This window comes from Rutilus rutilus, assembly GCF_951802725.1.
Source record: "Rutilus rutilus genome assembly, chromosome: 18".
Taxonomy (NCBI): Eukaryota; Metazoa; Chordata; class Actinopteri; order Cypriniformes; family Leuciscidae; genus Rutilus; species Rutilus rutilus.
The window spans coordinates 13,450,218-13,521,689 of NC_140231.1; the positions used below are offsets into that span (position 1 = coordinate 13,450,218).

Sequence of the window (71,472 nt, forward strand, 5' to 3'; positions counted from 1 at the left end):
TGCAAGCTGTCCTACTACGAGTCTTGCGCTTGGGAACTGAACTCTGGGACTCACATTCCCGCATTTCAGATGGAAGAGTTCCACAAGGAAGTAACAAATCCCGGTGTAGTGTCCGGGTGGGTCCTGTTTGTGTCTCAGGGCATACTTTATACACTGGTAAATCACCATGTTGGTCTATGACTACATAGACTACTCCTTCCCATTTGTCAGCGAGTTTGTTCTTTCCCCTGAGTCGAACACTCCTAACCAAAACTCTGTCTCCCTTGTGCAATGTTGACGCTCTCACAGATTTGTCATAGCGGGTTTTATTCCTTTCAGCCATTTTCTTGGAATTTTCACTTGCAATACGGAAACTTTCTTCAAGATGTGACTTGAGATTCTTTACATACTGTGAATGTGTTATTTCTTCTTTGCTCTTCGTGGGTCAAAATCACCATAAAGTGCCTTTGAGACTTCACAATTTCCAAAAAAAAAATCTGAGATTTTCCATTTAACTTTATATGTGTTGTATTAAGGAGACATTAGGCTGTTAGAAATGCATATTGGTCAAGCTCCAGCACTTTTTATAAATTAACTGCAAGCTGACAATATACGAGCAAACCATAAAATATGTCCACCCTGTCATGGACAAACTCATAGTAGAATAAATACATTTTCATTGCATAGTGATTATAAAATGTAGATCTGAGGAAAGAGAATGTGTCCCTTTCCCAACAAAACATTTTAGTTAATAGTAAAAGTATTTTGATAATAATGAAGTTACTGCTTAAATATGTATTGCCCAATAAAATATGCGATAGTTGCACATTCTATTCTAAATAAAATCTAACAACAAAGATATTTAGTCAAAATTTAAAACAATACTAACTGGCCCTCATTTGTTTATTAAGAAATCACACACAAGGTTTTGTTAACTTGTTAAAATAATTAGTTTATTTTCATCATAAAAGTTGAACATGACAGGGTGGACAACAAAATGACAGGGTGGACAACAAGACGACAGGGTGGACAAATGCTTTAATGGGTGAACTAGAATGGGGGAACATTTTAAAAACAACAGGACCTTCAAGAAACCCTTAACCAATATAGAAGAAGGAGGGGCCTGGCTCAGGCTGATTTTCAGGAGTTGCAAATGTCCACCCTGTCATGAACCATGTCCACCCTGTCATGTGACAGGGTGGACATTTTTTGGCTTAATTTAGTATTTAATGAGCACATGGTGTGCAGCAGTAAGAAAAGTGATTCACTGTTGAAGCTGACTGCGCACTGTTTAAAATGTATATTTAGAATTTCTGAAAAGTTTTTATATTAATTAATATTTCACAATGACAGGGTGGACATGTTAAGCTTGACAACAAGCAACTACAAACACAATATGATGAAAATTAGGAAATATAAGTGTAGATACTTTCTGTGTGTGTTGCAGATGTTTTAACCTCCACTGAAGAAAGACCAAATGGGGGAGGGGATGTCACTGAGTACATCAGTTGGTTTCTTAAAGGGGCGCTTATCCCATAATGACAGGGTGGACAGCAATTTCAGGGACACATGCAAACTGCTTAATATTATTATGAAAATAAAATATAAATAATCAAAATGACTTGTTTTATTAAATAACTTGCTGAGGACAATAAGTACATTAAAAAAGTATTATAATTGTATGTAATTTAACCACTTTTTACACTCACTGAAGTTAGCTGAGCAGCGTGCGGGACATGCCAAAATCGCATACATCCAATCAAAGAAAATGGTATAAAATCAGAAAAACACATTTCAAGAGACGTATCATTGTACTTGTATGTGTGTAAGTGTTTGGCCATTTATAATAAAACCTCAGAATTTCATTATTTTGCATTATGTTCATGATGACTGAGCGATTCTGATGAGGACACCAAAGGCACTTTATAGTGATATTGACCCGGGTAATCCAAAAGCCAGATCTACAGGAAGCCTAGGTTGCCGCCCGAACATCAACTCGTAAGGGCTGAACCCAGTGGTCTCATTGCGGGTACAATTGTAAGCATGTACAAGAGGTTTTACGTACTCTTTCCAGTAGCTTTTCTTTTTGTTCTCTAGAGTTCCAAGCATGCTCAACAATGTTCTGTTGAATCTCTCAACAGGATTTCCTCTCGGGTGGTATGGTGTTGTCCTGACCTTTTGCACTCCAGCTATTTCACACAACTCTTTGATTAGATGTGATTCAAAGTCAGGCCCTTGGTCACTGTGAAGGCGTTCAGGATAACCATAATGGCAAATGAACTGCTCCCATAAACACCTTGCAACAGTTTTGGCCTTTTGGTTAGGGGTGGGAATAGCTAGTGCATATTTAGTAAAGTGGTCAGTGATTACTAACACATCCTTGGTGTTGCTTTGATCAGGTTCTAGACTCAGAAAATCCATGCACACAAGTTGCAAAGGACGAGTGGTAGAGATATTCACAAGAGGTGCAGCTTTTTCGGGGAAAACCTTTCTTCGTATACACCGACCACAGGTCCTAACTTTGTGCTCAACGTCTGATGCCATCTTGGGCTAATAGAACCTGTTTCGAACCAGGTCTAAAGTACGATCAACACCCATATGTCCGAGGTCATCATGCAGAGATTTGAGAACATCTAGATGGAACTTCTCAGGTAAGACAAGTTGGTAAATAGTTTTCCCAGCAAAGTTCCTTCTTCTGTATAGGACTCCATCAAGTAACTCAAGGCGGTCTTTCTCCCTGAGGAGGTAAGGCAATCTGGGAAGAGCATTCCTTACAGTACTCGAAGGGGATTCTCCAGTTTGAAATTGGGCAATAACCTCTCGGATGCAAGGATCGGCTAATTGAGCGCTTTGAACTTCAGCCTGAGAAAGATGAGGAATGATTGGTAGTCCTCCACATTGATCCTCTAGTACATAAGCGTTAGGTACAGCGGTTTCCTGCATTGCCAAAGAACTGACAAATGCAGGAGGGAAGTCATTCGGACACTCTGGCCATTGGATAAGACGACTTTCACAGATGGCTTTTACCACATCATCACTAAGTTCATGCTCATTCGAATTCTTGGTAAGTTGTTCAGTGAAATTAAGGATGCGGTTTTGTTCCTTCAGAGAGTTATCATCAGTCGGAAACTTCTCGTTGGGTCGACGAGACAACCCATCAGCGTCAATATTCTGCTTTCCGGATCTATATTGCAGGGTGGAATTGTAAGTCGACAGTGCAGCCAACCACCTGTACCCAGTTGCATCAAGTTTAGCAGTAGAAAGAACATAGGTAAGGGGGTTACTGTCTGTCACCACTGTGAAAGTGCCTCCATAAAGGTAATCATGGAACTTTTCTACCACTGCCCATTTAAGTGCCAGGAATTCTAATTTATGGGCAGGGTATTTGGACTCACTGCTCGAAAGCCCCCGACTCGCATAAGCGATAACTCTAATTTGTCCATCCTGCTCCTGATACAGAGCGGCACCCAGACCTGATCCGCTTGCATCGGTATGCAGGATGTATGATAACCTGGGGTTTGCAAAAGCCAGAACCGGTGCAGATGTGAGCTCCTCAATGATTAATTCAAACGCATCCTGACAAGCAGTTGTCCATCTGCCATTAAAGATATCTTTAGGGTTCCGGTACTGGACATTACTCACTGACTTAAAGTTCCGCCGAGTAGGGGGGTACCCTGAAGTTAACTCATTTAAAGGCTTCACCTTCTTGGAAAAATCTTTGATGAAACGTCGGTAATATCCAACAAATCCGAGAAAGGAACGAAGTTCTTTTAAATTTTTAGGAACCGGCCAGGTTTTGACAGCTGCTACTTTATCGGGATCGGTTTTCACTCCTTGGTCTGACACTATATGGCCGAGGTACTTAACCGAGGTTTGTGCAAAGACGCATTTCTCTGGAGCAAGTTTAAGACCATACTCTTTAAGTCTATTTAGGACTCTAGACAGTCTTTCCTCGTGTTCTTCCAAATCCTTGGAGAATACTATGATGTCATCTATGAACACCAAGACCTCGCGAAGGTTTATGTCTGCCATACACTTTTCCATAATCCGCTGGAAGGTGCTTGGGGCGTTAGTGACCCCTTGTGGCATCCGATTAAATTCATAAAATCCTAGCGGGCATACAAAAGCTGTTTTTGCCTTGTCAGCCTCTTCGACCTCAATTTGGTAATAACCAGATTTTAGGTCAAGTACTGAAAACCACTTAGATCCCGTTAAAGCCATGAATGTGTCCTCAAGTTTGGGGAGTGCATACGCATCCTTGATGGTCTTTTGATTTAATTTCCGATAGTCAATGCATAACCGGATGTCGCCACTCTTCTTTCTGACAACCACAATGGGAGAAGAGTAAGGAGATTGAGATTCTCGTATGACTCCCACATTGAGTAATTCCTGAAGGTGTTTCTTAACTGCTTCAAAATCCTCCGGATGTATGGGCCTTGCCCGATGTTTGAAGGGCATTTCATCCACAAGATTGATCCGATGCTTGACCTTATCGGTGCACCCAAAGTCTTGAGGATGCAAGGAGAATACCTCTGGCATTTCTTGTAGCCGCCTTGTAAGTCTGCTTTTCCATTCTGGCGAAATGGGTGAATCACCAAAGTTGAACTCGAGAGCAGATGTTGGAATGGGTTCTACTACACTCCCATGGTCGGACTGCTCAGAGCACACAGACTGGATCGCCTTCAATTCAGCAACCACACATCTAGGAGGAATTGTAATGTCGTGTGTGGTAGAATTGGCAACTACAACAGGCACATAACAATGTCTGTTGTCTCCAAGTGTGACCATGCATGTCTTGACGATCAGACCACAAGGTAGAGGGGAACAAGACGGGTGTTCCACAACTGCCCACTTGTCTAAATGTGAACCGGCAACAGAGGCTGCTCCACAGAGAACTGCACTTTGGCCGGCTGGAATCACCTGTGAATGATTCTCAGATACGCGCACTAATCCAACGTTTCCTTCTACATTCTGCTTCAGGCGCATCTCCAACATCTTAAGCACTTGCTTATATCCATAAGTGGGAGAAAAGTATTGAGTCTCTTGTTGTGAAAAGTCCTTATACAGGTTGTCCAAAGTGTTCGTGCCGATCAACACTGAAGGCTGAGAAGTGGAGGGAAGATCAGGGACAATCAAGGCTAAGGTAAGTACCTCTGTGTCAACTCCCACAAAGTCCTTGGGAAAAGTGATGATCAGCTCAACATAACCGAGGTAAGGGACGTTTTGACCATTTGCTCCCTCAACTTCCAAAAAATCATTTAAGGAATTTATCGGCTTATTGTACAGATTATCATTGTAGAAGGATTTTGTTATGGTAGTGACCTGTGAACCAGTGTCAAGCAAGCAGTCACACATCACACCTGCAACATCTACTTGTGCAGTGCATTTTGCTCCAATTAACCCCCTAGGTAAAACAGATTGGCGTGGTTTCACTTGTGCTCGGGCTGACAGTGCCCTAACAGACTTGGGACACCCTGAATCAATCCCAGTTCCCATTCGTCCCGCAACAGGAACTGCAGTCAGTTTAACTGGGGCTTAGTACTGCCATTCCGAAAGTCCCATTCACGCTGTCTCTTTGCAAGTTCATTCCGCTTCTCTGACACCAAGGCTGGATTCGGGTCATTGGAACAAGAACTGACAATGTGCCCATCCTCTCCACACCTAAAGCAATAACCTGGCTTTGGTCTAGCTGTCTGGGATGTGTCTGGAACTTTGGTTTTTCCTTTAGGACTGATGGTACTCTGCTTATTTGAGGACTTGACCATGTTTGACTTGGGGTTTGGTTTGTCTTTAGACTGCTTCGAAGTTAATAATGCAAGCTGATTTTGGAGTTCTGCTATCTGACTCGCCAACTGAGCAGTAACAGAATTAAATTGAGCCACATCATCTCTAGTGGTCGTTTGAGATTGCATCACGGCACGCTGCTTAACACTTCCCAGATGTTGTTTCATTCGTACACTTTTGGAAGCATGCTTGCTCTCCTCAGTTCGCAATAAGGTCATTAGCTCTGCAAAGGATGGGGGTGAATGCTTTTTCTGCTCTAGTTGCAACTCTAGAATCAAGGAATTTTCCCAACATCCTCTGCAAAACTGCTTAAGTAGATGCTTGTCAACCTCTGAGCCAAGGACTCCACCACGGCGCATAGTGGTCTGTAACGCAACATGCAATCGTTGCAAGTAAGCAGATGGGTTTTCTCCCGGGTTCTGGAATATATTCAGGAACTTGGCGAATAACTCATCACCATCTTCAATGGGCGCGAAAGCAGAATCAAGAAGCTGAATGTAAGTTGAAGGTGATGCTGACGGGCCAACAGATTTTACTATGTCTGCTGCCGGGGAAAGAAGGCTCTCACAGATTCTGCGCACTCTGTGGAAATCGGAGACTGTTGGATCTTGGAAAAGTAGTTCAGCGCTAGTGCGCCAAGTTTCATAATCAACCTCGTTGGGTGGATGGGGAGTTCGCCCAGAGAAAACACGGAGTCGTAACGGTGAGTTTCCAGGTATGACTAAGTCACTGGTGCGTACAAGATGCTCCACTACAACTTTCTGCACACTAGGTGGGTTTAAATCACTGACAGTGATTGATGGGGATTCTGGGCTTGTGGCTGACACTTGTGGAACAGAGTGATGTCGTGCAGCATTTATTGGCGTCTGAGACGGCTTAAGAGAGAACTCAGTCAAAGATGGATCTGCTGAATGAGCAGGTAAGGTATCACCAGCAGAAGAAACAGGTACAGGACATGGGTTTGGCACCACGCTCTCGTGAATATGAGCCAACATGCCCTTCAATACATCCTCGAAATTCTCTCCACTGCGACTTGCCAGCTCTTTCAGCTCATTGAGGTAAGTTTGAGTTGTGTTACGTCCCAGACTCTCAACATAGACATTTGATAAAGCGGTCACATGGAACGAGACATCAGGATTATTCTTTGCTTGCTGGATATATGGTAACACTGTCTGAAGGGTTTGCACTGCCAGTCCAGAGTTGAACTCAACTATCAAGGACCTCTTTGACTCTAAGCTGGGATCACTTAATGGGATGATTCTGTTAATTGACCCGTACTGTTTTACAAAGTCCAATATTTCCTCATCCACTTCAGTCTCAGTTAGGCCACTGATTAGGACTGCATTTGGGACTTTTACACCCTTTTCCTCTATAACCTCCATCTCTTTGAGCTTTTTTTTCAGTTTGGTTGATTTCTACACTTATGTCTTGTCTTTAGTCCTTATTTTCGTTTTCTTTCTTTCTGTCTGTCTTTCTTTTTTCTTTTTTTTTAAAGGGAACTCTAGAATTGAAGGTATTTGTTAATGTGTGTGTCTCTCTCTGTCTCCTGGCTGCTGGCTCGCCATAAATATATGTAACACCTGCTTTGCAGAACTTGTGATAAACTAGATCAATGGGCCGATCAGAAGACACAGGAGTCGAAGGAGGCAGAGGTACACACACATGGACTTTTTTCCTTTTATATCAAAAATGAAAGTATCAACAAACAAATCAAATAATGGATTTGAATCAACAATGTTTGAAAGAAAATAAATTGTACACAATTCAAAAGTGAATTTACCTTAGTTGCAGATGAAAACAATTACCCAAATTAAATACAAGAAAATATCAACCAAAAGAAAAGTAACAAACGTTTAGTTCCTTTCTTTTCCCTTTTCAGCTAGTTGATTTCTATTTTGAGTTTCCTTATAATCTAGAATTTATTTTATTGCTTTTTAACCTAATTTTAGTTACACCTAATTGGCAGATTTATTAGTTATTTACTAGTTTAGATGTATCTCTTTCGTTTCCTAATTTCAGTGTAATTTTTGTGAAACAATCTTTTCACAATCCAAAATACATGACAATTTCTCAACAAAATGTTCACCAACAAAGTAAATTTACAATTGTGCTTTGTTACCCACAATAATAACGAAAGAAAATATGTAGGGGATATAGATCTCTTATCAGATCAAACGATTATTTTCAGTTCAAAGATTCTCAGTCCAAACAACACAAAAAATAGAAATTTCCCCTTTAGTTTTCAGAAAATGTCACTCCCAAAAGGAAATAAAAGATACCTCAATCCTTAAAGTCAAAAAAGGGAAGAACTCCTACAGATAGTCGACCTGCAGAAATGACGCAAATCCAAGGAAAGATGAGAAAAGTAGATCCAAGTTCGGTTTTCACGGGTGGCTCGCCATCTAGCTTTCCTTCACTTGTCACACGTCTCGATGCATCCACACCAAAGAACGCAGTCCACAATACGAAAATCCAACTTCAAAACACATACATGCAAAATCTGGCCGATTCCTCTGTAAATTAACTGTTTTTTGTTTGTTTGTCTCTCTTTCCAGGTTTCACCAGATGAACCACGCTAGTTTCGTTAGTGTTAGCTTAGCCTAACATCTACAGAATCAACAGGAACTCTACTCAGGTAAGTATCTAAACAAACTTCTCAATCAGTGTAGTTGTAACAATAAACTGATTCTCAATGAAATTCTAGGTTTTCTTTCAGGTATTTCACCATTAATTCTCCTAATCACTGTTTCTCCTCTCTGTATTGTTTCTCTGTTTTTCCGATCTGCGCTGCGCACAGGGAGGCGGAGTCAGCGCTGCTTCCTGTTCTTTCCTGATTGGATGCCTAACATCTGCAGAATCAACAGTATACACACTTTCCATTCGTTGCGATTTGCTGCAATAATTTACATATTATAATAAACATTATAATAAACTAGACATTGTCACGAAGTTTTATTCTATTTGGTGTTCAGTCATTGTTAAATATTTTGGACAAATTAACTTGAGCAAAGACTGCAAATATGCTAATTTGAGTCTGGGTTACAGGATTCTTCTGGGCTTTTTTTTTCCTTACTCAGGACATACTGAGGATACAAAATTAGTTGAGTTTGCTTCTGTTGCAATTTGTTCAAGGTTGACCCCCATTTTGGCTTAAAATGACTAGACTAATAGACTATTAAGCCTTTAATGGTTTGCCAGCTGATCAAAAATCTAAAAATCTAAAAACAATCAGAGTAATGACAATTTTATTCTTTGCATGAAAACACTTGAATTAGCGTAATTTAACACTGGGTGTATTAAACCTTCAGAATTATATTCGTATAGACCTGCAACAATGATAAGGTAAAGCTAAGAGTGGTCCAGACCAACCTTCCGAACGTATGGCTTACAGAAGGTATTCTTAACTAAGAACGTGTCGGGAAACACGTATTAATGATAAGGTACAGCTTAAGGTGTAACTTAGGAACGATGTAACGTTAGGAAGGTTTCGGGAAACGCAGCTCTTGGCTCAGCTCTGTTCTCTTGGCTTTAAACAGTCCATGTTCTCTTGACTTTTAACAGTCCATGTTCTCTTGGTTTTAAACAGTCCATGTTCGCTCAGCCTAACAACAGTTTATCCTGTGTGAGTGCAACAGTCCCTTGTTTGTTAATTGCAATTAATTAAGGCAGTCAGTGAAGGTATGATGGCAATTTGTGTCATTGCAGTCCTGCAATGCCATCTGAGAACTGTTTAAGTAGTAAATTGACCCAATAATTCATATTTTGTGTCCATGTGTGTATGGGGTGTGGGTTAAAGTCATTTCTTGCATTTTGCACACATGTAGGAGTTCCAAAGTTTTCAGATATGAATCTCTGTGGCCGTCGTTGTCGAGATCCAGATGGTTCCTCTACAGGATTCCTCTGCACAGTTAAGTGTAGATCAGGTAAACGTTGCTCTTCAGCAGGTACGTTTTGTTCAGGTACGTTTTTTGTTCTTTAATGGGTGACTTGTTCAGGTAACTTTAGTGGGTAAGTCCTAGTACATCTTGTTCCGATTCAGCTAGATGTGGCAACACCGTAGAGCAGTGGTGGAAAGAGTACTAAATAATTGTACTTAAGTAAAAGTATTGCTACTTAAGTAATAATTTACTTGAGTACAAGTAGAAGTACTGAAAAATAATATGACTCAAGTAAGAGTAAATAAGTAGTTTGCTTAAAAACTACTCAAGTAACTACGTTACAAAGCAAGTAACGTGTAAGTGTATTTGAGCAAGTGCAAGATTACTTTTCTAACAATGATTTGACTACGATGTTTCAGCATGCTTGTAGGTATGGTCATTCCACCTGCACTGCAATGACACAAATGTCGGATAGCTGGCTAACATCAATTGATAACTCAGTGCTAGTGGGTACACTACTACTAGACTTCAGTGCTGCCTTCGATGTGATCGACCATGAAATTTTGATTTCCAAACTTATTAGTTATGGTTTTACTTCCTCAGCAATCAAGTGGTTTAAGAGCTATTTGTCGGGGAGGTCGCAAAGAGTTTATTTTAATGGTGCATTATCTTGTAGCAAGTCCCTGGATTGTGGTGTTCCTCAAGGAAGTTGCCTCGGACCTTTGTTATTTTCAATTTTTACAAATGATATGCCGTATATACTCAGTAAGGCTACATTGACTATGTTTGCTGATGATTCTACTCTTTATTATGCAGCCCCTACATGTTCAGAGCTTAATCAGGTTCTGTCTTGTGAGATGAGCAAATTGTATAACTGGATCAAAACAAATAAACTTGTTCTAAATATTTCAAAAACTATGAGTATAATATTTGGTTCTAAGAATAGATTATCTGATAATCCTAAAATTAATATACAAGTAAATGGTCAAAATGTACAGCAAGTAAAAAAGGTGAAGCTTCTTGGACTTTGGCTTGATTGCACATTGTCATGGTCTGATCACATCAACAAAGTTGTTGCTAAAATGGGTAGAGCTGTTGCAGTAATGCGTAAATGTGCACAGTTTCTAAATTTACAGCTGTTTAGTCGTGTTGTTTGTACATTGGTTTTGTGTCATTTGGATTACTGTTCTGTTGTATGGTCTGCTGCATCAAGCAGTCATTTAAAAAAATTACAAGTGGCTCAAAACAAGGCTGCAAGACTGGTTCTTGGTTGTTCTTCGAGAACTAGTGTTGCAGAGATGCATGAACGTCTTGCTTGGCTGATGGTCAAGCATAGACTATCTGTTAATATGTTAGTATACTTTCATAGAACTATTAACACTCAGACTCCTAAATTTCTTTATGATAATATAATTTACTATTCAGATATGCATTCACATTACACAAGAGGGGCGAATAGTCGACAGATTTCTTTACCCCTACCTAAATCTGACTCTATGAAGAGGACCGTGTTTTATAGGTCAATTGTGTTTTGGAACAATCTTCCAGTTGGGGTTCGTGAAATCAAGGGAAAAACTGGTTTTAAAAAAAGACTAAGACTGTATTTGTTTTCAACATCATTATATCGTCTGGATTGGTTGAGTGAGGTTGTATCATGTGCTGTGTTGTTTTTCATTATTTTATTATTATTTTAATCACTACTTTTTGTATTGTCACTTTTTCCTGTTCTTTTGTGTGTATTTATATATGATATATTTGGGAGTAATTGTGATTGTAATTATTGGGTTTTGTATGTATTGTTTGGACCCCAGGAAGACTAGCTGTCGTCTCGGCGTCAGCTAATGGGGATCCTTTTAAATAAACAAATAAACAAATAAACAAAGTACTTTAGTATTATTTTTCTATTTTTACCAAAAACGACGCAGTGTCTCGTTCCCTTCTCGGGGAACAAGGGTTACAGTCGTAACCTGAGACGTTTTTCATCATTAAAGTTGTTGTTAATAATTGTGAAAATGACATAAAATAGCAACTCTGATGGTGTATAATTTGTACATAGTCTTTAATCTCTAGGAGAAAGTGAGGAATTTTTTACTTGAGTTATTTAAAAAAATCTTTTTTATTATGCTTGTTAATGGTATAACATTAATGACATACAACTTTGTATACAATACACAATATGTCGAATTTTTGAAGGAATTCTTGGCTGATTTAGCTTTTGCTACCGGAATGGTGCCCATTAAAACTCATTCAGTCATCTGCCTTTTTTCTTTTTTTCTTTAACATGTAGGAGTAAACATTTCTCATTGATGACAAGTGATGGTAATTGTTGGTTTCTAATAAAACCATAAACAAAATAGAAACAATTAATGTAATACAAACACATTAGCATGTTTTAAATCATACATATAAAATCAGCTTTAACAAATAAAATAAATATGTAGGATCAAAGAAACTAAACAAACTTAGAATTCAATGTAGGCCTATTCAAAATATCAAACATATCAAACAAGCAAAAGGAACTTATTGTCAACAATTCCTCACAGGACATGTCTGGATCAAAGAGAGGTGGCTTCTTATATTCAAACACAGAGATTGGGCTTAATTAACAAGAAGCCACAGGTATAATCATTAAGATTTGGTCAGCCAATCAAGTCACATTGAAAAGTAGCAGACTTTCTACACAATATGTATCAAGAACAGGAAAGTGAAAGAAAAAAAGTTAACAATGATTGATAAGAAAGATAGAAAGATAGAAAAAAAAACATGAGGGTAAGATATAAATTTATTGTGGTGGCGACGTTAGTGTCACGCGTCTGTGGTGCGACGTAGTTCTCAACGACGTTAGTTTCACGCGTCTGTGGTGTGACGTACCCCTTCTCTCACATAAAAATACACAACGGTCTCCTTCGGTAGGTAATTCAAGGCACGCCTTTGGCTTCTTCGTTGTGACGCCGGGGGCACTTGACCATGCTTCAGTGTTTGACGCCTTGGGAGTGAGGTTTATAGCAGGTGTTAACAGTGATCTACAAATCTAAACGGGGTCCAGGGTCTGGTGGGGTGCTATAAACCATTCAAGCTCATTTGATTAGAGCCCATCCTGGTGTTAATCACCCCCCAGCAAACACCAACACGCTACACAAAACCCTCCATTCGGGGCGCTATAGGGCCCCCTGCACCCACTCACCACATCCCTGGGTGGGGGCTCTAGTAGTATTACTTATGGTTAAGAAAAGGTTCACAATTAAACTTCAATGGCTTTACTGTAAGTGGAGAGAAGACATCTTGGGGCTATGTGTGCAGATAGGGAACGGGACGCTGTGTCAGCTGCTGACACTAGGGGCACACGCCTGGGCAGAACCAAGTCTGTGTACAAACACGCCATTCAATGGCTAACGCACCACTGCCGTAGTGTGCAAAGCTCCACCAGTTTGACCAGCAGCCGCATACGCTCTGCCCACCAACGTAGATGTTGCCTGACATGGTTTAGTGGGAGCCTTCAGCGATGACGATGGCATCCTCCCACAACCCTGATCACCCAGCCCTTCAACATTCAAATAGCCTGAAGCCGAATGAAGACATGTTCCTCAATCAACATTTTTATTTATTTTTTATCCTGGAAAAACATTTTTTTTATATTAACTTGCTTAATATAAACGGAGCTAGTCTCAGCCACAATGGTTTATATGCGAATTAGGTAAATATTAGTATTAGATAAATATTAGATGTTAGTAAGGTGATCTGAAAAGTACAACATTGTTGCTGTTGTTGTGCACCAGCAATATATGAGATAAGATCCTGAAGCTACAACAGCTTTTGAACATTAACAGTGATGCTTTAAATAAACAATAGAAAAATAAATATAAATGTCTTAAAACAGAAATGTCAAACGAGACAATAGATGCAGTGGAACTCTTCACTCATGCTGATGTCTTTTTAAAAACTTAATTTTACAAAGTGTTTACAGATTAATTATTATTTGTTAAGTTTTAAAGGATACAACTTTAATCCTTGGATTTAATCCTTTAAACATCCTTTAAAAGTTGTAAAATTTTCAGAGCAGACATATCTCTGTGTTTACTGTCCAGTGAGCACCTTATTTAACACAATCCCTCCAGCTAGGATAAGCAGCATGAAGAAAACCGCTAGTCCTCGACGAACAACCAGCTGTTTGGTGGTCAAAACCACCCCAACTGTGACCTTTGTGCCAGCGTCTGTTATTCCTCCTTCTCCTTTACTGAGTCCTTCCAGGTCTGTGCTGGCATCTGTCTGGCCTTCTTCAGTGTGCTGGGACTCTGTACAATAATCTGTCAACATAAGCGAAAGTCCATGATGAAAGAAACATGTTTTTTGTTCATCATTAAGGTCATCATATACCACAGACAGAAAGTACCTTCTGTGCAGCCCTTATTTTCCATAGCGTAAGATTCATCTTTGGTCTCAGGGGCTTGAACACCTGCTCTGATCAAGGCCTAAAAATAAGAAGTAAAGTCTAGAGTCATCTGTTCAATCATCTGTCCAAACAGACTATATGCTTTAAGTATTACAGTGCATCTCATCCTCATGGACTGCAGCAGATTTTCCAGTCCTTGCTATGAGATGTTACTCCAAAGCATTTGCAAATTCTCTAACATACAGTATCTGGGGGACATACAGTTACACGTGGTTTGGCACTGCAAGGACAATCAGCTGTCCTCCCTGTAGCACTGACTTCTTACATTACAGGTTATTGCTCTGGTCAAGTCTGCAGTCTGCAGCAGGATTAAGGCATGTCCATGCAGGCTATCAGGCTGCTGCTTCTTTTTTTTTCTTTTTTTCAGAGTCATTAGAAAGCACTCTTCAGTGTCCTAAGTTATGGGAACTGTGACCTTAATTGTCTACTGCCTGTAAACTAGTGTCTTAAGGACTGTTCCACATGTGCAATAATTGTTAATGGTTCAATGAACAAGCATGAAAAACATTGTACAAACCCTTTCCAATAAAGATCTGTAAAGCTTATTTGTATTTACAAAATGTAATTATAAAATGTATTTACAAAACTCAAAATGCTGAGTTGTACAGTATGTGTGTTTGTGTGTGGATGATGAAAAATGGCCCACCTCTTGAGTCGCCTTTTTCCAGTCTAGTTTGTAAATGAGGATGCTGAAGAACAATGACTGTAGGAAGACACACCCAAAAAACCCAATCCACAGACCTAACAACAGAGAGAAAAGATGTGAGGAGATCGATGGACGTGTTTAGTGTGGCACTTGAGTTTATTGGCTCAGTTACAGTAAAATAGTGTACAGCATTGAGCAGTTGTGTCATTACAAACAGCATCAGAACATACAGAAATCTGTTGGAAAGAAGCTGCATTCACATTTAGAAAAAACAATAATAATTGTGTTCTAAAATTATCAGGGCAGCATTCAGTCTTACAAATCCCAGATTACTACTTTTAATATTTCAAAATTAGGAAATAGCTTTAATATAGCCAGCTACTTTCTTACCAATTATGCCCATATTGAAGGCAAACATCAGAGACACTCCAATTGGTAATCCCACAAAATAATGTCCCACAATGTTACAAAGAGCACCAAGCAGCTGCTTTCCTGCACCTTGGACAATGCCACCTGCAATAGCCTACAATCAAAACACATTTGGGTGATTATCAAAAGGAAAATATCAAGATATATACACAAAATGAGTGAAATACAAATAGCAGGCCACTTAAAATTAATAACTAAAAGTGTTACAAAAAGTTTAATTCATGTATCTATAAAGAGGTTTAAAATCAATATACTTACAGAAGTGGCATCAAATAGAAAAACAAAGCCATACATTATCATGACCTGTGAAACTCTGAGGAGAATTTCCCTGCAAGATATAGAGAGTTAATGAGACCAGTTATAATGTTATTCTCCATAATTTGATCCTGATTTGATGAAAAACGCTGGCATAAAAAAAAAAACAAAAAAAAAAAAAACTGTACACAACATAATTCAACATTCACATGTTAAATGCTGATGTTCTTTATAATAAACAAATTAACATGTGGACTACTACGCAGTGTTCAACAGTAACTTTCTCTGGTAACTTACTCATCTCTGCTAAAGATGTATCCAATAATGTTGTTAGTACCTCCAATTATTGTTGCAATCACACAGGAAACAAGTACTACAGCAGCAAAGAAAAGAAACAGGTATTGATAGAAAATGACTGCAAAACCTAATATGAGTAACAATAATTATAGTGATTATCATTTCATGTTTCATTTAGACAATAATGGATTTAACACCCTGCTATCTTATATCAACAGGTTTCCAAAAAAAATTAGACATGTTAAACAACATAGACATCAGTTAAAGCTGTTGACATGACAACATACGTCCACAGACTAAAGACACTTTGGCGGACAGCTTTGCTTGTTCCGTGTTTCCAGCTCCAAGAGCATTTCCCACCCTCACACTGGCTGCCACTGCAAATCCCAGTGGAAACTGAATCACAAAGAGAAAACAATGAGTTGTGTTCAAATGCGACCCAATGGATTCCATTAATTAATGGAGCTACTATTTGACAGTCAACTCAATGAAAAAAAATAAATATATATATAGTATATATATATCTCAATTTACCCAGATTAATCCTAATACACCTCCATTCAAACAGTGGAGAAGTCACTTATGCTCACCAAGACTGCATTAATTTGAAATACAGAAAAATACAAAAATACAATAAAAACAGTAATACTGCACTGTAAAAAATATGAGCAGTAAGTAATGGCAGCCTTTGTTTTTACATTGCAATTTTTTTTATAAGTTGCAAGATTCAACTCAATTTATTTAAACCAGTTTAATATAATTTAAGTTGAAATGACTTCATTTCATCAAGTTGACTTAAAAATGTAAGGCAGCAACTGAACTTAAGTTTTTAAAGGAGAACTCCGGTCAATTTTAACATTGAGCTCATTTTTTTGTACATTTGGAGTGCTGTCAATACAGAGAACAACGACAAAAATCGGTGTTGCCTACACCGTGTTATCCTCGTTTTAAAATTTGCACCCTGTTGACTTCAATGGGGCAAGTTTTAAACCTGCTTTTAGCCTCTTAACATCCTTGATGTGTCATTACAAGTGCACAGAAAATGTGAGTGATTCCTTCAGAGTGAACACGAGTGAATCTGACTGCAGTAGATGTGAAAGATATGTATAAAAATGATGTTATTTAAGCCAGCGCAAATACCTGTGTTTACATCCTGTTTTCGGTTGAAGTCCAAAGTAGTCGATTGCCGAGTTCACGCGCATAGGTTTAGTTACCTATATATGATCACGCGCGTGAACTCGGCAATCACTCACATTTTCTGTGCACTTGTAATGACACATCAAGGATGTTAAGAGGCTAAAAGCAGGTTTAAACATTGCCCCATTGAAGTCAACAGGGTGCAAATTTTAAAAATAGAATAACTCGGTGTAGGCAACACCGATTTTTGTCGTTGTTCTCTGTATTGTTTTTACAGGGTGTACAGTATTATTACAGTTTGAAAATGACATGTTCCTATTCAAGGGGACTCAATGCTGTGTCAGAAGGATGACGCTTTGGAAATGTATGTGTGGAATATCACTACAATCTCATTGGCCAATCATAGTCTCGTGATAAATGATGGTGCATCCCGGAGGCTATAACTCCAGGACCAAACATTGCCAGCTTCTGTGTCTTCTGTAAGTCTTCCTCTTTGTAAATTTTGAGTGTTATTTGGTGTTGTTTGTCACTATTATTTAATTAACGGCGAATAAGCAGCAGTTTAAGATCTGCGAGTTTTCCTGTCCGTGCTACATTACGGGAGGTGACACTCTGTGTGTGTTCTGCTTGGGAGCGGAGCATTCACAGCTCTCGAGGGGGCTGATTGTGTTCATTGTGAAAGGCTACAGCTGAGAATGCTCCGTTCCCGTGTGGCTCTCTTTGAGGAAAGAGGCCAGGCACGTGCCCAAACACGGGTATGGGTGATGCTTAGGGTTGAAGAGACACTTGCAAGTTATCTCTCCTCTGAGTCGGCATCGTCCCTAAGGGCTTTGACACTACCCACAAAGCCATATAGAACTACATTGTTTTAGGTGGGTAAAGCCTATGTGGGATCAAGTCAGGCAGGCACAATGGCTTTACTGCAGACATGTCAGGCCAGCCTGCTTAGGGACTTGGATGAAGGTGAGGGGAGGGGCCCGGATGCTAATAAAAAGCTACATATTTAGCTCTCTGCACCACCAAATAGACAGCCCACTCAATCGGCCATTCTATAGCAGCTATGGTGGCCATGCAGAGCCACTTATGGTTGAACCTCTTTGGAATAAAGGAAAGAGAAAAGTTCTTCCTCTTGGACGCTCCGCTCTCCCGTCCTGGCCTCTGCTGCGACACTGTAAACACTGTTGCGTTCCAAAGGTATATCCCCCACCGAGTCCAGGTACTTGGGGTTGCTCCCAAAGAGCAGCCCCAGCCAAACACAAGAGGCGAAGTGGCCCACACCAAGTTTAAGTGTGCTCACTACTTCTCTGTGTCCTCTGGTGTTTCGGGGAGAAGCTGTTTCCAGCTTGATCATTGCCCAGTCTCTGCCAGCAAACATTGCAGATCTGGGATGTTCGCTCCCTCCGAGGAGGGTATTGGAGAAGTACGTCTGGTTGTTCCCTGCCAGCAGGCCGTTTCAGGGCATTGGGCATATTACTCAGCCTTCAACAGAGGTTAACCTTGAGAGACTGAAAACCCTTTCAATTTATCTGGCAGCATGGCAACTTCTGCCAAATGTGTCTCCATGGGTCCTGCAAATTATAGAGAAAGGGTACTGAATTTGGTTTGGTTCTCCCCTCCACCCTGCTTTAACGAAGGACTTTCCACAGTGGTCAGCTCAGAGCAGGTGTTAGAGCACGAAGGAATGCATCCAAAGTGATTACTTGGGGCTTCTTCAAAGGAGACAATTGTAGTGATGGCTCAAGACTAAGGCATTTTCCCAAGACCAAGGGGTTACATGCAGATGCGTTTGTACTCTAGTGATGTGGAAGAAGCCTTGGTTCTTGGTTCAAGGCCCTGTGCTGGGGGCATCCTGTCATCAGAAAACACTAACGACAGACACTTCCCTCACGGGCTGGAGTGCACATAAATTGCCTGGGATGATGGCTGTATTTCTAGCACTAAGATGCTGGATCCTGGATCTCAGAGGCCACCATGCCCTTGTCCACTCAGACAGCAACTTTTATCCTTTATATTCTATATTATTTTGAATAAAATCATACAATTTTATGCAAGGCATCAGGTGTTTCCATCACGCAAAAAGTCAGACGCGAGTCACGCGACACTAGTTTAGGTGACTTACATCGCGCCCCTATATATTGCTTTGCATAAAATGAAACGATATACCTTATTGACTTTTTCAAAATAAGGAATAGATAAAATAAAATGTACACAAACCTGTTTTTACCGAAGACATGCACCGTTTTGATGGAGCTGTACTGCTCTCTCCTGAAGAGATCGCAAAAAGCCTGCGATAAATAACTCAATCCCTGGGTTGTTATGTCTGACCCAAGATCTGGGTAACACAAAAACTACCCAAATACTGAAAAAAGAACCCCAAAAAATTACCCAAAAGGCTCAACCCAGGATTTGGGGAGAAAAAAAATAACCCAAGATTTTTTTTAGAGTATAACCTTCATATCCTGTTAAGCAATAACAGATTTAAGCAAATTTACTTTGCTGTAAATGTACAGTCCCAGAAACCCAAGGATGTGTGGGTAAAAACAATTCATTTTCGCATCTCAGATGCGAAAACAGCACGTGGTAAAAAAATAACCAATAAGGACCATCTTTGTTGATTCCAGCAGAACATTCCTATCAAATATCCTTTAAAAGACTCACGATGAGACTTGAGGTAGAAAATAGGGACTTTAACATTTTTTTTGGAAATAAATTTTTTTTTTAATTATTTTAGAAGTAGTTTTGGATAAAGATGGGGATAGAGTTTGTTTCCAGGGCAAAAGAGGCTGATTCAGGAACACATGCTACTATGCAGAATCAGGCCAAATCAGACCATGTAAAACTGTTAGTACCAAACACATAACGCTGGCCAGTTCATAGACGACAGACTGAGCGCCCAGCTCAACCTCACTGATGAGTCCTGCAATAAAAGTAGGGAGGGGGGGCATAAACAATACACCAATATTCATCATATATGTCCAATATTGTTATGACATTAAAATAAAATCAATTAACTAAATACATTGATAGTTTGCAAACCTGCCAGGAATCCACCAATCTCATATGTCCACCACTCCACACAAAGCATAAGCATGCTGGGAAGAGCCAAGCGAATGAAGGCGCCCCATTCCTGCAGAGAGTCACGAGACCAGCCTAATGGTGTGTGTGAGGCAGACAAATATCAGCAGGATATATGGGACAAATACAATTTCAGATAAAAAAAACAAAACAAAAAACATTAACAAGATAATTAAATACTTGAATTTTTTAAGTAAAATTGTGGACATGTGGACTGTTCAATAAAACTAGTAAATTCAAACAGATGTGCTGTCAGGCATTTTTAGGATGCAGAACGAGTTAACAGACCTCTGCAGAACTGAACAGCAGAGACTCACCATCCCAGGTGTCTTTATGCAGGCCCATACATTGGATGCACACATAGAGAACCACGGCCAAGGAATACTGGGAAATTGCATTTGCAGCAGCAGATCCTCTGTGAACAAATTAGGATAACACACAAATGTGAGGAGAATGCAGAAAACAAGAAAACATGGTCTCTAAATATGAGATAAACTGAATCTTGACAGGTTCTTACGCCACACCAAGATCAAGCAGATGAAGGAAGATGTAGTTTATTAAAGCGTTGAGGACGTTCCCTGCTACTCCTGTGATGACCTGAGGCCAAATAATACCCTAAACAAAAAAAAACTAAATAAAAAATACAAACAAAAACCGACCCTCAGCCTCACAGCAATATATACTCAAACAGCAGAGCATGGTGCAAGCAAGGTCATGAGTTTTGATTACAGAGGAAAGCATAAAATCATTAAATGTCCAACTTAGATATGTCACAAATGCATAAATTTAAGAACCTGATTCAGAAGATACAATCCCTGCAGCTGATACATAAATACAGCCTGAAGATAAAATAGAAAATAAGAAAAAGGTTGTTGGAAAATGGCAGGACAACTGAAATAATAATAATAATAATAATAATAATAATAATAATAATAATAATAATAATAATAAAAATAAAAGACTGTCATTATTTACTCACTCTCATGTCATTCCGAACCTGATTTTTTTTTCATGCATTTTTGTTTTGTTTTTGTGGAATTTAAGTTATTCACTGAAAACCATATGTTTAATGTAGTATTAGCTTTGAATAGATGATGATAGAATTTTCTTCTTTGTGTTTTTTTTTTTGGGTGAACTTTAAATGTCCCTTTAAAGACATTTTAAATGTTTTTAAAGATGTTTCTTATGCTCACCAAGGCTGCATATTGTGAAATATTATTACAATTTAAAATAACTGTTTTCTATGGTGATATATTTTGAAATCTAATTTATTCTTGTGATGGCAAAGCTGACATTTCCGCATCATTACTCCAGTCTTTAGAGTCACATGATCCTTCAGAATCATTCTAATACTGATTTGGTGCTCAAGAAACATTTCTTGTAATTATCAATGTTGAAAATGGTTGTGCTGCTTAATATTTTTGTGAAAACCATAATGCATTTTTAAAGAATTCTTTGATGAATAGAAATTTCAAAAGAGCAGCATTTATTTGAAATAGAAATCGTTTGTAACATTTTAAATGTCTTTACTGTCATTGTAATCAATTTAATATGTCCTCCTTGGTGAATAAAAGTGTTAATTTATTTCCAAAAAAACAACAACCTTACTGACCCCCAACTTTTAAAGGGTAGTCTACATATAAGATAGTTTAATACCAGTGTTAGATAAACTACAAGCTAGCAATATTCAAGATAAGCTGAAAAAGCTACAAAAGCATTCAACTTTTGAATGTTTGTCTAAGTGGTATACTGTTTTTTATTTTTTTTATAAAGTTACAGTATTTGCAGTAAGATCCTTTTTGGTGTGCAAAAAGGTGTTACTCACAGGCAGAGCAGGCATGAATATTTTTACATAGAGTTGTGACAGACTGTTGAGAGAGAGAGAGAGAGAGAGAGAGAGAGAGAGAGAGAGAGAGAGAAACAATCACACACATTTAAAGGAACTCCACAGACACTGGCTTTAGGTCCATGTGACTGCCACATGTCCAAATGAGATGGCATCAAGTTATTACACAATACTATAATTTCCTTCTATCACAAAATGTTGACAACAGACTTTATCAGCACAGCAGACTCAGGTAAGTTTTGCTAAACAGAACCATAGGTTAATGTGTGTTGAATGCGTCAGACCTGGCCACACTGGGCCTCTGCCGGACAGCCAGCAGGATCGCCTCTGTGTTGATGAGAAGCGCCCAGCAGGGGAAACAGGCCAAAAGGAGGATGAGAATCCCTCTCTGCAGTATCACACCCACCCGCTTCAGATTATTACCCCCAAACGTCTGCAGGACACAATTCACTTCAAATGACACCTGAGCACAAATGACACTCACATTACTGAACATTGACTTTCATACCTGAGAGATGAGTGTATCGCATGCAGACGCCAATCCAGATCCGATGGAGATGCCGGACACATTAATAACCTGTGAGCAAAAAGGACGTATTTATAAAGGCGATGGGTGTTTTAATGAATGCTGCTATAATGAAGTTATTTTGTGAACTCACAGCAGTAGCCAGAGCCACACCGGCCAGTTCAGTTTTCCCCAAGTGTCCACAGAACAAAGTGCTGATGAAGCTGATCAGAAAGATCATCAGCTGAGATATGAACTGCATTAAGAGGGGACACATTCAACAGTATACAATAACAGCTAAAGTTTTGCCAAATATCAGTTAAAATTCATTACATAGACTTAAATTGACTCTACACAGCATCTTTAAGGGATAGTTCTGTCATAAGTACTCACTCTCATCTCGTTCCAAACCCGTAAGACTTTCGTTCATCTTCAGAACACAAATGAAGATCTTTTTAAAGAAATCTGAGAGCTTTCTATCCCTCCATTGACAGCTACACAGCTACCACTTCGACGCTTCAAAAAGTTCATAAAGAGCTCATAAAAATAATCCATATGAATTGAGTGGTTTAGTCCAAATTTTCTGAAGAGACTCGATCGCTTGATATAATGACCAGATTTAATGTAGGCTTTTATTCACATTTAAACATTGATCAGAAAACATAACTGTGAACTGTGTAACATATGAGAATGAACCTCATTGGTTCTTTAAGAGGCTTGTTATATTTAAAAAAATAATTTATATATGTATATTGTATATGTGTGTGCTATTTGTTTGGCAAAGTTTCAACAAAGTTCTTATAAGGTGCAGTTTAAATAAAATACAGAATAATTCATCCAATTGATTTAGATCACACTGAGTAACACTTAAACTTTTCACAAAGTCAATTTAATAAACTCACCACTGGTCCAGACAGTTTTAGCAGCTCTATAATTTCTTCTTTATAATTTACTGGCAAAAAACTTAATTCAGTAACAGTCCGTGAACTTGAAGTCAACTGAGCATCATTGCTTCTCTCATGTTTTGAGTATCCATTTATCTGAGTTTGTGTGTTAATACTGTCCGTTTCCATTACTGAAGCAAGTCCCCTGTAATCACAAAGCATTAACTTTTACTTAGTTAACCATAAACCTAATACATCTGAATACAAAAAAAAATAAAACATAATAATATAAATACCTTAAAGGACTACTACAGGCAGACCTTTCAAGAAAAAACTGTCAGACATTAGCTTCTTCCTGTTGTAGCACAAAAGGTTATAACAGCAGTCACTGAATGTGCAGGTCAGGTTTGATTAGAGGGACACCAGAATCCCGACGAAGAACCCCAAAATAACATCCACTAAACACTAAAAGCTCCCTCTGCGCTCGTAGCAGGCAATGCTGATAGTCGTGTGAGCTGGTAGTTACATTTGCATTATGAAAACCTTGCAGTGCAGATAACATACATTTTACTATACTTATATCTAGGACACTTTTGTTTCTAGAGATCAAGCACTTATTTATTCACTGAAAAAATGGTAACATCTAACTGGTCTTATTCAAGTTATCATATTATTTAACATCACTGAACCAACATATATACATTCATTTATACCAACAAAAATGTTTATATATGTTAAATCAGATAGATATAGTTTTTTTAAGGTAACAGTTTCAGGTTATCTCTTTTTACATTGTAACATAAAAGGAATCTACATTGAGGCACTTTTTTAGTAGTTTAATCATATGCTGTGTATATTTAGTTTTATAAATGTAAAGGAAAAGGTGAACAACATATATAGTAAAGTCAGAAGCAGTTTCCAGAGCTGATGTCAAGAGTCCAGGCTGGACTCTAACAGCAGAGACCAAAATTGGGTCATATTATAATTCAATTTATTGTTCTGAAAGGGTAAAGCTTAACTGTAATTGATGAAAAAATTTCCCTAAATGATAATATATTTAGCATGGCTTCTGTGCTTCTTCTCAGCAGCCACTGGGGGTCTTACTTCCCCCCTCTTTCAAGCTTGTAAAAGGCCTGTTGTGTTGGTTACACTCAAGAATGTGAGGTGCTTGTGGTCATTTAACATAATCCTGAGATGGTCCTGTGAATATTACTGATGTTCATATGTAAAATGTTAAGGAGTTCAGGGGACAGAGACTCTGTCAGATCATATTAAAGGGATAGTTCACCCAAAAATGAAATTCTGTCATTTACTCTCCCACAAGCTGTTCCAAACCCGAATGAGTTTCTTTCTTCAGCTGTATGCAAAATAAGATATTTTGAAGAATGCGTGCAACCAAACATTTGATAGTCCCCACTGACTTAGTATTTATAAAATAATAAACACAACTGGAAACCTTCAAGTTTCAAAATGTAACAATTTCAGCAGCTCTTCGTAATAACACTTTACATTAAGGTCCCGTTTATCAACATTATTAAAGGGGTCATATAATGGTACATGCACTTTTACAAGTTGATTGTACTGAAATGTGTGTTGGCAGTGCCTGTACACAACCATCATAAAATGATAAAAATCCATTCAGTGTTTTTTTTTAATCTCCTTATGTTTTTTCCGTCTCAAATCAAGCCGTTAGATTTTGTGACGTCACGAAATCGACGCCCCTCCCACGATTGTTGATTGACAGCAGCGTTTCAACACAGACCCGCCCTCACTCGTGAGCGAGTTGTCAATTATAGTCCGCGCGTCATTGTTGATATGCTGGAGCACTGTCTATGAGCAGTTGTGGTGTTCTGTTCTTGGGTGCAATAACGAACAAGCAGTCATTTTGATGTTCCTAAATCCGAACCACTGAAGACGCAGTGGCTGAGTTTTGTTTTCGAAGGGAATATTCCCCACGATCAACGTCAATGCTTTCATGTTTGCGTGAATCATTTCACACCAGACTGCTTTATAAACGAGAACATTGAAAAAGGTATGAGCTCCTGTCTGAGTATGTGTTGTTTATGTGCCTAATGACTGTCATAGTCTCACAGACTGCTTATTTTTTAAACAAATCAGTAAAATGTTAGTGCTTCAGCCCTGACAGTTGTACCTAACACTGCATAGATAACATTACGCATCATGGACAAGCCTACATTTACCGGAAAAAAAGTTTTTCATGACCATTAGCTGTAACATTAATCTGTCAATGAACTAACGGATACATCAGTAAACACATAGCGTTCGTATCTCACTACTCTACCCTGCCAGTACATACACAGATAGATCAAGGTGACATTACGTTAACCAAACATTCAGAAACGTCCTGTTTTCCAACTCCGGCTCAAATTGATACGGTTGTAGATGTTTCCTCAGAGACTCCCGCTGCCATTCTTCAAAAGCTGTTTTTGACCAGGTAAAATGAGTGTTTACTTACAGTACTAATGAGAATTTTAAATTGAAGTATATTACAAACTTTTAATTTAGACCCTTAAGAATCATATTAGCTTGTACAAAAATGGCATCATAAGACCCCTTTAAATGCATTAGCTAACATTTTTATTCATTTATTAATCTTATAACACTTCATAATAAGTACACAGTAATAAAGTACTTACAAATCATTAATAATCTATGAGTTTATAGTTAATTCATAGTTAATACATTGTAATCTCTGCATTGTTAATATATCAGGCTATACACAAATAGTGAGTTCTTCATTCATTGTCACTGTAATTAAAAATTATTATTGTTTAATTAGCTTGTAGTAGAGGAATTGTTAATTGGTTATTAGGAGTAAATAGTTCTCACTTTAGATTAAGTCATGGAAAATGTCATTAAGTGCTTTGAAACCAATCTTTATTAGACATTAATTGCATTAATCTTCAGTGTTCATTAAAATGTTTACAAATAGACACACACACACACACTTTACTTTAGGGTCCGAATCTCGCTATTATCTGGTTGCTTATTAGCATGCATATTAAAAGGATATTGGCTGTTTATTAGTACTTATTAAGCACATATTAATGCCTTATACTGCATGCCCATATTCTACGTCCCTTAATCCTACCCAATGCCTTAACTAAACAACTACCATACTAACTGTTAATAAGCAGTAATTAGGAGTTTATTGAGGCAAAAGTCATAGTTAATAGTTAGTTAATAGCAAGAATTGGACCCTATGTGTGGCCATTTATTTAAGGAACACTTAATAATAATAATGCAATTAATGCCTAATAAAGGTTGGTTCAAAGCACTTAATGAATGACATTTTCCATGCCTTAATCTAAAAAGAGAACTATTTACAGTTAATAAGTTTACAAAACATAAACAAACATTATCTACCTTTACATATGAGCTAATTAAACAATAATAATTGTGTTAATTACAGTGACAATGAATGAAGAACTCACTATTTGTATATATAGTCTATTATTAAAATATTAACAATGTAGAGACTATTAACTATGAATCACCTATAAACTAATAGTTTGAAAATAATTTTTAAAGAACTGTATAACTATATACTTATAAATAGTTACCGCTAATCTTTGTAAAAATACAATTCTTAATTGTTATTCACATTAGTTCACAGAGCATTAACCAGTTAACAAATGCACTTGTGATTTTAAAAACTATTGGTAAATGGTGAAATTAACATTGACTAATAATATTATTAAATGCAGTAGAATTATTCTTCATTGTTATTTCATGTTAACTAAGTGTTACCGGTAATACTGCACAATAAGTGTTCATTTGTTAACAGTTACCGTATTAACTAATATGAACTAACAATGAGCAACACATTTGTTACAGTATTTATTAATCTTTCTTACTGTTATGTAAAAAATATATATAAAAAAGAAGTCATTCATTGTTTGCTCATGTTAGTTCTCAGTGCATTAACTAATTTTAACAAATACAAGTTTTTAATGTATTAGTAAATGTTGAGATTAACGAACTAAAATGAATAAATGTTGTTGAAGTATTGTTCATCCATTCTTAGTAATGCAATGAAGTAATGCAAATCTTTATTTTGGATTTGGGTTTCTGATTTTGTCCAAAATGCATACATAAACATAATACAAATATTTATAAGATACAGCATGTGCCAGGTGGAGGTGGAGCTAGCAACTGTGAGACAAGACATACTGATCGACAGCAATCTATTTCACTCTGCCCTTACCTTCTTTTGAAGCTATTTTATCTTTCTCTCCAGTCGTATATAAACAGATACAACATTAGGAAGTTTGGAAAAAGCCCATTTGAAAATGACTTTTTACAAAAATGTTCCAGTGAAAGAGTAACTCATTTGGAGGTGGTGTTGCCATGGGATGGAGCCTGTGGCTGCTGTTGCTGCTGCTGCTGCTGCTCCGCGAGCGCTTGCTGTAAGCGCGTGCGCTTCCGGGAGTAATGCTGCCAGTGTAGGATCTGCTGTTCGTCTATGAACTTGGCACACTGCGCATTCACCAGCTCCTTTCGGAAGTGCTCATACTGCAACAGCTCTAACATGTGCAGACAATGAGGATATCTAAGGGGAAAAAGATTAAGATTTCTAATATGAGAAGAGTCTAATATGTCAATCACATAATCACCATGAGAGGACATTGTTTTTATTGAGAAAGCAGATGAGCAGATGAGATCTGTTGGGGAAAGTTAGAGTTAAATGTAATGCATTACAATATTGCGTTACTTCCTAAAAAAGTAACAAATTACATGTAATGTTAAATTACTTGCGTCACTTTTTCCTCCATCTGACTGAGGCTCAATCTCTTCCAGCCTTTATAACATACAACTTCATTTTCTTTTAAAAACACATTTTGAATATTTGTATATTCTGACCACTTAGACCGCTGTACAACACTTTTTATTAAAAGCTGAAAGTAGTGTTCTTTTTATGTTTGTACTTTTTGTCTGTTCCCATGCATGCATGAGTGTCTACATCATGGAGAAGACGCATTACTTTAGTCGTATGTGTGTGTGTATATATATATATATATATATATATATATATATATATATATATATATATATATATATTTTAGATTAGTAGAAAATGTACAGCATAAGACTTACTTCAGGAATTTAGCATATTCTGGTTCTTTCCAGTAAAGTAGATACTTCAAGTAATTGACAAAAGGCTTCTCTCTCAGGTAACCTCTTTGAGCCAGAACTGCAGGATAAAAAGCAGGATGTTATATGACATATTTAAATGCACAACGCATGTGGAAAAAAGCATTTATAAGACCAATCTACGAAACTGAACCATAGAAACAAAAATTACCTTAGATTTAGTGATTCAAACTGCTATGGATGAACCAATAACTGAAATATCTGAATCACTGTAACAAAGTATTTAAAATAAGCTTGTAACAATGTCAATGTTTGTTCTTACAGTTCAGATAGTTTGGGTTCGCCAGGCACTGAACAAACTCCAACTCCAGCTGGAAACGGTTTCTTGCCTGCTCCTCTGCGAAAGTATGATTTTTAAAATGTTATTATTATTTATATAAGGTTATTGTATTATTATAAAAAATGCTTGAACGAAAATGCAACATATTTCGGTACAACCACCCCACGTATGGATTTATTTTCGCATAATGTAAATGGCATATAATACACAAGAGTAAGTTAATATTGTCACAAATTTGTTTGAAATCGTGCGAAAGAATCTTAGTGAAATAACACGTTCATAGTCAACATCAACAGATTACAAACCTGTTTCCATAATCCCAGCCATGACGGGAGAGAAAACGATGTTGAAATATCTTGAATATGTCTATATTTAAACGGATCAATAGAGAGATTACTAAACCAAAATATGCCGTTTTTGTTTGGGAAGACCTACGGAGACGCCATATTTACCAGAAAACCAGTGCGCGTGTCGTAAAATTTTCCGTCGTTGTGCAAACGAGACCAGACAGTACGGTGTCATGACAACGGCCCTGACAGTTTTTCAAATTTGCATACAGCTTTGAAGCTGCAAGGAGGGAGAAAAACATGTGGATGAATTTAAACATTAAAGCTACATTACAGACATAGACATCAAGTTAAACTGCTAACTCTTAGTTAACCATTAATATATACTGTCAAACAAAGTTGCGAAGATGTCACTAAGTCACAGATTTGATAAAATAATGTAATTTGTGTAGCATATAATGGAATAATGGAATAATCGTGCGCATGCGTATTTACACTTTCATGACGTAATCGAAACCTACTACAGCGCATGCGTGTTCAAACCTATTTTTTTTACAGTCTATGGTTCAAACGTGAACTATGCAACGTATAATAAAATAGGTCTTACTACATTAGAAATACTTAATAGCAATGTTTATCCTCCAGCTGTGTTTGGAGATGTGAAATGGCGTAAAGCTTGGCGAACAGTGAATAAATTATATTTTATTAACAAAGTAAAAGAAGTCTCTTTTAAAATAATACATAATGCATATCCAGTAAAAGTAGGCTACTGGAACGCTTTAAATTAGAGTGACATTGATAACTCTTGTAATTTCTGTAAAGGTGAAAAGGAAACTATTTAGAAAAAAAATCCCCACATTGCATACACAAGTTAAACATTTTTCATTTGCATTGTATGGTCTGAAAACTGAATTATGAAGCATTACACGGACCTGAAATGTTCACCTATTTTTAATTTTCCTCTTGACAATAGATGTCACTAAATCTCATTTGAGCACATTTCTAAAATGGCAATGTTTTTTTTCTAAGTTTAATACTTCACATGGTCATCACTCATCAATATCCATCCTTTGGGACTTTACCAGCCATTATAATAGATTCAATGTGATTACATTTAATGCAGTTCATTTTTGACCTACACAATTTGCATATCAAATATTTATTTTATGGGTAATGGGTAAAATAAGCTTTTTTCAATACTCACAGAAATATAAAATATTATAATAGGAAATATGTTTAAATTTCTACTGTTTCCTCATATAGGCCAAATAATCTGGATGAAATATCATAATCTTTTATTCTTAACTTGTTAAACATTTTCTGTAAATCCACTTTTTTTTGTGTGTGACATATACCCCATTTTCCCCTACTACAATCATTGTTTATTTACGTAGATGTGTTCCTTTATAAATATCCCTAAAATGTCCTTAACATAATGTACATTTGATTTAAAAAAAAAAAAAAAAAACACAAAAGTATACTGATTTACAACATTGGCTATATGCAGATGAAGGAACAAACAGTGTATTTAAATGTATTAGTAGGAAATATATAAAAAAAAAAAGTATTTTAATTTACATTATTAAATTTACATTGCAATAGTGAGTTTTAATGAATCTTAAACTGTACATAATCACACTATTCTGTCAAAACTGGCCTGCATGTGTGTACACAGTTGTCCACTGTTTAGATATTTGTGTTTAAATATCCACATAAATATGATATCATTTTATTATGAATTTATACAAATGTGCATTAAAAAACAAACAACTGAACTGCACTGTCACGGCACAAGTGATGACACACTATCATCTCCAGTGAAACCAGCCACTGGCTCTGACCCTGCCGGGCCTCCTCAGTTGGAAACATGGTGAGAATAGTGCTGAATGGTGCAGTTTGACAGCAGACAGAAGGAGGGGTTCAGTCTCTCACACATCTGTAGTGTTTGCCCAGCTGGGAAAGGTGTCTAAACTGAAGATAGCTCTGCCCCAGCTGTTTATGGCTAAGGTAATGCAGAGGATGCCGATGATATTCATAACAATCCCTGTCCTGGCCTGCGGATAAAAGCGAATATTTGGATAACCGACATTAATAGTTCTACTTTCATCAATAATGTTTTTCCAATTTTATTTCTTCATTTCATTTAATCTAATTGACAAAGCATCCCATTTGCATCAGATACCGCTGTGCATTTTGGATTTAATCATTTACAGTTGTGTGACGGTTCATATTTAAAAAAAATGTTTATGAATGGCTAATGCTCACCATGTCAGACACTTTCAGGTATCCGTATGAGAAGACTATGGCATTTGGAGGGGTGGCCACGGGCAGCATGAAGGCAAAAGACGCACTGAGGGTGCACGGGATCATGACATACAGAGGGTTGATATGTATAGACTGGGACTGAAAAAAAAAAACAATGAGTAAGACCGGCTTATTTTACTGAGACATAGGGAATTGAATTTAATGCTATGTATTTGGTCCCTTTGAAATATGTTTGAATAATAATTAAATATAGGCCTATATATAGTAATAATGAGAAAATACATAGGTAGAATAGTTAAAATTATGTATTTAGCTGCACTCCGACCAGTCCGACACAGCAACATCGGCCCAACCAGTAGTTGGTCAGTAGCATTATTGCAGTAGGCCTAGTTATTTTTCAGATTTGTTTTTCTGAGCATGTTATAGCTTCCTGTGTTTAGTAATGATAGGAAACAAAACTTAACGAAATTTTGACTCAATTGAACAAATTTTCACAAAATGATTTTCTGTTTAAGCACTCGAAACACCACACACTGGTGACCTCTGCTGGTCAGAAAGGTGAACACCTTTTCACAAAAAACTTTTACAGACCAAATGCAAATGTTTTATTAAAAGTGTAATTTATTAAATGCAATTAACAAATCATTTAATGGCATCAAATATTAAGTGTGTTTATAATATGTGTTATTTCATTAAAGTCCCCCTGTAGTCAATCATGTTATCCCTTAAAACTCATCTTTGATCACCAAAATGACATACTTAAGCGTTTTTTTCTTTGAAAAAAAATTCTTCATGCCCTAAAATAGCTTGAATGTAACTCTACACTCCTGCCTCATTTCGTATATGCGGATCTATGAATATATTAAGCCCCGAAAATTAGCCCCGCCCCCCACTCGATCACACCAGCTCAGAGATCCAATCATTGACGATCATACGTTAACGTGATTGGTTACAAGGTGAGACGTCAGAAACACCAGTGATTTCAAACCGCGTTTTTAAGACTCTTGGTTCACTGCAGATTTAAGGAGTCAGCAATGGTGTTGACTTATGAATTTACACATGGTTTGTCTAAACACCACAAAGACATATAAACAATACTGAAACCTTGATTTTCACCACAGGGGGACTTTAAATTGCAGGGATTGTTCTATGGAGAGCTTGGTTAATCTGGCCAATTAGAGACCAACTAAAACTCTTCCTTTTTATTATACAAATGTGTAATTGAAAATTTAAGACAGAAATATCATCCCCTAGCGGCAAACCACTGAAATGTATCTATCACATCATTAATGTTTAGTTCCTGTTTCCTTGGTTGCCCTGGTTTCTGTATATGTAGTTACTGACTGGTTCGTCACCTATGCCTAGTCTCGAGTCTTCGTTATCTCTGTGAATTATATTGTTTATTAAAAAAAGCTGCAAAAATGTCCACGTCTACACTTTCTTCCTGCCTGAATGTTACAGCACACTTTTAAATAGAACATTTAATTTACAATACAATAAAATAATTTCTTTATTGCCAAGTTTGCTCAAACAAACAAGGAATTTCTTCAGGGAACAGAAGCTTTCAATACGGCCTGTATAATCGGCCAATAGCAGACAGGCCGTTCGGGACATATATTTGAAAAGTCATTATTGTTGATAGTTGTTATTGTATCAAAAAACCCTCTACTTTCTACAGTGGTATGGCTCTGAGCTCTCAAAGCTCAGTTGTGTAACAGGTAACAGAGGAGAATGAACAACGCTGGCACACACAGAGGAGCATCTGCGTATCTGCCTTCAGCAACGAGTGAATTAGCGACGAGTTGAAAGCCCTCGATTTTCCCCCAATGCCCGTTCTTTCTCATTCTTCCTTTCTCTTTCTTTTTCTCAACCTGACAACAATGACACATCTCCATGGTTCTCCCATACGAGCCACTTCAGCTTACAAATCCCTCCATTCACAGGCTCTCTTGCATTGGCTAATTCATGAGAAGAGGGCAGGACGTGCCAACTGCACAGCAAGAGACAAGAAAGGTGAAACCCAGTGAGAGATTTATGGAGGAAGAAGCTGTGCTTATTAAAGGAATCTTCACAATTACGCAACTTGTTCATTTGTGTCTGGTATAATATAAGTAACAGATCCAACGTGTAAAATCCAACGTGAATGCAACTCGAACATTTTTTGTTATATCTCACTATTGCAAAATCAACATGAAACATGTTGACAAACACTAATAATATTTCAATCAGTGATTCAGATCTATACATTGGCCACTACACCAGCTAAATAAATACAATTAAGTTGGCATTAATGAATACACACACACAGCCATTCAAAATTTGGGGTCCGTAAGATTTTTTTGATTATAATATATACAGTATAAAATGTAATTTTGTCCAGGCAATGCTGAAATTTCAGAAGCCATTACTCCAGTCAAAAGAACAGCATTTATTTGAAATAGAATTTTTTGTAATTTTGTTTCAATCAAATGAATGTCCTTGCCAAATAAAAGTATGAATTAAAATGACTTAAAAAGTATTAATTAATTACTAAACTCTTCCTGACCACCAACTCACTCAGATTGTTATTCTAATTATATAATTTGTAAAAAAAAAAAAAAAAAAAAAAAACATGCTTAAAGGCCCATTGAAGTGAAATTATTCATTATTCCAGCATTATTCAATGTGTTGACGTAATTTCCACTAAAATGAGAAGACGGGGGCGGGACATATCGAACAGCTCCTCCTCTTTTTAAATTAGCCAATAACGTTTTGTTTACATCACAGACAGCTCAGCCAGAGCCGCTGAGCTCGGTAAAGCTGCAGTTTCCTCCTAATCTCAAATCATTTCTGCTCCATATTGCTTTAAATAGCATTCTGTGCAGAATTCAAACGGGTCCGATACATTTTTCTGGTCTGCACCAACTCGCGCGTATGATCCACTCTTTGTTATCGTGTCTATGGACCGGAGCACACTGTGTGTGACTTCATTCACCCCAATGGAAAGCATATTTACACTGTCAGAATCGTTCCCTATCCCCTATAAAGTGCACTGTAGAAAAGGTAGTAAATGTAAAAAAAAATTCAGCTGCAGCTTCAGCGTCTATTTATAGGGGACGGGACGCTTCAGATTCTAGAGAGCATTTGATTGGACAGCAAATCTGATGAGAAGCTGAAGTGCAGCGTGATGTCATCAAAACCACTGATCGACATTGGCGGATGTGAGACTGTATGTTTTGAATGCTTAAATCTTCTAAATGTGAATTTTGTCACTGTTTTGGAGCACACTAGCTTATAGATGACAGTAAGGCTAACATATTCATACTAAAAAAAAAAAAAAAAATCTATTTCATGGGGACTTTAAAACAATACTGAGCAGTAATCTTAGACTTTTTGGACTAAACTGAATGTCAGTACTTAGTTATTGAAAAAAAAAGTTTACGGCTAAGAAAATTTTGAAAAAGTCTTAATGAAGTCCAAACTTCATTAAATTACACAATGTTGTGGTCAGAAGTTCTTTGTCAGACATTTCCATAAAAGCCAGCAGACTTTCTTTCCATTTTATTGACTGCACACCTTTCTGCAACTACAAAGGTGTACGAGGAGCATGCATTTATTTATTTGTGAGCTTCACAGTTTAAGAATATAAATCATGGTGAATTTTAGATGCGTACGTACCATAGATGCGAGTATAGGCAGAAATAATGTTGCTGTGGCAACATTGCTGGTGCATTCAGTGAAGGTAGCTATCATCAGACACACGACAATGGCAATCGCCCAGGGAGGAATACTCTGAAGAGGCGACAACTGATCTCCAAGCCATTTTGACAGCCCTGAGACCTGAGCATTGACCCAGACAAAAGTAAACAAAAACAGAAGGCATGACAATTGAAGCTGACCTTTTATATGGTGTTTAATTAAGAACTGCAGATTATCTTTAGTCTTTCTCATGTCCTATTAAAGCATTAAAGCATTATGTGTTGGCTTTCAAGCAGCTCCCTGTTTAAACCACTAAGATGTGGGTGATATGACCAAAATCTTTCGATTTTCAACCACATTAAGGAACAACATCACAATAAAGTGATCCTGCCTGAAACCAGAGATGTTACTAATTGAAATAAAAGCCATACCCTATATTTCTCAACACTGTTGTGTAAATGACTTACATTTGGAAAATGTTAAACTTGGATCAGTGTCTTTAACAACTGGCTTTTTTTTTTTTTTTTTTTTTTTTTTTATCACCAAAGACAAATTGTTGTCTCTGTATTGATAGTGTACAAGAATTGAACACTCTTGCTTAGAACAAAAACATCATGTTAATCTCTGGTCACACTTTGTATTAGGTGTCTTTAACTACTACATTTACATTCACATTTAAATGTATTAATTTTGCAGATGCTTTTATCCAAAGTGACTTACAAATGAGGTATTCCAGAAAGCAATTCACCATAAAGAGGCAAATGCAAGAAGTGCTCATAATACAAAGTTTCAGACATTGCTTAGAGTAGCATGAGCAAGAATAGGGAGGGATTAAAGGAAAGTGCAAGCATACATTTATTTTATGATGAGGTTAAAGGGATAGTTCACCCAAAAATGAAAATTACCCCATGATTTACTCACCCTCAAGCCATCCTAAGTGTATATGACTTTCTTCTTTCAGACGAACACAATAATAAAAAAAAAAGTAATTGCTCTTCCAAGCTTTATAATGTAGTGAATGGCGTTCCTGATTTTGATATCCAAAAAAAGTGCATCCATCCATCATAAAAGTAATCCATAAGACTTCAGGGGGTTACTAAATGCCTTCTGAAGCAAAGTGATGTGTTTTTGTAAGAAAAATATCCATATTTTAAACTTTATAAACTAAAATAACTAGCTTCCAACAGACGGCCTATGCAAGCCAACTTACGCCAAAAGAACCCCTGACACGATGTATGACGTAGGATGTAGGAGTAGCGTAAGCTTTGACACCTCTTGCGGTTCAAACAATTAGGGCTGGGCAACAAACTCAAGCTCCTCTTCTATTAGATCGAAACCCTCCGACATTTCTCTATAAAAATTCTCGTTTTAGACTTCTAATTCACGACCGGTGTTTTGTTTTGCTCTATCCTCGGCGCTTCTGCGTTCATCAGTATGTCATGCGTCAGGTCAGAAGTTACTCTTTCGCCATAAATCGATGCGTACGGCCGTCTGTCGGAAGCTAGTCATTTTAGTTTATAAAGTTTTAAATATGGATATTTTTCTTAAACAAATGCATCGCTTCGCTTCAGAAGGCCTTTATTAACCCTCCGGAGCCATGCGGAGCACTTTTATGATGGATGGATGTACTTTTTTGGACTTCAAAATCTCATCCTCCCTTCACTCCCATTATAAAGCTGGGAAGAGCCAGGGCATTGTTTTAATATATAATTCTGATTGTATTCATCTGAAAAAAGAAAGTCATATACACCTAGGATGGCTTGAGGGTGAGAAAATCATGGGGTAATTTTCATTTTGGGGTGAACTATCCCTTTAAGTCAAGGAAGAGATGAGTTCCCTTTCGTGGTCACTCCGAGTTACGTCGGATGACGACGATTGGGGTTTCGCTTAGAAGCCTATCACCTTCGAGTATTAGAAAACGAGCCAATGGCAATGAAATGCCATGGGTCTGCGGAATTTGCATAGCGTAACTCCGCCCGCCGCAGGGGGTATATAAGGAAGTACGCTGCACAATGCAGACATGCTTTCGCTTCGGAGCCGAGAACTTCTCCACTCCTGCAAGCCAAATATTCTGAGTTAGTCTTCTCTTACCTTCGAGACGAGCGAACTCTCCGGTGTTGGTGTGACGGCGATTTCAGCGAGTGCTCACTACCCTGCTGGTCTGTTCAGTGATCTGACAGTTAGTGTGTTTCTCCCTGTTCGCTTCAGCATCCGCGGAGTTTATCCTCTCACAAAAAGAGCATTGCACGTGGCACGTCTTTTTAAAGATGCCTCGCCCGTGCACTTCTGGTTGCGGTCGCGACATATTTTTCTCTGATGGGCACGATCTCTGCTTAGCGTGTTTGGGCGTTGATCACGCTAAAGCAGCGTTCGTGGATGACTCATGTTCCCACTGCGGGAACATGACCATCTCTATGCTGCGGTCGAGACTCAATGAGCTCACTAGAGCGAGAGTCCCCCTACCCACACCCCGATCTACTGGTCCCGAGAGGGCTAGTACTTCGGCTGGTGGCCGGGGTGACCTGAGGGTGACTGTGTGGGACATACCGCCGACACGTCCACGGTCCACACACCCCTCTCCAGCATCAGCACCCGCGAGTGTTCAAACTGAGACCGCTGGTTCCTCTTCGGAGCCCCAGCGCATCTCGTTTGGAGCTCCAGAGGAAGATACGATGTCGATCGCTGCATCACAAGGTGGGCGCGAGTCCTCGGGAAGTGAGGATTCGGCTGTGTTGCCGCCCTCGGGCGCGCCAGCATTGCCCGAGTCTGATCCCGAGCTGACCGCCATGCTTTCCCGGGCAGCCGCGGCCATTGGTATTGAGTGGTCCCCGCCACCTGATCCAGTGCGCTCGCGGCTGGATGATTGGTTTTTGGGAGCGGCCGCTGACACTCGTCGCCGCCCAATCCCAATACCATTCTTCCCGGAAGTGCATGAGGAAGTCACGCGGTCCTGGAAGGCTCCCATGTCTTCCCGCGATCGTTCGTCGGCTTTCTCCGCCTTTCCTCCCCTCGATAGAGCTGATGCTTGTGGGTACACTGGGATTCCCACGGTTGAACGTTCTGTCGCGATGCAGCTGTGTCCGGCAAGCGCTTCATCACGTGGTGATCCAAAGCACCCGTCCAAAGCCTGTAGATTTTCGTCATCCATGGTGGCGAAGTCTTACAGAGCGGCGGGACAGGCAGCTGCTTCTCTGCATGCCATGGCCATCTTGCAGGTCTACCAGGCCAAGATGCTCCGTGACATGCACGAGGGTAGGACAGACCCAGGGCTCTTTGATGAGCTGCGCGCCGCCACTGACCTCGCTCTCCGGGCGACGAAAGTGACCGCGCGCTCCCTGGGTTTGGTGATGTCCACAGCTGTGGTCCAGGAGAGACATCTCTGGCTGAACCTGGCTGATATGCGTGAGCCCGAGCGGACTCGTCTGCTTGACGCTCCCATATCCCAGGCCGGCCTTTTCGGCGGTGCGGTCGAGGATTTTGCCCAAAAGTTCTCGACTGCCCAGAAGCAGACTGAGGCGATCAAGCACATTCTGCCCCGACGCGCTGCTGCTGCTCAGCCGCCGGTACAGAATCCTCAGCCTGCTCGCCGCCGAGGGCGCCCTCCCACGGCTCCCGCCCCTCCCGCACGGCCCCAGCAGCAGCCTTCACCGGCGCCGCGTCGCGGAGGAAGCCGTAGGAAGGCGCCACAGCCCTCTCCAGCCCCGCGGCCCGCTAAACGCCAGGCTAAGCGGCGCTCCTGAGACGGGCAGCTCAGGATTGGCTTTCTTTTCTCTACAGGAGGTGGTAGCAGGGCCACTCCTTCCCCCGGTGGAGGGCCGGGGGAGAATCTTTTGTTCTCCACTCCCCGCTGCTCGTCCCATGACGGGCAGCACCCTAATGTGGTTAAAGAAAGAATCGAAATCCCCAATCCTGAGCCCACAGAGCCAGAGGGCCGCAGTGCGCGCCACCCTCGGGTCCCGCCACTGCCGCCCTCCTCTGTCCCAGAGGTGTGGGATGACAGCACGCGCCGCCCACGGGCCACGCTCCTCTCATCCCCCTCTGTCGCCAGACCCCTGCCAGAGCACGCCCCCGTGGGACGCGCGCCCTCCCCTGGCCTCCTCTGGCAGGACGCGGTTAATGACCGTGCCCCCGCACAGGGCCGCTATGCCACCCTCGCCGGTGCCGGTCATTCCGCCTCGCTGCCCCACCGACGGTACGTCTGTGGTTCGTATGACCCCGCTGGTGCACTTTCTGGAGGCCTGGCTAGAGCTTCCCAGACTGTCCCGCTGGGTCGCGAGAACCATCAGGCTCGGCTACGCGATTCAGTTCGCGAGATCTCCTCCCCGCTTCAGGGGAGTCCGCTTCACTATGGTCGGTGGCAATGCCCCTGTCATGAGAGCGGAGGTCGCCACCCTGCTGGCGAAGGGTGCGATCGAGATTGTCCCTCCAGCCGAAATGAAGTCCGGCTTCTACAGCCCTTACTTCATTGTACCCAAGAAGTCCGGTGGGTTACGGCCAATCCTCGACCTGCGCGTCTTGAACCGCTCCCTTCACAGGCTGCCATTCAAGATGCTCACGGCCAAACACATCCTCCAGTGTGTGCGGCCGCAGGATTGGTTTGCAGCGATCGACCTGAAGGACGCCTACTTCCATGTCTCCATTTTACCTCGACACAGACCGTTTCTACGGTTTGCTTTCGAGGGGCAGGCATACCAGTACGCGGTTCTCCCTTTCGGGCTAGCCCTGTCCCCTCGCGTCTTTACGAAGGTCGTCGAGGCAGCCCTTGTTCCCCTCCGGGAACACGGGGTTCGCATCCTGAACTATCTCGACGACTGGCTGATCCTAGCTCACTCTCGAGACCAGGTTTGCGAACACAGGGACCTAGTGCTCCGGCACCTAGTCCGTCTGGGCCTTCGGGTCAACTGGGAGAAGAGCAAACTCTGCCCCGTGCAGAGGATCTCTTTTCTCGGTATGGAGATCGACTCGGTCGCCATGTGCGCGCAGCTTACGAGCGAGCGCGCGCAGTCACTGCTGACTTGTCTTCGTCAGTTCGAGGGCAAGAGTGCGGTTCCACTGAAACTTTTTCAGAGGCTCCTGGGGCATATGGCATCCGCAGCCGCAGTAACGCCGCTGGGATTGCTTCATATGAGACCGCTTCAGCTTTGGCTTCGCGATCGAGTCCCGAGGTGGGCATGGCAACACGGCACGCTCCAAGTCCCAGTGACTCCAGCCTGCCGTCAGACCTTCACCCCGTGGGCGAACCTCAGTTTTCTACGGGCCGGAGTGCCCTTAGAACGAGTTTCCCGGCATGTTGTTGTATCAACAGATGCCTCCAACACGGGCTGGGGCGCCATGTGCAATGGTCATGCTGCCGCGGGCTCCTGGACAGGACCCCAGCGCCTTTGGCATGTCAATTGCCTCGAGTTGCTGGCTGTACGTCTCGCCCTGCACCGCTTCCATGCGCTGCTCAGGGGTCAGCACGTACTAGTCCGATCAGACAATACCGCAACAGTAGCGTACATCAACCATCAAGGTGGTCTACGCTCCCGCCGTATGTCGCAACTCGCTCGCCACCTCCTCATATGGAGTCAGAAGCATCTGAGGTCGCTTCGAGCCATTTATATCCCGGGACACCTGAACCAGGCGGCCGACGAGCTGTCTCGAGTTCGGCCTCTCGCTGGAGAATGGCGACTCCATCCCCGGACGGTTCAGCTGATTTGGGATCAGTTCGGCGACGCACAGGTAGACCTGTTTGCCTCCCACGACTCGTCCCATTGCGACCTGTTTTATTCCCTGACCGAGGGCACGCTCGGCACGGATGCACTGGCGCACAGCTGGCCGCGGGGCCTACGCAAGTATGCGTTTCCCCCAGTGAGCCTTCTTGCGCAGACCTTGCGCAAGATCAGGGAGGACGAGGAGCAGGTCATTTTGGTTGCCCCGTATTGGCCCAACCGGACCTGGTTCTCCGAACTAGTACTCCTCGCGACAGCACCTCCCTGGCCAATTCCTCTGAGGAAGGACCTCCTTTCTCAGGGACGGGGCACCTTATGGCACCCTCGTCCCGATCTTTGGAACCTCCACGTGTGGCTCCTGGACGGGACGAGGCAGGTTTGAGTACCCTACCACCTGCGGTGGTGGCTACCATCACTTCCGCTAGAGCATCGTCCACGAGACATGCCTATGCGTTGAAGTGGAACCTCTTCGTCAACTGGTGTTCTTCTAAACATCAAGAACCCACGAAATGCCCGATCAGTGTCGTGCTTTCCTTCCTGCAAGAAGGGTTGGAGCGAAGGCTGTCTCCCTCCACCCTGAAAGTGTATGTTGCCGCCATTGCCGCACATCACGAAGCAGTTGAAGGTAAGTCTCTGGGAAAGCACGACCTGATCGTCAGGTTCCTGAGGGGAGCGAGGAGACTAAATCCTCCTCGTCCTCCCCTCGTTCCCTCTTGGGACCTCTCAGTGGTTCTAACTGCCCTGCAGAGTGCTCCCTTTGAGCCTTTGCAATCAGTGGAGCTTAAGTTCCTGTCAATGAAGACAGCGCTCCTGGTTGCATTGGCCTCCATCAAGAGGGTAGGGGACCTGCAGGCATTTTCGGTTGACGAAGCGTGCCTGGAATTCGGGCCGGCTGACTCTCACGTGATCCTGAGACCCCGGCTTGGATATGTGCCCAAGGTTCCTACCACACCCTTTCGAGACCAGGTAGTGAACCTGCAAGCGCTGCCTTTGGAGGAGGCAGACCCAGCCTTGGCACTGCTCTGTCCAGTACGCGCCCTCCGTGCTTACGTAGACAGAACGCGGTGTTTCAGGACCTCAGACCAGCTCTTTGTCTGTCATGGTGGGAAGCTGAAGGGAAAGGCTCTCTCAAAGCAAAGGTTATCTCACTGGATAGTGGATACCATTGCTTTGGCATACCAGCAGCAAGGTCGTCCGTGCCCCCTTGGTGTGAAAGCCCACTCCACACGTAGTGTCGCTTCCTCTTGGGCTCTAGCGCATGGCGCCTCGCTAACAGACATTTGTAGAGCTGCAGGCTGGGCGACACCCAACACATTCGCGAGATTCTATAATCTCCGCGTAGAGCCAGTTTCTTCTCATGTACTCGCTTCAACCAGCCGGTGCTAGATTCTGCTCAGGTGTCTTCGCTTGCTCGCCATTCCTCTCCACGGACGGGATACGTGCGATTTTCTTCTCAGGTGAGTCTGATAAGCTCTGAGTTTCCTCCAGCACTGGTGACGTCAACGCCTGAGTTATGCCAATCTGCCATAACGCAGCTTTTGCGCTTGACTAGGTGCCTCCATGTGCATGGTCCCCCCTCTGGGCGACCCCCACATGTGTATTCCACTGTAAGTCTCCTTGTGAGCGTGTGTCTTTCCCTTGGCAAGCCACCTTGCCACCCCTGGGGTTTAAAATTCCACCTGCGGCTGGACACCCCAGTGATTCTCCATATGCATCCCTCTGGGTCATATGTGTATTCTAAGTCCCCCCCATCAATGGCTGGGCATGATTGCATATTTCTCTCTGGAGATATGCTTCCCAGTGTACCTTGGTATCCCTGTGTTAAGTAGGACTCCTTCGTTCGTGCTAGTCTCACAACAGGGAGCTCAGACTTACGCAGGGCACTGGAAGACAGCCGAGGTGGCGTGATTAGACTGGAACCCCAATCGTCGTCATCCGACGTAACTCGGAGTGACCACGAAAGGGAACGTCTCGGTTACGGATGTAACCCTCGTTCCCTGAGTGGGAACGGAGACGTTACGTCTTCCTGCCACTTCCGCTGTACCGCTGAAAAACGCCTGGGGCCAGTCTCGGCTCCTCAGCGAAGGCATGTCTGCATTGTGCAGCGTACTTCCTTATATACCCCCTGCGGCGGGCGGAGTTACGCTATGCAAATTCCGCAGACCCATGGCATTTCATTGCCATTGGCTCGTTTTCTAATACTCGAAGGTGATAGGCTTCTAAGCGAAACCCCAATCGTCGTCATCCGACGTAACGTCTCCGTTCCCACTCAGGGAACGAGGGTTACATCCGTAACCGAGACGTTTTCAGCTGTCTTTTGAATATTGTCAGGGATTCTGCAATCCGGATGAATTACAGAAATTAATTACAGATTTTATTACTTGCAGGTATTTATTAAATAAGTATTAAAAAATACATATATTTTTTAAATAATTTAAAATAAACAAACATGTATGTTCACAATAAATGCATTGTATCAAATTATTAATTTAAAATGTTAATATATAGTAGTTAAAGACACTTAATATACAATGAGAACAAATTTAATAATTACTTTTGAACATCAGACTTTTTTTTTTTTTTTTTTAAGAATCACTAAGACTCACATTGAACAAAAGCAATATTCAAATCTTTTAATAGAACAATACAGACCATACTATAAATACAACATACTAGCTAGATCTACATTTTGGAAGAACATTATTATTGTCATATCGCCCAGCCCTAAATCTTGCTCTGTGGTAAAGCAATGAGAGCTATACAAATATATCTGACTTGAATATACTCTCAATAAAATACACAAAGACAGATTTTGAAAAGCATTCGTTGTACCTCACTGCCCTTAGCCAGGGCAAAGCCTCCCCCCAGCAGCAGGATGATACTCCAGGGCATCTTCTTCTGTGTCACACTCCATGTCAGCAAAGCTGGAGTCGGGCCACTGTCTTGCTGGGGCACTGACATAGACCACAGTCATATTTATTCATGTTATTTATTTATTAACTTTTTTCATTGACATTTTTATAATAAAAATACAACAAAAAAACAACAACATCAACATCAACAAATTCTCAACAGCACTCTACAAAAAAAAAAAAAAAGGGATTCAGATAATGTGGAAAAACAAGATTTGTACAATGATTATGCTAATTGATACCAACAAATATTAATATATATATTATCTATATTATATATTATATACACTACACTATCTAGCTTAATAGTCAAACAAGACATCAGCTAAGCAGGTGTTAAACTGACCTGTGTCAAAGCTCTGTGCTCTCCAGAAGCACAAATGTGGAGGTTTAGAGGGGAAAACAAAAAGCAGGGCAGCTACAAACACCGCCACTGTGGCATCTGTCACAAACCTGCACAGAGGTGAGCCATGAGGTTGAACAAGGGGTTAGAGGTCATTGCACAACAGATGATTTTAAAAAGTGTTTGTGTGCAGATTCTATTATGTTCTGTTCTTTTTTGGTTCAGACCTTTCACCCAGAGAGAATCTCAGTTCACAGTTTTAAATCCTTAAAATCTTAGTATGTGACCGTCATCAGGAAATGTACACAAATGTTGTTTGCAATGTGGGGCAACTCCATTCACATTTTTGCTGGACATTTGACCTACAAATAAAGGTACACGCCACAGCTGATAACAGGAGAACACGCTGTGTGTGTTAACCAATGGTTCAAATTGACAGCTGAAACTGACATTACTTGGTTTAATTTTAGAGGTATTTTGCCCATAGACCTGAGGTCATTCTGGATATTAATGGTTTTCAACATTATGTCTATTTTGTCAAGTTTTTGTTCAGTTTGGAGGATCCTTAAAACTGAAAATTGTTTGGAGTATGTTTACCCTCAAACGGTATCAGAGGACATTTCACAGTGCGCAAAATATGTAATTGTGATTCATTACAATTAATGATAAGCAGGGTCTGATTGAAAATCAAGCCACATTGTAAAGTGATGTTACTTCGCAAAGGTATTATTATTTTACAATGTTCTGTAGAAAATGAGAACGTCATCCTTGTCGTCAGTATATTATAAAGGTACAAAACAGAATTTACTACTTCAGTAGGTTGGTATTTAACATTACAAGTTCATACACACAGATACATGCGCACACACGCGCACACACACACACACACACACACAAACACACACACACACACACACACAAGCACGCACGCACGCACGCAACCTAAAATTGCTTTAAAAACATACTACATCACTAACACCACTAAAATAGTTTCTGTGTCTTATCAATGATAGTGTTTTTATCCTTACTCTTTTTCAGCATTGAAAAAGTTTGTTGCCCAACCAGCCACAAAGCCTGGATCACGAGTGAACCAAAGCACCACCAGGAGGACGAAGAGGGCAAGGACACTCAGCTCCCCAAAGGTCATGGGCCCAAGACTCCGGTGCTCCTCTTTGATCACATTATAGGCAGCAATCTCCTTCTCTGTCTTCACCGTCCCACAGCCCCATGTCTTTCTGAAGCTTCATTTACACATTAAATGTTAGAATAACCTACTGTATGTGATAGCATAAGCATGATCCAGCTGAGTTTAATTCATAAGGATATAACACTCACTTTAAACCTAGAAACACAATCTGTAGCCACAGCCAGGCCAGTATGAGCATGATGATCATGTTGGGGAAGGCAAATCCAAACCATGATGCAAAGTTTATGATGTCAGGGTTGTCTGGGAATAGTCTGTAGGTCAAACAAATGTTGATTTAATATGCTTATTAAAAAAATAAGCAAGAGGTAAGAATGTAATATGGTACGTTTCTCTCATGCCTAGGGGAAAAAGCTCTAATGTGAGGTACCTACTGGTTCATCTGTCCCATAAGAACGAGGTTTGGTCCAGTGCCTGTGAGCGTGGCTGTCCCACCAATGCTGGCTGCGTAGCACACACATAGTGTCAGGCCTTTACACATCTTTAGTTTTTCTTCTGCGTCTCGAGAATGCTCTTCTGGGTCGGATTCAATTGAGAAGCTGTGGCCATTCAGAACCACTGAGCACAATAAAACAGAAGTTTTGAGACATTTTATTTGAAACCTTTACATCTCGCCTGTACAAAACATGAATATGCCATTAGACTGCGCTGAGAAACTTTACAATGTTAAATATTTTTAAATGATACCTGTAAACTTCAGTAGCCCTAAAATATTACAAATAAAAAACATTTTAGGGTTACACATGTAACCCCAGTTCCCATGTGTGAATTAACGGCAAACTTATTGGTCGACGGCAGTCCGATGGCGTCACATGGAGCCTAAGACGTTCCCTTTTGAGGGAACTCAATGCTAAGTCAGTTGCTGCTATGGGAACGTTAATACCCACTATACGCCATGCTGACCAAAGGCTGCCTGTGTGCTGTGAAGTCACCAAGCACTATATTGCCAGGCTTAAGCGCTAAAGGACTCGATGGGCCTTGATCCAGAGAAACCTATGCGTCAGCAACCAATTAGGACACATTAGTGACACTACAGCCTTGTTCCCTAGAAAGCTCAGTACAGGCACTAGGAAAAAGACCCATACCCTCCATGCTTAACCGTCAATGAAACGGGGACTCCTGCATTAGACCAGTGCGAGCCACAGCTACATAGGGATAGGGAGTCGCTCTCAGCAATTCTACGTATAATCAATCTAGACCTGAACACAAGCCTAAGGGAGCTGCGTACTGAAGGGAGCTGGAGAGGCAGCAAACTGTGATAACCCACTACATCAGTCTGCTCTTATTTCTCACAGCCAACTGCTTAACACCTCCAGCTGTGCTGAGTGAAGGGGTCGCATCATCTCACCACTCACCACTCTTTCAGACAAAGGCTTCCTCAACAGTTCACTGCTAACACCTCCAGTTATACCAGAGTAAGGTCAACCGAAAAGTGAGAGGGTCGCCGCTACCCCTCCTTCAGTGAACAGCTACCTAAACAGTTTACTGCTAAAACCTCCAGTCATTCTGGAGGGAGGACAACCATAAAAGCGTGGCACCTAAACGGTGGTCCTACTTCGTACAGTGAGATGTTCAAAGATGGCCGTTGTCATGGTCTTACAAACCAAAGATAGCCTGCTGCTAAAATTTAGCATGATCCTCTCACAGTGTGTTTGCTGCTAAGATCTACGTCAACTGACAAGCCAATACAAATGCAATATTAAATGGCGTATTGATCAACACAACATGGAGCTAAAACTACTTAGCTCCATTTGCAAAATTGGCATGCCAAGTTGGCCACTTTTCCCTAGCCATGACTGCGTCCATATTCTCCTCTTTCACTTCCTTCTCTTTTTTCAGTGCACATAAAAACCACAATTGCCAAAATGCGATTCATCTGGCTCTATTTGTTTACCACTAGTGCATGCTGATGACGTTTTATTCTTCTAACTTGCGACGTAGCCTACGATACAATCGGTGTCATCATCTTACAGTCTACATACATGTCATACCTAAGTTTATTAGATCCATGTCGTACAGTCCCAGCAAACATTTGGACGTTTAATGACCGTTGAAAAGATGTCCAAAAGATGGTTGAAAAATAGTTCCAAAATGAAAGTTGAATGGACGTATTTGACGTTATCTGTTCTGTATTACATATTTTTATCGATTTATGTTTACGTTGCCATCAAACCAATGTTTGCTGCTGTGTGATTTGTAATGATCCTATAGGGTCTGTTTTTAAAGAAAACTAAACTAATACAAATGACAAAAACAACAAAAAATTACTAAAACTTGAATGAAAATGGAAAATAAAACAATATAAAAAATATTGATAAAAAATATAATAGTATGATACTAAAATAACACTAATTAGAACCCCAAATCAGATAAAAAGTGCATACATTCTTCACTATTTATGTCTGAACTGGATAGTCATATATCTTCAAGATATATGACGATTATTTCTCACCCTGGGTTTCATTTGGTTTCTCAGTATTTTTCTCTTCATTCTCCGGAATGGAGGTCTGCTCTTGTTCTGCTGTGTTGTTGAGCTGCTCGAGCACAGCTTGAACGATGGGCACCATCATGGCTGTTGTGGCCGTGTTACTGATCCACATGGAGAGGAAGGCCGTTACTCCCATGAAGCCCAGCATCAACCTGCAGAAAGGCAGAAGAGGTATTACTGAGACTGCTGTTTTCAATGAGCATATTCCCAGAAGATTTTAATTGCTTACAGAGCTGGCCGTACGCCCACGATGAGCAACACCCGGAGTGCGATTCTCTTGTGTAGGTTCCAGTGTTCAACAGCTACAGCCACCATCAGCCCACCCAGAAACAGCATGTTGGTGTCCTTTAGGTACTGCATACATACCTATCATACAGATATATACAGTTTGAGTCACATACATAATGAAAAAAAGTGTACCATATTGAAGGACCAACAGAGTATCTTCATTCCTTTAGGATTAAGATTATAAAAGTATGATGAAGAAACATAACGAGTAAAAATGAGCGATGTATAGTTAAAAAGAAAAATATACGTTAAAGCTGCAGTCCGTAACTTTTTGGGGTTAAAAATTATTAAACATCATATCTGTACACATAAAGAAGGTGCCTCGGCTAGTAGGCTATATTGCGTGTGAGGATGTTGGAGGTGGAGATTTATAGCCTTTTCTCACAGCACTTGATATAAACTTATCAATTTAATGGCGGATCCAGAAAAGTTCAAATAACAATCACCAGTGACAACAAAAGACTTCGAACTTCGGAGTGGCTACAGAAAAAAAGAGACTGCAACCGGGCCCATGCGAAAACAAGGATAAATATCAGGGCATTAAATGTAGTCGCAATGCTTATGGTTAGTTTAGTTACGCAATGGTTATCTGATATAGGCGGGCCAGAGGCGAGCTAAACAGATGACGACAGCGCTGTGATGTCGAAGTCGTTAGTAAACATTGCAAGATGGCTATGGATGAACAACAGTTGTCTGAAACGGCTTTGGCCGCTACAATGAACGAGTTAGACTTGGCTTTTTATCTAAAAGAGGAACAGAAGACAGCGCTTGAATTGTTCCTTTGCAAGAAGGGAGTTTTTGCTGTTTTGCCAACCGGATACAGCAAAAGTCTAATCTACCAGTTATCTCTGGTAGCTAAACGTATGGGGCTTGTTGTGATTGGTCGTAGTGTTATCCAATTGCATGCAGTGAGATTTTCAAATGCGAGCTGGGCGATTTTCATTAGTTGATGCCAGAGTAATTCCGCGAATAACTGTAATTTCAGATTTCTAACAGATGGCAACAAAGAGGAAAAACTACGGACTGCAGCTTTGAGGTAGGAGACATTACTGAAGGTAAAGTCAGTTATGCTAGTAAGATGGTTTATATCAGGTTTATAGGACCTGAAACCTACATCTTTGGACTCCATGATTCTGAAGAGCGGAAAGAGCACAGCAGGCAGGAGAGCAGTGATAGCCAGTGGAAGCACCTCTGTACACCAGTACACTGCCATCAGTGCAACTACATAGGCACATCCAGCCTCCTGCAGATGAAAAACACAACACAGCCAAGAAGTATGAATATACAAATCATTCAAAAGTTTGGAGTCAGTCCATTTTATTTAAATAACACTGAAGACTGGATAAATGACTGTTAAAAATTCAGCTTTGCCATCACAGGAATAAATAACATTTTAAAACATATTAAAATAGAAAAAAAAGTCATTTTAAATTGTAATTATATTTTGCAATATTACTGTTTTACTGTGTTTTAGATTAAATAAATGCAGCCTTGGTGAGCATACAGTAGTGCACTGTAAAAAATAGCCAGGAATTTACAGGATTAAAGAGTATTATTTTACAATAAATTACTGTAGTCAGAAATTTACAGTGAAATTAATCATGCTGGGTCATTTTCTTATGAATTAGTGTTAATTAACAGCAACATTATGCTGACATCAAAGTAATTTACTGCTTTTGTTTTATTGTGAATTCACATTATAAAGTTGTCTTTAACCATGCCACTGTAAGAAATTATATTGCTTAGTGATGTAATTGTTTTGAAGTCACCATAATGGTGATTAGTGTTCCATTTGCTTGGGACCTTGGACCTTGTAAATTCATATTCAAATTTCTAGCCAAGTCAGAAGTGTGACACATGAAAACATTTGTTAAAACAATGGCAAGCTAGAATATAAAATAAGTTTTTTAGGTTAGTCAAATTATACTATTATTAGCATTATTTCAGCATAATAATTTATCAATATCTTACTTCAAATTCATTATTGTTTGTAGATTGATATATTTCAATAGTAAAGCAGCTGCTGAGATTTATCTTTGAAAGGTGTGAAATTATCTTGCAACACAATTTATTTATTTTTTTCATCACAATGATGCACAGACATCAATACTCGACAAACAAAACACAACAATGGAAACACTCAACAATTAATAGTAATAAAAAAGATACATTCGGAACATTACAAAATAAACAAACAACACAAACTGCTAAAAGTGAACCAAAAATAAGTTAAACAGATAAAACCAACAAGAATCAAGAAACACCACCGCATAATCTATTCATACCACACTGCATGCTGGTACCTTCATAGTACATATACACTGTAGAAATACAGTATGATATTGTAGATTTTATAGTGCATTTAGATTCAAGAGAAGTCCTACTGTGGATTACTGTGAAAGTACGGTAATTATTATCCTCCCTGGTTATAAAAACAATAATAAAAAATGTAAGTATACTTGCAGCCAAACTAATTTAGTATACTTCAAATGTGATAATGATTAGTTAACTTGAAGTGCGCTATATTGAAACAACTAATTTTGAACTAAGTATATTTTAGTTGTAATTAAATTACAACCTAGATGTTGATATTTAACAAATAAAGCATAACTAAAATATATTTTTAGAAAATATACTAAAGTATATTTATTTTAAAGTGTGTTAAAAGTTGTATTGTGAAAATAGGTCTAAGGTGCAATAGGGCATGATGCTAAGATACTTTTAATATATCTAAAGACAGTACCATTTTTTGTTAGTATATTTGCAATGTACTATTGAAAAAAGAAATATATTTCAAATACAATAAAATATACCTTTTTTTTTTTTTTTTTTTACTGGGCTGGAATATACTGTAATTTCACACTAAAAATTTTAACAGTGTGGCCAAAAGTGATGTCTGGAGGGGATATTTGTTTTAATGACCCTACAAGTTTGAATAAACCATCAATTATATATAAGCGAAGAACACAACAATAAACTTTACCAATAAACAAAATTATTTACCAATGAAAGGCAAACTACAGCTATGTTTTTGCATTTGTTCATAATTTCTTTGTATTAAAGCCTGGCCTAAAAATTATGTCCTCACAATTTGGCATGTTTCACTGCATTATAACAAATAAAACAACTGAATCAAAATATGCTTACAAAATCTTTAAAAGTTTTGTATTAATATTTGAATAAAGGGCGAATATGTCAATTTACATATAGGCTGGACATCACTTTTAGGCTGTATAACAGTTTATATTCATATTTGAAGGGGATCCCTCGCAATGGGATCATTATGGGTGTCCTTAATATGAAAAACAAACGCCTGGAATAAGGAACTTATCCAAACACTGTTAAACTTTTCATCAAGGTAATACAAAATTGTAATGTGTAACTGTTGGCATTTTTTTATGCATTTCTAGATGTAGTTGGATGCAATATCAATATGCTTTGACTTATAAGGGCCTGAGGTGCAAAGTTCCTTTCATTAGTCACTCAGACACACTATACTGCAAAAATATCTGATAACAATCAGACAAGTGTCAAAATAATGCTATAAAATACCTCAACATATTACACGATTACACTAATTACGAAACATTGCTACTGAGATGAGACTACATTGTGACATAGGCTGTTGTGATTAGGCTATATGACCTGCACCTTGCGAGATAATAATGAGAACTTATCTAGCGACATTTTGTTACTGTTGGTGCTGTTTTTAATTAAGTGATTTTGTAAAAAATAATTATTTTTGAAGTAACTAAATCAGGTTGGTCTACCATTTTGTTTCTAAACTAAAAAGTGAACGTGCAGTTGTTGCTGTAAGGAGGTATTTCTACCTATAAATTAGAATTTTGTTGTTGTAACCTAATTCAATCAGGTTTATAACGTAAAACAAGGGAATTCTGTTTTAACTTAATTGAGTTACATTGACCCAATATTCAATTTACAATAAAGCTCCGGAAGGACACATTCGACACATGCGCACAACGACTGCACACCAGATCTAGGCAGTATATAGTCGTGGCTTGTGTCAGCTACAGGACATCTCCTCTGAAGGACAAAGAAGAAGAAAAGATTTGTGTTTGGCTGCATGCTCAGCAAATTTTGCTTCAATGAGAAATTGTGATTTGTGGTTATCATACACATTATGTTGCATCAAAGTTAAAATCACAATTGAGATTATAAAAACAAACATACACTCAAGTAAATTGTTCAATTTAATGAATTAAAATGAGCTAAAGTAACACCATTTAAAATGTTGTCACAAATTAATTTAAATGTGTTCAATCCTAATCTATTTTACTTAATTCAAAACTACATGAATATTTTTTGTTGACATAACTAACTGGGCTCCGTTTCCCAAAAGCATCATAAGCCTAAGTAGAGCTCAGTTCATGCAGCTTTTGAGAAACACAGCCCTGGCAGTGGATCTGTAGTTCCCAGCATGCTTTGCAAAGGACTACATTAGGAGAATACATTTAGGGATTAAGTGTTATTTTATGTGTTTTTCAGTAAAGGGAAAGAGTTTATCTTAATGTTTAATGTTGTGGGTACCATTGTGCTGAAGAGTAGCGCTGGTGCTTAGGGTAGGCACTCAGTATTCTACGCTTATACTTTTGACACCTGGCTTAGTGGATCCATTTAAATTGTGTATAATAATAATTGATAGTAGGCTACATATTTGAGCCTAATTAAATTAAAGGGGTGGTTGATTATTATTTCACTTTTCTAATTTTATTTAGCGTGTAATGTTGCTGATAGAGCATTAACTACATCTACAAAGTTAGAATGCTCAAAGTTCAAAGCAAAGGGCGATATTTTCTTTTAAAGAAATTGCTTTTTAAGGACTACAACAAACGGCTGGTAGGGACTACACGATCGAGCTTCCTCCCGGGTTAAGTCGGGCATACACTGTGCGATGTGTGATTTCAGCAAGGTTCAGCAGGTCTGCTCACACTGAACGAGTAGATCGCATGCGATGTAAAGCCAAAGTTCAGAATTTACGTGCTCACACTGGTCGTCGAGCTGCGACTTGACTACTCATCACACTATACGTGTGAAATATGCGCGATAAACGCCCGTGCTGGGTTGCGCCAATAGATGATATATGCATGTATCCAGAGATATTGTCAAAACAAGCATCAGCTATCAATATAAATATTATTTAGCATTTCCAATTTATGTATTAAATTATTATTATTATTATTATTATAAAGGAAGGCCTAGGTTAGGCTACTTTTAAATTGATAGGCTAATATAATTAATACGCAATAATTTCATAGCGCATCACCGCATAACCAACGCGCTGTGAGGAGAATAAAAGATTAGAAGCTACTCCTCATTGAAAATTGTCTAAAACATATAGGTCGATTACAATGATTTATAGGCATATAATTAAAATTATTAACAGTCTATAATATGTTCGAACACTGCAATAATTAGTCAATGAAAATTAAAAACAGCTTTATTTCAAAAACATTAATTGTTTAACAAATTAATAAAAGTGGCATGCATGGTGTAGATACATCGCAGGTGGTTTGGAAGACGTGGGTAATGTATGGTAATCTATTTTGCAACACAAACTGGAGGTAAGCAACAGTAATTTTTAGCTAGTTTGAGCTACAGAACTTAAAGATCTCCCTCTTTTCGTTTTCTTTCTTGCTGCAGATGAAATGGTTAAACTTCTGTTTTCGCACAGGCGTATACGCTCACTAGTGAGGGAAAAAAACACTGAATTTAGGGCAATCTGTTCGCTTTGCTTCAACTATGCGATATAGTCACGAGGAGCGACCAAAATTTCTGATATGCCAGAAATTCATGCGACCATCCGATTGCCGGTCGGGAGAGGTTAATCGCCTCTCGTTTCTCCCTGTACACTGCACGACAAACGACGCACGACAAACCTGAAAATCGGCCCGACCCGAAAATGAGTCGCACGAGTCAGAATTCGGCTCAATAATGGACGAAAATCGCACAGTGGCTATGCAGGCTATGCCTGCCTTTAGTGACATCTGGAACCATAAAATTTACATAAACCACGCCCCCGGGAACGCAATTTATAGATTATCATGACAGAATATGCAATAACTAGAAGATAACTACACATAAGCTAAGCTACATAAATTCATCAACTAACCATTCAGAAATGTCCTGTTGCATTCTACATGTTGTCACTTCTTCTTCGGTCTCTCCATCATTGTCCGACTCCAGTTTGAACATAAAAGGCTAAACGTTTTTTTTTTTCTTTTCAGTGCATGTCTGTGAGAGGTAAAAGGACACAAGCCGTTGAAGCTCCGCCATCTGTGCCAGGAGCAGTATCTCATTTGCATTTAAAGGGACACACACACACACACACACACACACACACACACAAAAACGGGGCGTTTTTGCTCACCCTCAAAAAGTGACAATTTTAACATGCTATATAAAAATATCTGCGGGGTATTTTGAGCTAAACCTTCACATACACACTCTGGGGACATCAAAGACTTATTTTACATCTTGTGAAAAGGGCATTGTATCACCCCTTTAAATTAAAAACTAAGTTGGACCACCATAATTTTTTTATTGACTAACATAATAAAGCTAAATATGCTAGTATAAGTTAATTTGATCTAAACCAACTAAATTGTGTTGACCCAACTACACTGATTTATTTTGAATGAACTAAATAAAATTGTGTGGAAAAAAATGTCTTCAGTTAAATTAAGTAAGTTGTTTTTTGTGTGTGTGTGTGTGTGTGTGTGTGTGTGTGTGTGTGTATTTACATCAAGGTGGAAATAGACTTTCATCATATCAAATAAAAAAAGATTATATACATTTTAGTAAGTAATTTTACCTTGCTGGAGAAATCAGGTGATATCTAGTTATGCTTCAGTAAAACCTTGAAATTTCATTTCAACAAACCAGTTTTTGTAGACGTTATCACATGAAGTAAATTTTCTTGGTAGACCTGGCAAAATTTTTTTTCAGTGTAGAAGATTTGAGACGTTCTTGTAATTATTTGTTAGAACAAAAAAAACAACAACAAAAAAAAAAAACTTTTGACAGTAAAGGGTTAAGACAAATATAGGGCACTGTGTGTTTGTGGTGAAGGAATGTGTCGCCCCCAGTGTTACGCATGGTCTCGTACCCTTGCTCGCAAGGCACAGAGAAATCCAACAGAAAGAACCTCGAAAGATGTGTAAAAAGTCCAACTCAGGGTCTTTCTCGACTCTCTTTCGCATGTTTTAGACACGCTTGACTATCAAATCACTCACTGGCCAATGAGAACGACACAGCATTTATATTTATGGATCTTCAGCTTTTCAATTAATCACATTTTTGCCTATTTAAAACATTTTACATGCATCATAAAATTAGCCTCACCTTTGTTCCAATGACAAGTGGCAAAGGAAGGAGAAGGAATGGGGTGCAAAAGAGAATCAGTCCATTTTTCATCCTCCATATAACTTTCAGAATATGTGAAGCCATCATTAGGCCTGTGGGTTTAGGATAACTTTACAAAGAAAAGTCCAAACGGGAGGAAACTACGCAAAACTTCTGTGTACTGATCTGTGGACAGTGCAGGGGATCGCGCGCTCTCTCTCTCTTTCTCTCTTTCTCTCTGTCTTTCTCATTCACACGCACGCACGCACACACTCACACACACTGGAGCGCACAATTATGCGCGTGCGAGGTTTGTACCGGTTCTCAATTCTTAAATATTAACCTATGAATTTCATCACCCAAGCTTCGTCAACATACCTTACTTGTCATAGTCAATGAATCGCATGCAGGTCTGGTTTATTCATAATAGACCTGACAAACGATTTAGAGAGGAGTCTTGGTCGGTCATCCTAATTACACATTAAATAGCTATTTTCTGTCTTCTCAACAGATCCATGTAGGACCCTCAGGGACCAGGCTCTAATACAGTAGATATCTGCTCACAGAAGCAGTGTTTAAGTGCTTCTTCTTCTATCTTTGACATCTCCTTTACTGTTCATAAATCTCAAAATTCATGATTGATATTTCTTACAAATGTCTTTGAAAGTAAGGGACTACAGCCTGAAGGAACTAAGTGAGATTGGATGGGGGAGCGCAAGGAGAAGCTCTTATCTGAGTAGAGTTGAATGACAGGGAGATAAACAGAGGGTACACTGCTGCCTTTGCCGTAACTCTACACAGAACCAGCAGGGAGTCAGACTCACAGACCTGCTGAGAGACTGACAATGGTTCTCTGTGAGAGGGAAAGGATGAGGTTTCCTTAAGTCAGTGAGTTGTGGGAAATCCTGATGAACCCAATTTTTGTGTTTCAGGTGAACTTTTTGCTGCGGCAAGGCTGTAAAAACAATAAAATAAAGTGAACATCAATAACAAGACTGATCAGAACAGTCATAAAGGGATTTTTTATTTATGATACAGCCAAATTATGTAATAAAAGAAAGTTAAAAGTGGTGGATCAAACTCGACTTTGGACAGTTTTGATTTATTCCCCAATGGTCACAAATGCATTCAAGGACATCTTCATGTTTTATAGATTTACAGCATGGAATTGTGAAATATTTAACAGGCAAAACAAAGACAATACAAAGTACACCATAATGTCAAAGGAACACAAAACCAAATCCAAGTCTCTTTTGGGATACTGTTGCACAGCTTGGTGGAACAATTTATTGGTCATTCTTCTTGTCAGTATTGTTCATCTGGTCTATAACTGTACATCTGGTCCTTGTATAGTGTAGAATGTTTTTTAATTAATTCAGAATATAGTATTGGATCTAAAACTGGAATTTGAAGTATTAGAATTAAAATGAACTAAAAATTAAAACTGAATATGTACCCAATAAGTCTAAGTTTTAAAGTAGAAAAAGACCCAGTTGACAAAAATATGTTCTAAGAACATTTTGCTAATGTTCCCATGAAGATATAAAAACGTTAAATTTCTCTAAATGTTCAAATGTAAAAAAAAAAAATTCTTGGTTATGCAAACGTTAAGGGAACACTCCAACTTATCATTTTGCAAACATAATTTGAACGTTACTTTTGAATGTTCTCTGAACATTCTCAAAGTATTAACAATTTAAAAAACATTTGACTAAATGTTTCAGGTAAAAAATCTTCCATAAACGATGTTTGAGAACTTTTTGAAAACATTATTAAAGACCAGATAACTTTGAACAAAAATTTTGTTGACGTTACTGTAAGAAAATTTGTTTATAACTTTGAGAGAACCTTGCCACAAAGTTCTGAGAACGTTCCCTGTTAGCTAGGAGAGTTGGAAGGCTTTAAAGAATTTATAGCAGACCTGGTTCTATAATGGCATTAATCTTGCAATTATTGATCAGATTTTATTTAAATCATGATTCATAAGTTATTGATTGAATTCAAAAGCGATTTTTGCAAATTCAGAATGATTCAATAAAACGCATTTAACAGATTTTTAAAATACTTTCTCTAATGTGTCTTGAGCAAAAAAAAAAAAACTACTTAGTACGATGCGTCAACAGGCCGCGGTGGAATGTTGGGTTCAGAGGCTGGAGGCGGAGCCAGGGGATCCTCTGGTTTAGGCGGCGATGGTGGCCTGAAGCACCGAAGCGGATCCACACACTTCAATGCAGGAGATGAAGAGGGGCAGAAGTTTACCAGAGGAGGCGGGGCTGAGGAACTGGAAGTTAGAGGAGGCGGGAGAGGAAGGGATCACAGGAGATACAGGGCTGGACGGAACCAGTGGGGTAACAGGCAGTTAGGGGCTGGATGGAACCAGCAGGGGAGACAGGGGACAGTGGGGACAGGAGAAACAGGGGAATTACCTCCTCAAACAATAGTCCAAAAAATTTTCCAGCAACCATAGCTATCCCATCCACCGAGGTGAGGTTGTGGGTGGGGCTTTCCTCCAAGCCCTCAAACTCCACTAACACTCCCTCAGCAGCACACAATGTAGCGGGCTCACGCACCTGGTCAGATACAACTTGTGGATCAGGCTCCAGATGAGCCTGACCGACTGAGGTGATGCAGGGAGATGGTGAGGCCCAGGCGACGTCCAATGGACTGAGAGACCCAGAGACGTCACTGGACCTGGAGACCAAGGCGGAGTACCAGCAACTAGAGGCCGAGGTGGAGCCAGTGGGATGAAGGAATGAGGCGACGCCGGTGTGAGTGAGGACCCCGGTGGAGCCAGAGATGGAGGAACCAGATGGAGCCATAGAAGTGGAGGGATGGAGCACAGTCGACACTCCGGAAGTCCTTGGTGATGGTGGAGCAACGACTGACCAGGGAGTAGCCGGTGGGACAAGGGAGCCCGGTGAAGCTGAAGGGATGACGGTCCCAGGTGGAGCCGAGGTGGCGAGGAGCCAGGGCGAAGCAAACTGGTCGACGGTCCGAGGTGGAGCTGAGGGCTCAGAGGGACGAGGTGAATCTAGGGAATCCTCATGCCATGTCGGAGCTGGTGACTGAGAATCCCAAGATGGATCCGGGTTGCATGGCGGAGCCAAATGGCTGAAGGAATCCAGCAAAGGCGGGACAGAGGGAATGGCTGGCTACAGTGGAGCGAACAGGAGAGGATGGTTGGGTGTGAGACAGACTTGGGGATAGATAGGGATGATGGCGACGAAGACAACACTGTGCTGGACAGAACCAGTGGTGATAAAGAGAAGTTAGTGCAGGAGCAGACCAGTGACAGAGAAGGTTCGTTGGTGGGCAGAGTGGGAAGAACTACCGCCATATTCCAGTCTATTATCCATTCTTCCTCATCCAGCTCCACTAAAACTCCCACAAGCAGGTATGAAATGTCTCACACACCTGATCAGACGGGACCTTCAGGCATCTCTTTCGGGTCGGACTTTGCAGCTGACACTGACTCCGTTACGGGCTTAGACTCAGGCATGATGTCCGTGGCAGGTAATGGCTGGGTCTCACGGTCTGCTGTTGTTCCTTATCCGCGGTGGGCATGGTCGCTGAGTCTGTCTCTGGGGTGATGATGGATGGTACATGGGGCTGGACACTGGCGGCGGGATCCTCTTATACCTCGCCTACAGTAAAAAAAGATCAGTAGACCCAGAGGGTGAAGTTGAGTAGGAATTTCCCCCTGGCATCACCAGCTGGATCTCGTCGTCCAGTCTGATACAAAACCCCTCCATGAGCGCGATGACATTGCAATGGGCAAGGAAGCTGACGTCAACAAATTCCTCCACATACTCCTCCAGGTCTCTACCTCCATGTAACATCAAATTTGTGGCTCCGTTGGGTCTGTTGTAGTTCTCAATTTAAGCGACATTAATGGAGGAAAGATCCATCTTCATTTCTTTTATGGTACAGTAAGTCTGAAAATGAAGAGGAGAGGCAGAGAAAATCAAATATAAGTCCTTATATTTAAATAAAGTAAAACAAAGTAAACTCAGGTAATCCAATGGGAAGAAACAGTTACGAGACTGCATGTAGAACACAACACACGAACAATATACCGGACACCTGAAAGGAGCACAAAGAGGAACTTAAATACACAGTGATAATGACAATGTAACGAACAGGTGTAATGATTAAAAAAGTGTCCATGACAACTGATGACTGGCGGGAAACTAGGAGCAAAGGAAACACAGGAAACAGGTAACTTATAAATGCAAATTAAAAGTCAATGAAAACAAAACTAAACACACAGATTGTGACAACTTGGAAAACAACAAAGTGTGCAATATGCAGCTGAAATATTTGGCTAAGCATTACTGAGCAAAGCTGAGCAAATTCCATATTTCAGAAAAAATACATAATTTTTTATTTCTATGATTTTTCATGACCTGGAAATCACAATGTTAAAATTCCCTGATATTTCCAGGACCAGTGTATCACTGTATAAATGGTTTTGACGTTTTGACTATTGACTAGCACATTATGAGACAGCTGTCATTTGCTCATGTGACAGTCAGTTGCCATCCTGAGATGACAATATGTAATGTGTACAAGCATGTCTGTACTCTGTAAAAAATGATTTTACAAAGTATGTTTTACTACTTCAGTCTTTTAACTTCAAAATAAATTGGAAAAAATTATAATTCAACATGTAACTTGGTGGTTATTTGTAAAAATAAATAAATAAATAAAATAAACAAGCAATTTCTGAATGAAAATTGTTTGTGTACCTCAAGAGACCCATATGCAGACAGAGTCAGTCTGTCTTCTAGAGCATGCTTCTCAAATCTGTCATGGGGACCCCCACCATTGCATATTTTGGATGTCTTCCAGACTGTACTAATGAGCTGATGAGTTGTTTTAGGTGTGTTAGACGAGGAAGAAATTCAAAATGTGCAGTGGTTATATACAGAGGATTCAGATATCTATTTGTTTAGCTGTGGCGCCCTCTAGACTCGTATGTAGTGCATAACATTTTCAATGTCCTCATTTTACTATTCTATCTAAAGCATCTAGCTAAAATCACACAGCTATTGGGCATTACTGCTATTAGACATAAATTACACTACTGTTGTATGGTGGGTTCTGAAAGTGACCTGTTGATGAACACTGTTCATTTAAGCATCAATGACGGATCATTAAGATTCTCTCATTTATTTTGTATATTGTAATATTATATATTTTAAATGGTACAGAAATATATTGTGATAATTTCAAGATCTTATTAATTGTCATCATTGATATAACTACCAAAAATCATGAATATTTTAATAACCATGAATGACTTTTTGCAGTTTGAGGCCTTGTTCTAGATTAGTATGGTGGGCATTGAGTCTAACGGGGCGGGAGTAAGAATTCAAGGTTTTGTGTAGGTGGACAGCTACAGGGTACAGGGTACACTGGACAAATAAAGTCCATTTGAGGCTTTTGAAACTACTTGCAAACATTACAAATTCTAGTAGTACAATTGTGATAGGAGGATTTAATAACATCCTGGAAACTTTGCAATAAATTGTTTCTCACTTTAAAGTATTTGATACATATAATTGCACAAAACATTATCAAAGTTAGCTGGAAATAATCTATTTATATGAGTTTGTTCATTAAATAATTGTTGTTTGTTCATTTTTCATGGTCAGGGAATTAACAAGTATTTTAGTGCATTAATTAATAAGTACTTTTGTTTGTTCATTCTTTTTCATATAATTTAAAATAGGATTAATTTTAATATTGTTTATGTCCTTGGACACAACCTCATTTAACAAACAACTGAATTATTGTTTGTTCTTTATTTTTTGTTTATTTATTTATATATATATATTTTTGTGTGTGATATTACAGTTTTGGATTTCTATCACAAACTGAATAATCTTTATTTTGGTCGTGATTTGGTGGGCTCCTTGACCCAGGATCACATATATTAATATTTACATTTAAAACTAAATGGTGACAGAAGTCAGTGGATGATGAAACATTAACCAGCAGCACAGTGTCTGAGAGCATTCTACTCCAGTCATCTGTTCTGGATCTACATCATTCACTCTCCCTGTATTTATCACCACTTTCCTGTCAAAATCGTTGTAAGTTTATCTTTTTTTTTTTTAAATAAGTTGTCAATTGCCTAAATTTTTCATCATCATCTGTGGCTTATTCATAAATAATCTGAAACACAGGCATGCACGGTAGAAACAAGTTATGATAAATGTGTAAATCTGTTTTTGCATAGCAGATTTTGCTAAATTATCTCAAATCTTTTCGAATCTTTTCAAATGTCAAATAATTTACTCTCCCTGTATTTATCACCACTTTCCTGTCAAAATCGTTGTAAGTTTATCTATTTTTTTTTTTTTTTATAAGTTGTCAATTGCCTAAATTTTTCATCGTCATCTGTGGCTTATTCATAAATAATCTGAAACACAGGCGTGCACGGTAGAAACAAGTTATGATAAAATGTGTAAATCTGTTTTTGCATAGCAAATTTTACTAAATGATCTCAAATCACTTAATTTTTAAATAATAATATACACATTATATGAATTACATCATAAAGTGTCAACAAAAAGTTTAAAATTGGTATATTTTAAGGTGTAGCAAGTGTAATCGTATTCTTTTTATGTGTTGACATGCAAATGTTTTTGAAAACATCTTTTCATTTTATGAAGATATAGTCTAAGACAACTGACACTAAATTAAACATAAACATTGACACTTTTTAGAATTTTACAAGCAAACTGAAAACATAATATTTTATATTAAAATTATATAGTATTATTTTATAGTATAAATATTATATTATTAAACATTTAGTACACTGCAGTAAATATCAGGATTTCCAGAAGTTACTTGTTAAAATAAAATACTCTTTTTTTTTTTACTGTTAAATCTGGCTTAGGCATTTTTCAATTTACTCTTGTGATGTGCTATGTGCACTCTTAACCTGAATTAGTTTACTTTTTCTCGCAAATCGCGTGGAAACCCGTTGCCCTATACCACTTTAGTTTTTACACAAGCTGAAACTAAACTTGTTGAGTTGTATTAACATGGAACCCTAACTTTTTACACAAGCTGACACTAAACATGTTGAGTTATATTAACATGGAATCCTAACTTTTTACACAAGCTGAAACTAAACATGTTGAGTGGTATTAACATTTATATCAATCATATGGAAAGACCCAGACAATAAGAGATTAAACAGATGAAATGAGGTGCTGATGACTTATAATCTTCATAGGTGACTACATCAATATGCAGTCATAGTCACTGGATCACTATACTCTTGGCTTTTTTGCTATAATAATTGTGCCTTTTAAACACACAGGTAAAACAGCCAGAGAAAAACTAATGTTCAATTGTCAAGGGCAAGAGCCCAACTAAAGCCAACACTTATCACCATTATGGTGACTACAAATTAAACAATAATTCATCAACATCTAAACCTCTGTTAATTCTCAATACCGTCTGCTTCTCAATACTCAATACAATTCTCAATACTCGTCCCGCCAGGTGTAGAGCCCCTTGGACGCACGTTAGACGCGGGTCTTTTCACGTGACCAGGCAGGTTTTTGATTTGGCCCCTCCCCTTCCTTATGAAACTAAACATACCAAGTTATCTCTGCTAAACCTGATTAGTGCAATGAATCTTTCAGTTAAATAGTACAAACAACTAATGTTGTTTAGTAATGATAGCAGGTTTTTACTAAACATAAAATAATAAGTAATGTTCACTTGTAAGTTTAATTAGAAACAAAATCTGGGTTTACAGTGTGGGTTTTTGTCTCTGAGAAACTTTTAAAGGGTTGACAAAACAAGGAGTAACAAGGAGCAAAATATGTCATTTGCATCCACATTTATTAATTTCGCAGTGCATGCCACAGATACTATAAATCTGTAATTACAAGAAATAACGAAATATATGTACAATGCATAATGTTGCTATTTCACAATAAACATTCATGGTATACAGTTGTTGTTTAGTAAATTACAATAAATTACTGTGGTGTAAAAACATCTGAAGATATCTGATCTGATCTGTTCTGTGTCTTCCAGGCCAAAAGTAAGAACATGAAGCACTGTCTTTTAGTGCTTATATTGCTCTGTTTCTTTAGGTTTGGACTGATGGTAAGAAACTCTCTGAGATATTAAATTATTCGCCAAATCTTGCTCATCCACATTGTTTGTTTCAAAAATTCCGCTCTAGTTCTTTTAAAAAGCACACAGTCTTTTTAGAATATTTTCTGGCCCTCTCTTCAATCCAGGCTTCTAATGAAACAGACGTTGGCGAAGGGAATTGCAATGATGTCTTAAGCCTGGAGGCTCAACGAGCAGTTGGTGGTGCAGTGGCTAAACTAGGATTGGCACTTTTAGAAAAACTACAGCCTGGGTCTGAGCAACCGAATATAATCATATCACCTCTGAGTATTTCTCTTGCACTTGCTGAGCTTGCTTTAGGTGAGCATACACAAACACAAACAAATCATTGCCAACCATGCAAAGGGTGATTTTATACATCTTATGTTGTTTTTATGTGTGTGTGTGTGTGTGTGTGTTCATTTAAAAATTTTAGGTGCAAGGAACAAGACAGAAGAGAAGTTGTTGGAAATCCTTCAGGCAAAAGAGCTGCCGAATTTTCATGAAACCTTAAGCTGTCTCCAAGAACAACTAACTGCCAAGGCTGTCAAAATGGCTTCTCGTCTCTACCTCATACCAGGTGAAAAACTGATGGTTTGATCAAGCTAAACTTGACATTACTGGAAGATTATTTTGAGCTTGAGGTTCAGAACAAACCATGTGCTGATGTAATATGTAAGTTTTGTTGGGGTTACTTGTGCTTTTTGTAGATTCTGTAGTTGCTTTTGTCTTTGAAAAGGTTTTAGGATGAACCAGGACTTTGTGGACAGAGCTTTGAACCTGTACAAATCCGAACCTGCATATCTGACCTCCATTGAAGAAGTCAATCGTTGGGTGGAGGAAGCCACCAAAGGTCACATAACCAACTTTATGTCCAGTCTTCCACCTAATGTTGCTTTAATGTTGATTAACGCCATTCATTTTAAAGGTTGGTCTGCATTTAAGCTGTCATAAATAAGATAAAACATAACAGAGGGATCAATAACATAATGCTCATTATTGTCCAGATTTATTAATTTATTATTATTATTAGAAATACATTAAAAATAAATACAGTGACTTGAATACACATTTTCTATGATGAGCATGTTTTTAATTTCAGGGTTAAAATTAAAAGTATTTTTTGGCGAATGTAAAATATCAGGGTGATACAACTGTCCTGATATCATAATGAAGAAAAGGCATCTTTAAAAGAATGAAATTCTTGAAAAGAAACCTTATAGTAGTTTTATAAAATGATTATTTATTGTTATTATTAATACTTCTCAAAACATATGATACGTATGAAGTAATACGTCATTGTATAAAATAATACTTCTTAAAATATTTTTTGAAAATGATTAAAATGTGTACACTCACATGTATTCAAGGTGTAAGGAAAACATGTTCCCTTTTGAGGGAACTTAGACGCTGCGTCATTGCATTGATGCTATGGGAACGCCTTAAGTGTGCACCGGTGTCTGAAGCAAGTGTGAAATCACTCCAAAACTATTGGCTTACAGAGGTCAGGTGAGAAAGCGTAGCGAACCATCAGAACCATTAAAGGGCAAGTACGTCACGAATGAGAGTCAGACATCTGTGCCCCATGGTTCGGGTTCCATGTTTACAGAAGCAGTGCAGCGGCTTTGATCACGAGGATTGCAGGTTGAATTGGTTAAGCTGAGCTTGAGACAGGTGTTCCCCTTTCTTTTGCTCTGTCTCCCAATCTGTGTCCCATTTTGGATCTGGAAGCTCTGCAAATTCTTCTGATCCAAATAGAGAACTATTAATAAAATGAAAAAAATAAATGTAACATGTGTGCCATCATTCCTTTGCTGTAACATTCAAGAGATGACGCTCACAATGTGTGTGACAAGAAACAGTTCAGGAGCGATCTGTGAATGACATTTCCCACTGTGTACATATGTGCACTCATTTGGGAGTTAACTGGGAGTTTCAGCTCCGCTCCCATTTGACTTTCTTCCCGAGGGTGGCTCAAGAGCAGGGGTTTCACTCTTGTGACCATCTGTGAGCCATAAGGGTTACGCGCCACGCTTGGGAGGGTTGCCGTCGCAGGATTATCACGGTGGATGCCTCTTTTGCAGTCTGGGGTGCGGTCTTGGATGGCCATCCAGCTCATGATCTCTGGCAGAGCCACCATCTCATATGACATTCAATTGCCTGGAAGATGAGGGCCATAGCAATGGAATCGCTAGGGATCGATAGGCCATTTCTGAGGGACTGCCATGTGTTGTTCCTGTTGGCCCCTGTTCATGTTGGTGCTGCAGTACCTGCTCTGGACCAAGAACAGACTGCTCTCACTTGGGGCAGTCTATATTCCAGGGAATTTAAATATAGGAGCAGACATCCTGTCAAGGCATTGGCTGAGGCCCAGGATCGCTCTGCTCCTGAGAGTTCTGACGAGGGTCCGTCTGGATGAGGTACACCTTCTACTAGTCGCACCATTCTGGCCGGCCTAAGTATGGTTTGTGGATTTAGCGTCTCTCCTGGAAAGCTCACCTTGGGAGATTCCAAACAGGAAGGATCTTCTGTCCCAGGTTCAGGGGACAATCTTTCACCCCCGGTCAGAGATTTGGAAGCTGTGAGTCTGGACCCTGGGGTATACCAGCTCATAGATTCTGGTCTCTTAACTGAAGTTGTTGATACCATTCTTAATGCTAAGTCTTCCTCTACTAGGTGACTTTATGCTCATAAATGGCATCTCTTTTCATCATGGTGTGAACAGTGTCTTCAAGAGCGTCTCTTAACAGGACTGACCCCTGCTACCCTAAAGGTGTCTGTGGCCCCTATTTTGACTTGGTACATGGTACATTAACATTGATGTGGCTTCGGTGGGGAAGCATGTCCTGGTGTCCGGGTTCCTGTGCGGTGCCAACGAGATGGGATCTCTCTATTGTTTTAGAAGGGTTGTCGGATGCTCCCTTTGGTGTCAGCCTCAGAGAAGCTTCTGACTCTTTAGGTGGCTCGGCTAGTAGCTATAACTTATTTTTTAGAGGGTAGGAGATTTGCCTCCTCCTGTCTTGATTCTGCCAATGGGCTGGTCAGGGTGCATATTGCACCCTAGGCTGGACTACATTACAAAATTGCTTTCATCACTATTTCATCCTATTGTTCTTCAAGCCTTCTCCCCTCCACCATTTCACTCGTCAGAGCAGGAGAGATTGAATGGATTGTGTCCATTCTGTCTCCTTATTACTTATGTCCACCGGTCAGGCCAGTTGCGTAAAAATCATCAACGGTTTGTCTGCTTTGGGGAGCGGTTTCAGAATGTGGATTCTCTCGCCTCTAGGAATCAGAGCCCATTCTACTTGTGTGGCTACCTCAAAGGCATTGGCAAAAGGTGGTCTTTGCGAGATGTTTGTGCTGTGGCAAACTGGTCCTCTCTGCACACATTCATCAGGTTTTATAGTGTGGATGTGAATGCGACCCCAGGATCTCAAGTCTTTTAGTGCTGATTCTTCCTGTAACGACAGTTTTGTGCTTGTGCACACTTTTCACAACTTAGGGTGCAGGCATCCTCTTACTGACGGCATTGGTATTAATGTTCCCAAATCATAAATGTAATGATGCAGCATCGAAGTTCCCTTTGAAAGGGAATCTAAGGGTATGTAACCCGATTCCCTGAGATGGGAACTGAGCAGCGTCTCGCTGCATCCTGTTGCCATTTTTCAAATACGTCTGCGTGGCTTATTCAGACAATTAGAATCTGGGGAATCCATGACGTAGATGCGCTTTTATGGTCTTGTACTATGCTTTGTCACCTGACCTCCATCGGTCAATAGGATTTGAATGATTTCAAACATACTTCAGACCCCGGCTCATGCTGAAGCCGCTCCCATAGTGCCAATGCAATGACACAGTGTCTTGTTCCCATCTCAGGAACCGAACCGGGTTACATTCGTAACCCTGAGACATTATAACTTTTTACCTTGATGGTTACACCACATAACATTTTACAGTCATTAAAGTTTTACTTTTTATAAAGTTTTTAAAAGCCAAATAAAACAATGTCTGAGAACTTGACAGATGTTTAATTTAGATTTTTAAAAGATTTTTTTCTTTTATTTTAAGATACTATTATTATTCATTGACCCCATAAATTAAAAAGAAGTAAGTGGAAATGTAGGAGAAGGAATTCAGCTTTATGCATGTCTTTTCTCTTAGGAGAGTGGCAATCCCGCTTTGATTCCAAGTTCACTGTGAAGGATATCTTTTACATTGACAAAAAAACCTCTGTAAAAGTGGACATGATGATGGGATCCAAATATCCACTCAGCATGTTTGTAGATAGAAAAGACGGCACACAGGTAATCTAGCTGTTTTTTTTATTTTGTATCGTAATTGGAATGGATCAGTATTTTGTTTTAAATTTAGCCAAAAGTCTGTAAATAGGGAATTTTGATTTGGTATATTCATACTGCTTTTAGGTTGCAAGGTTTCCTTTTCAAGGAAATATGAGTCTTCTGGTGGTAATGCCAATGCCAGTGCATGGAAATCTGTCAAACACGGCTGCCAAGCTCAACATATCGGGCCTGTATAAACAGTTTCAAAGTGAGAAGTCCATGCATGTGAAACTACCAAAATTCAAACTTGAGTTCAAGCAGGATCTGCAACAAGCACTCACAAGCATGGGTAAGATAAAAAAGAGCTAAATCTACATGTTCTCGATTGAGATTTGGTAAAATCTGCCCTTATAAGGCGATGTCCTTTGGTCTACATGAAGTCGATCAATGTTGTTGTGAAGTGAGGGTTAATAATTCAGTAAAACAGAACTGTCACCCACACTCATCTATTATTTTTAGGTCTGGGTTTGCTGTTTACTGGGCCTGATTTATCCAGAATCTCACCAGGTGCATTAGTGGTTTCGGGAGTACAACATGCCTCAAGCATGGAGCTGAGCGAGGAGGGGGCTGAAGCTTCAGCTGCGACCGCTGTCACTCTAGTACGTACCGTTCCTACTTTTGCAGTCAACATGCCGTTCATCTTCGCACTAGTGGATGATGCCTCTTACACGCCGCTCTTCCTGGGTATTGTTACCAACCCTAACCCTGGAGCGACAACGGAACAAAGTGATGACCCAAAAACTGAAACTGAAAGCAGCATGAAGCCAAGCAAAGTGCCCCTGAGCGATGGGACACTAAATGATGGTCCACATAGGGAAAATATGTTAAGTTACATGCTAAATATGTGGAAGGACACAGTTCCTCAGCAGTTCCTTGGACATCAGGAGATGGAGGATGGGAACTAATGAGAGGACGGATCTGTCCATATTTTACAGAACATATTTTGACAACTGTAATGTGAAATGCAGAGTGTTGCTGTTCATGGCCTGCTCTATGATTGATGGATGCCATTTTGAGTTTGAATGAAAAATGTGGCTGTTCAATGGCATCTACCCTGACTTAGGTTTATGTAAGGGATAATGTATAGTCAGTCGGTCACTACTGCAAAATAACCTCAGACAGGGTGATCAGGAGCCCAACATGGGTTCATTTTGCAATAATGATCAATTGACTACATTTTCTCAGGTATTGCATGGCTATTTGCCAAATAAAATAAATATATGGACATGAAAAATTGATTTGAGTTGAAATTATTTTATAGTGTGTTGACGCTGGCAGATGGCCATTATTTTGAAATATTTTTCCACTAGTGCCACAACTGACCAATCAGAATCAAGTATTCTAGGGACCTGTGTAAATGCATCTCAACCTGGTATAACCCAATCCCCCTCTAATTATTAAATGTGCAGATAAACAATTGCACATATAATTACATTGCTATAAAGCTAAAATATAAAACTATCCGAAATAAATGTAGGCCTAGTAACCGAAGTCTGTTTCTCAGTACATTCTTTTTTTTTATAACAAAATGCTAAAAACAAACGAAACAAGAGTTGTTTTTTTTTCTTTCTAATGCAAAAAATTACGTAGCCTAAATGGTTCTGTATTATGACCTGTACAAAAGTAATAACTTACTTAATCTGCAAAAAGAAAAGAAAAAAAAAGATTATTTTCTCTGTTGTCACACGTGTTGTCAACGATCAGTCCGAATCCGAACAAATCTTTTGGTGAACGGAACAGATTCGAGACTCGAGTCAACCCTCCAAACCACTTGGCCTATCTCCTCAGAAGTTTCAGACCACCTTCTAGCGTCAGCAAAGGGCGGGATTCTTCACTGAAACAAACACTGCTGATGCATCTGCTCGAGCACAGTTGACGAAGACAGCTGTGAGCTGAGAATCTGCACGAGACGACAGTGAAGTAGAAATCAGGTCAGACCATTTTAAAAATCAATATACGTGTAATAGAAACAGTTATTTCATATAAATTGTAAAATGTATTATTTATAAGAGTTCTCTTCTTTAATAGGACTGTTCTGGTTGTTTGTTAATTCAGCATATTGTACACAAAACATCTCTTTTTTTATCTGCTTTTGGGGATAGGAATCTTTTGGAAGAAAGAGTGTAAAATCTGCTATAACCTTTAATTTCCATATCTTTCCTCCTAAAGTCCCCCCCCCCCCCAATGATTATTATTATTTAAATTTTTTTACTGCATGCAAAGTTTCACAAATATGTCTTTTTCAGATTGTAGGTGAGGAATGTGAAGCTCAGTGGATATGGAGTCACGCTCAGCTCTTTCACTGCGTGGCAGATGCAGTGAGGGAGCCATTTAGATGAATGTGAAAATATGAGTGTTAGGATTTTTTTTTTCTATTTTTTTTTCTACTGATGAACAAGAACTCAGCAAGAAAGTTTAATGGCAACCAGATGTGCTGAAGGAACGTGAGAAAGTTTTAGGCCTTGTTGGAAACTGCTGCAGGAACAATTCTTGAACCTTTTCCTAAAGTTATTATTATTATTATTATTATTATTTTGTAGCGGCAGAGTTCTCTTCTTTAATAGGACTGTTCTGGTTGTTTGTTAATTCAGCATATTGTATTATAAACAAAACATCTCGTTTGCTTTTGGGGATAGGAATCTTCTGTAAAAAAGAGTGTAAAAACTGCTATAGCCTATAATTTCCATATCTTTCCTCCTAAAGTCCCCCCCCTCCTAATGATAATTATTTATTTATTTTTTACTGCATGCAAAGTTTCACAAATATGTCTTTTTCAGATTGTAGTAGGTGTGGAATGTGAAGCTCAGCCCAGTGGATATGGAGTAACGCTCAGCTCTTTTACTTGCGTGGCAGATGCAGTGAGGGAGCCATTTAGATGAATGTGAAAATATTAGTGTTTTTTTTTCCATTGATGAACATGAACTCAGCAAGAAAGTTTAATGGCAACCAGATGTGCTGAAGGAACATGGGAAAGTTTTAGGCCTTGTTGGAAACTGCTGCAGGAACAATTCTTGAACCTGTTCCTAACGTTAAACGTTTTATGCAAAGGATGGGGTGTTAACTTATATTTTCCGTTTTATTGCAAATGTTTGTGGATCATATTTCATAAATCATATAGATCATAAAAAAAAGACTTTAGACCAAAAATTTTAGGAATAAAGAAATATTATTTTGAATGGATCTATATAGTATTAAATAGATGATATTTAACACAAATAAGTTTATCTATAAAAAAAAAATATATATATATATATATATATATTAAAGGGATACTCCACTTTTTTCGGAAATATGCTCATTTTACAACTCCCCCAGAGTTAAACAGATGAGTTTTACCGTTTTAGAATCCATTCAGCCGAACTCCGGGTCTGACGGTACCACTTTTAGCATAGCTTAGCATAGATCATTGATTCAGACGAGTCCAGTAGCATTTCTTTCAAAATGACCAAAGAGTTTCAATATTTTTCCTATTTAAAACTTGACTCTTCTGTAGTTAAACCGTGTACTAAGATCGACGGAAAATGAAAAGTTGCGATTTTCTAAGCCTATATGGCTAGGAACTACTCTCATTCCGGCGTAATAATCAAGGAACTGTGCGGCCGTAACATGGGTGCAGCAGGCGTAGTGATATGACGCAGCGCCTGAAAATAGTCCCCAGCTCGGTAACTTCTTCCAACGTGACCGGGACTAAGTTTGTCTAACCTATTAGACCTATTTTCAGGTGCTGCGTCATATCACTACGCCTGCTGCACCCATGTTACGGCCGCACAGTTCCTTGATTATTACGCCGGAATGAGAGTAGTTCCTAGCCATATAGGCTTAG

The 71,472-nt window shown here is 39.4% G+C and overlaps 5 protein-coding genes across 7 annotated transcripts in view; 2 read left to right on the plus strand and 3 right to left on the minus strand.

Annotated features, from left to right (window-relative positions):
- Positions 1-12,495: 12,495 nt before the first annotated feature.
- LOC311277317 (multidrug and toxin extrusion protein 1-like) lies at positions 12,496-22,910 on the minus strand. Its single transcript, XM_084387594.1, has 16 exons — positions 22,436-22,910; positions 22,285-22,353; positions 22,061-22,209; positions 21,756-21,798; positions 20,725-20,769; positions 20,448-20,545; positions 20,248-20,345; positions 19,892-20,005; positions 19,705-19,772; positions 16,006-16,114; positions 15,719-15,794; positions 15,425-15,494; positions 15,128-15,260; positions 14,738-14,832; positions 14,032-14,110; positions 12,496-13,945 (listed from the first exon to the last, which is right to left on the minus strand). Exons 1-16 carry the CDS (start codon positions 22,556-22,558, stop codon positions 13,716-13,718), a joined length of 1,599 nt encoding a protein of 532 aa, XP_084243720.1. The 5' UTR covers positions 22,559-22,910; the 3' UTR covers positions 12,496-13,715.
- Positions 22,911-27,216: 4,306 nt separating this feature from the next.
- Positions 27,217-29,410, minus strand: med31 (mediator complex subunit 31). The gene is made up of 4 exons (XM_084387593.1): positions 28,926-29,410; positions 28,603-28,677; positions 28,284-28,380; positions 27,217-27,738 (listed from the first exon to the last, which is right to left on the minus strand). The coding sequence occupies exons 1-4, from the start codon at positions 28,945-28,947 to the stop codon at positions 27,516-27,518; spliced, it is 417 nt and encodes a 138-aa protein (XP_084243719.1). The 5' UTR covers positions 28,948-29,410; the 3' UTR covers positions 27,217-27,515.
- A 109-nt stretch (positions 29,411-29,519) lies between these two features.
- Positions 29,520-55,446, minus strand: slc13a5a (solute carrier family 13 member 5a). The gene is made up of 12 exons (XM_084387592.1): positions 55,159-55,446; positions 48,911-49,039; positions 47,738-47,874; positions 47,473-47,660; positions 45,395-45,578; positions 45,152-45,274; positions 44,845-45,057; positions 43,820-43,926; positions 43,394-43,515; positions 34,830-34,991; positions 31,173-31,310; positions 29,520-30,961 (listed from the first exon to the last, which is right to left on the minus strand). Exons 1-12 carry the CDS (start codon positions 55,264-55,266, stop codon positions 30,836-30,838), a joined length of 1,737 nt encoding a protein of 578 aa, XP_084243718.1. The 5' UTR covers positions 55,267-55,446; the 3' UTR covers positions 29,520-30,835.
- Positions 55,447-61,126: 5,680 nt separating this feature from the next.
- On the plus strand, positions 61,127-68,883 carry serpinf2a (serpin peptidase inhibitor, clade F (alpha-2 antiplasmin, pigment epithelium derived factor), member 2a). 2 transcript variants are annotated; one of them, XM_084387489.1, is made up of 8 exons: positions 61,127-61,256; positions 63,226-63,297; positions 63,435-63,627; positions 63,743-63,886; positions 64,046-64,234; positions 67,471-67,613; positions 67,734-67,938; positions 68,109-68,883. In XM_084387489.1, the coding sequence occupies exons 2-8, from the start codon at positions 63,241-63,243 to the stop codon at positions 68,552-68,554; spliced, it is 1,377 nt and encodes a 458-aa protein (XP_084243615.1). In that variant the 5' UTR covers positions 61,127-61,256; positions 63,226-63,240; the 3' UTR covers positions 68,555-68,883. The 2 variants fall into 2 exon arrangements, with proteins under 2 accessions (XP_084243615.1, XP_084243616.1); XM_084387490.1 differs by lacking the exon at positions 61,127-61,256 and adding an exon at positions 61,437-61,500.
- Positions 68,884-69,473: 590 nt separating this feature from the next.
- serpinf1 (serpin peptidase inhibitor, clade F (alpha-2 antiplasmin, pigment epithelium derived factor), member 1) overlaps positions 69,474-71,472 on the plus strand; it is a 9,525-nt gene continuing 7,526 nt past the window's right edge. For both annotated transcript variants that reach the window (XR_014625287.1, XM_084387880.1), the window contains exon 1: positions 69,474-69,580. The gene's annotated coding sequence lies outside the window, so the exon portion shown is untranslated. The remainder of the gene's footprint in view (positions 69,581-71,472) is intronic.

What these genes read in the sequence shown, in the direction of transcription:
- LOC311277317 (XM_084387594.1), bottom strand. Translation starts at nt 22,558, where the DNA reads ATGTGTCCCCTCTTAATGCAGTTCATATCTCAGCTGATGATCTTTCTG. An exon ending in TGGCCAGCGTTATGTGTTTG is followed by an intron (nt 16,115 to 19,704) that starts GTACTAACAGTT and finishes TTTGTGATTCAG; the next exon opens with TTTCCACTGGGATTTGCAGT. An exon ending in CTTCAATATGGGCATAATTG is followed by an intron (nt 14,833 to 15,127) that starts GTAAGAAAGTAG and finishes CTCTGTTGTTAG; the next exon opens with GTCTGTGGATTGGGTTTTTT.
- med31 (XM_084387593.1), bottom strand. Translation starts at nt 28,947, where the DNA reads ATGGCTGGGATTATGGAAACAG. An exon ending in GGCTGGGATTATGGAAACAG is followed by an intron (nt 28,678 to 28,925) that starts GTTTGTAATCTG and finishes ATACTTTCGCAG; the next exon opens with AGGAGCAGGCAAGAAACCGT. An exon ending in GAATATGCTAAATTCCTGAA is followed by an intron (nt 27,739 to 28,283) that starts GTAAGTCTTATG and finishes TTTTCCCCTTAG; the next exon opens with ATATCCTCATTGTCTGCACA.
- slc13a5a (XM_084387592.1), bottom strand. Translation starts at nt 55,266, where the DNA reads ATGATGGCTTCACATATTCTGAAAGTTATATGGAGGATGAAAAATGGA. An exon ending in GTGGGCGTACGGCCAGCTCT is followed by an intron (nt 47,661 to 47,737) that starts GTAAGCAATTAA and finishes GCCTTTCTGCAG; the next exon opens with GTTGATGCTGGGCTTCATGG. An exon ending in TTTTTCAATGCTGAAAAAGA is followed by an intron (nt 43,927 to 44,844) that starts GTAAGGATAAAA and finishes ACCTCTGTGCAG; the next exon opens with GTTTGTGACAGATGCCACAG.
- serpinf2a (XM_084387489.1), top strand. Translation starts at nt 63,241, where the DNA reads ATGAAGCACTGTCTTTTAGTGCTTATATTGCTCTGTTTCTTTAGGTTT. An exon ending in TCTTTAGGTTTGGACTGATG is followed by an intron (nt 63,298 to 63,434) that starts GTAAGAAACTCT and finishes TCTTCAATCCAG; the next exon opens with GCTTCTAATGAAACAGACGT. An exon ending in TCGTCTCTACCTCATACCAG is followed by an intron (nt 63,887 to 64,045) that starts GTGAAAAACTGA and finishes GTCTTTGAAAAG; the next exon opens with GTTTTAGGATGAACCAGGAC.